The sequence below is a fragment of the Microtus ochrogaster genome, chromosome 16 (genome assembly GCF_000317375.1).
Source record: "Microtus ochrogaster isolate Prairie Vole_2 chromosome 16, MicOch1.0, whole genome shotgun sequence".
Classification (NCBI taxonomy): domain Eukaryota; kingdom Metazoa; phylum Chordata; class Mammalia; order Rodentia; family Cricetidae; genus Microtus; species Microtus ochrogaster.
Genome location: NC_022018.1, coordinates 31,827,742 through 31,894,757, shown reverse-complemented (window position 1 = coordinate 31,894,757; position 67,016 = coordinate 31,827,742). Strand labels below are relative to the sequence as shown.

The 67,016-nt window shown below is 42.4% G+C and overlaps 2 protein-coding genes across 3 annotated transcripts in view; one reads left to right on the top strand and one right to left on the bottom strand.

The window, feature by feature from the left end:
* Positions 1 to 14,737: 14,737 nt before the first annotated feature.
* Positions 14,738 to 34,430, top strand: Nrsn1 (neurensin 1). The gene is made up of 4 exons (XM_005354985.3): positions 14,738 to 14,917; positions 16,626 to 16,694; positions 22,804 to 23,000; positions 32,682 to 34,430. The coding sequence occupies exons 3-4, from the start codon at positions 22,812 to 22,814 to the stop codon at positions 33,078 to 33,080; spliced, it is 588 nt and encodes a 195-aa protein (XP_005355042.1). The 5' UTR covers positions 14,738 to 14,917; positions 16,626 to 16,694; positions 22,804 to 22,811; the 3' UTR covers positions 33,081 to 34,430.
* Positions 34,431 to 60,890: 26,460 nt separating this feature from the next.
* Positions 60,891 to 67,016, bottom strand: part of Dcdc2 (doublecortin domain containing 2) — a 156,237-nt gene continuing 150,111 nt past the window's right edge. For both annotated transcript variants that reach the window (XM_005354984.3, XM_026782837.1), the window contains exons 10-11: positions 65,613 to 65,915; positions 60,891 to 61,965 (exon numbers count right to left, since the gene is read on the bottom strand). In XM_005354984.3, coding sequence (XP_005355041.1) covers positions 61,861 to 61,965; positions 65,613 to 65,915 — 408 coding nt within the window. In that variant the 3' untranslated portion in view covers positions 60,891 to 61,860. The remainder of the gene's footprint in view (positions 61,966 to 65,612; positions 65,916 to 67,016) is intronic.

Below are 67,016 nucleotides of genomic sequence, written 5' to 3'. Positions count from 1 at the left end.
AGAGAGAGAGAGAGAGAGAGAGAGAGAGGCAGGATTTATTGAGTGACTTACAGGGTGTGGTTCAGCTAGTCCAATAATAACTGTCTCCCAATAAAAAGGCCAGGAATCCTTGTTCCTTATGGCTGAATGTCTTAGCTGGTCTTCATATACACTGTAATCCTAAAGAAGCAGGCTCTAATGCCGGTGAAGGAATGCCACCATAGGATATACGAACTTGCCAGTGAGAATGAAGGCAATCAGGCAAAACACAAAAGCTTCTTTCTTCCATGTCTATTACAAAGGCTGCCATGAGAAGGTGTGGCCCAGATTTAGAGCTGCTCTTCAGACCTCAAAGGATTCAATCAAGAAAATTGCCTCATAGGTGTGTCCAGATACTTGGGTTTTCAATGATCTATTCTTGGTTGTCAACTGGCCTAGATCTGAAAATAACTACAAATCAAGCTGACAACCAAGAACAGCCATCACACTCACAACCTTAAAAGAAGACAGATGCACAGAAGAGAGACCTACAGCATGCCAAGAGAGTGGAGTGACGAAGGTACAAGCTAAGGATTCTCAGCCATCACCAGGAAGTTGGAAGAGGCAAGACACCAGGCATCCTACCCTTAACATCTATTGACCTTCTCACTTCCAGACTTAGATGAAAACTAATTTCTGTAACTACAAGCTACCCAATTGTGATCCCATGCCATATGCAGTAAGGATTTTAAACTTTCACAATGTACTGTTAAAGAAAAAAGGACATTTAACTAATTTGGAAACCACGTGTATTGGACCTCTTAATTTCTTCTTGCATAAAGTATCTGTTCACATATTTCCAGGAAAGATAATTCCTGGGATTTTTAGATTACTCAGCAACCATCCCAGAGCTCAGATGTTCCAGAATGACTCTAATAACCATCTGAATCTTCTTTACTTAGTGACAGAAACCCAGGGTTCTGGAGAGTAGCATCTTAGCCTACTTCAAAGGTCAAGAGTTGACCTTGCCATTTACCTGAACCTCTTTGGCATAGACTAGACACAGTATGGAATTACTTAGCTTAACTTTTTCTTTGTGTTTAAAGCACATTTCCTGTTCCAAGAGCAGATTAATAAGAGTGCAATAGCTTGGGAGCAGCAGGCATTGCAGACATTTCGTGAATGGGCTGCTCTTGTCAAGTTCTCGGCTGAACATCTTTGGTAATTAAAAGTCAGTCCAGCAGGAAAGAGAGGATTATTACTTCCTATGCCCTTCCTTCTCCATCTAAGCCTGCCACTCTCAGAATCCCAACACTGTGAAGCAGAACTCCAAAGACCTGAGAATCACAACCACTCTGCTTCCCCATTTTCTTTCCCCAAGCCCCCAAGCTCTCACCTCCATCTTTGCAAACCGCAGCTTCCTCATTTCTCCAAAGAGAGCCGACTGAGGGTAGAGCTGACACCTAAGAATCAATGTCCTCATGAGCACTTCCAAGCACAGACCCAAGAATCATTTCTTTTTAATTTTTTATGTTTTATTTTATGTACATGGGTGTTCTGCCTTCAAGTAAGTCTGCACACCACTAGTGGCTATGGAGTGCAGAAGGGGACATCTGATCCTCTGAGTCTGGATTACAGGCATGTGACCCATGTGTGGGTGATGGGAATCAAGCCCTAGGTTTTCTGGTAGAACAACCAGTGCTCTTAATGGTTGAACTATCTCTCAAGCCCTTGTCCAAGAATTCTTAAGTATAATCAGCTGTCATTTTAACCTTCACATGAACCCTATTAAATACAATAATCTCAAGCTAATTGTTCTCACATTGAGAATATTCAAACTGCTTACCAAGAATGATAATTGTGTTATGCTAGCCCATGTCACTCTTTGATGTTTCATATATGTACATGAATGTTCATGGTTTATTTACTGTTGTTTCATCTTAACTATGTCTTCTATGGTACATGCTTAATACCAACAATGATTTTTAAAAATGGTTTGATAAAGGCTTCTTCTGGACCACTCAAGCCTGAGGAGGAGCAGGATGAAGGGACACATGGAATGAGACACTGGGATAGCCGTCATAATACCTACGGTGATGGTTAGAGCAATTTCGGAAATGTCTCCCACATAAGATGATCTTGTAGTTAGAGTCTACAGCAGGCAAGGGACAGATTGGAAACCTGAAGAAAAAAAGGCTGCAAGTGACAGCAATCACTTTGCTGTGTGCCCTACCTTACTTTAAATCCAACCATTCCTTCTCTTTCTCCACAGAAACATCCTTAGCATGTTCAGGAAGTGGAGTGCTTCCTTAGAAATCAGAGTCTGCATCGTCATATCCCCACCTCGGGTCACTATTGCTTTAGAAATGCTATGTAAATGTTCTGTGTCACTTGGCCTTATTCTGACCTTATAGAGTAAACTGAGAATTGAATCTTTTAATCCTTATTGTTTTCCTTTAAACATCATGTTTTCTAGACACTCTTTTCCAGACATTGTTATTTGCAATTGAGTTCACCAGTGTGGGAGGCAAGCAGGAAGGGGAGGACCAGTAGAGATAACCAAAGTCAATGAGATGGCTCAGTGGTAAAGATTTTTGGTGATAAACCCGATAAACCATAGTTCAATCCCTGGGAACCACATGATGGAAGAATCTGACTCCCTGAAGTTGTTCTCTGATCTTCACACTATGAACATATATGCATACATATATGCAAACATGCATACATACATACATATCATTTTTGAGTCAGTTGTGGTAGTACACACCTTTAATCCTAACACTCTGCAAGGAAAGGCATGCAGATCTCTGTGAGTTCAAGTTCAACCTATTCTATATAGTGAGTTACAAGCTAGGCAAGGTTACAAAGTGAGAACCTGTAAGAAGAGAGAGAGAGAGAGAGAGAGAGAGAGAGAGAGAGAGAGAGAGAGAGAGAGAGAGAGAGAGAGAGGAAGGGGAAGGAAAGGAAGGAGGGAGGGGGGGAGAAAGGGAGGGAGAGCATTAATGCAAGGAAGTAATTAGATGTTCGAATAAAAAATATTTAAATAAAAAATATTTAATTTTTTATTTGTGTGTCTATGTGAGTGTGTGCCATGTGTTATGTGCCAGGGCTTACAGAGGCCAGAAGAGAGTGGTAAATTCTCTGAAGTTGGAGTCACAGGCAGTTGAGCCACTCAACATGGGTTCTGGGAATGGAACTTGGGTCATATGAAAGAGCAAATACTCTTAACTGCTCCACCATCTTTCTAACTCCAAAAGGCTATTTTGAGGATATTAGAAAATATCACACTGGGGTCAAAGGAATGGATATTAATGTTGGTGGACCTTTTGAGGATGAACCCAAGGACAACTGCCATGAAAATAAAAATAGATAGGACCTTAACAGTCCCTCACAGTTGCCTGAGCATCTGTAGGAATAGCATATGTATTCCCAAAGATGTGGTCTCAAGTATATGTTTTAATAAACAAAAATGTTTATTAGTAGAAAATCTGAACCAACCTCATTGACATAAGGATAAAGATATTTTACTATTTGTTACTGTTTATTTTGACAAATTTCAAAATATACAAAATATAATATTCTTCCTTCTCCATTTCTAAAACACAATGTCTAAGCCATGGGTCTGTGAAGCCAGCAGCCTTTTCTTGCCAGTATCCTCTTTCTATGTGCAATACCTTTGATAAGCCCAGTTAGCAATTCTGCTTCTAACTCTTGTGAATCAAACTGGTCTTCCATTTTTCTGGCTTCCTGTTAGAAGAAATGAACCAGCTAAGCTTCATTTCTCTAAGGCCATTTCTCATGGCCTTGGTGGTCACATGGGTACCATAATAATGACATATAACTCCCCTGTTCTGTTTTTATTGTATCAGGTTTGAGTGGACCTTGAGCAGAAGATGACTAATGACCCCCCCCCTTCCTCCTTCAGTGTGACACAAATGAATCAGACTGCATAGCAGGAAGCAGTGGAAATAGACTATGAATCAGGAAATGTGGGTCTTCAAGTTTTGTTCCTGACTAGTGATGGAGTCTTGCAGGGTTCTGTAAGCATCAGTGACTATTATCCTTTTAAAATGTGGTCTGATTAAACTTCAGCATTCCATGACTCTGGTCTATTTCCAAAGAGTGAAAAGAAATAAAACCTAATTAAATTGTTGATTATTATGAAATAGTTTTTATGTTTCTATTGTCTGAATATTTTGGTAGGAGTTATTCTAATCCAGGTTTTTTAGGTATCTGTTAAATAACAACAAACATCTCGCCTAGCTTATGCATCTTATTGGTCTCTATGGCATCAATTGAGGAAAAAAAAATCTTTCAGCTTCACCCACATTTTGATATTTAGTTAAAGGCACTTATTTAGGGCTTGCATGTGCAACTGGTGAATCCGGAACCACAACTAGCTGTGAAACCACAACCAGCACATTCGTCTATTTAAGTCCAAAAGTCGACTTCCACATCTCCTCAGGAAATCCAGTCGTCTATTCGTTAAGCTACCTGCTTATGGTATAATGGAGAATTCAGAATCAGATAAACCTTTGTTGATTGCTCCCTAGTAAACAGGACAGCAGAAACTTTGGGAGTCGCCCATAAATCTTGAAAAAAGTGTCAGTGTACTGGCATCGGTGCTGATGGCATTTGTGTTTGTCCTTAAAGGGGAGGGGGATGTTGAAGATTTTTAATCCAGATGCTCTTCGCATCTCAGAGTTACCATTCCCACTCTCTGCAACACTCTCAGGACCCCGTTTTGGCTGAAAGATGTGAAGAATTGTCAGTACATGGAGCATCACCAGGGATGACAGCTACACACTAGTGCACTTTGTAGTATTTCAGAGGGAACACAGAAGTTGGGAAATAAGTTCTTTTGAGCAGTGGCCTGTTGAAGTGGTTCCGAAAATGACAGGATTTTATAAGTCAACCAAATTTTGTGACCTGTGACACAGAATCTCCTCTGGGAAACCTAATCAACCATGTATCATTTAAGGCTCATCAAAAAGAACCGTGAACCAATTATCTATATTAACCTGGAACACTGTCAACCTGACTTACAGTGGAAACTCAAATGCATAGGTCTGAAATGGTTTTTAAAGTTGTCTAACAGTAGTATTAATAAACGTTTGTTGGCTGGCTTATATTTTTTTAACCACTAGAAAGTTACTGGTAAGCAAAGAATTCAAACCAAGTGAATAAAACTCCCCCTGCCTTTTAAGCAAAGGCCATGGAAGAAAATTGCTATGGCATCTCTCCCGAAAGCAGAGAGAGAAATAAGCTAGTGAACTCTTTGCTTTTGTTCTATGTATTTCCTCTTCTTGACTCTAGTTGATCCAGATCCAAGACTTCAGCCATAGTAGAGGAGAGTAAGGGCAATGCTAAGAGTAAAATCTAAATATGAAAATGGACAAAAAGTGGACACTTAGAATCAGTTGCAAAATTTCATTTAACCACTGAGTCATTCAATGTGCTGTGCAGCAGATGTAGGGAATATACATTCGTGCACCCCATAAACATGTGTAAGTAAAAGAATGATAAATAACATATAAAATAAAAGAGTACCATACAAATTCTAGTAAGGACTCAATATTATGATTGTGAGATATCATGTCTGTCTTTGTAAGGAGAGTGGAGGCTTTAAAAATAACTATTATTATCAGAATGTGTTTTTTATATTTTATAAAAATGAATTAGACACATGGTAAAACTTCAAATCTAAGCAGAATAAGCAGAAGTATTGTATAAGAGACAGAAAAGGAAAAAAAGAAGACGAGGAGGAGGAAGAGGAGGAGGCAGAGGAGGGGAAGGGGGAGGAGGAGGAGGAGGAGGAGGAGGAGAAGAAGAAGAAGAAGAAGAAGAAGAAGAAGAAGAAGAAGAAGAAGAAGAAGAAGAAGAAGACATTAGATTAGAACTAGAGACTCAGCAGCTCCGTAGCTGGAAGGTACACAGTGAGCAACCACTCAGCTCCATCCCTGAGATGACTCTCTCTAGTGATGAGTTTTAAAATATTACAGATACACCCAGACCCAGACTTGGCTTCACTTTTCTCAAAATATTCCAGATGTGTGTCCTTTGCCCTCCACATCAGGTGTCATTTATCAACCTTTCAGCAATGGATCTGTTCCTCCTCAATGACACAACCTTTTTAAAGGCTTTATTTATCTTTATTATATGTGTATGAGTGTTTGCCTATATGTGTATGTAAACAACACCTGAGTGTATGGTATTCTCCAAGTACAGAAAAGGATGTCAACCCCCCTGAAACTGGAGTCATAGGCAGTTTTAAGCTGTTTTGTGGAAAATGGGAACTGAACCTGGGTCCTCTGCAAGAGCAACAAGTGTTCTTATTGGTTGAACCATCTCTACAGCCCCCCATGATACCTTCTTCCCTCTTTCATAATTATTTGTGTGCGTTCCTTGTCTCCAGGGCTACATATAACTATATAATGAGAGACAGAGTCACTGCATATGAATCCCAGCATACCCCAGCACAGAGCCTTGACTACAGCACACAACAAGGATTTGAAAATATAAATGTTTTGTTCGTGTGTGTGTGTGTGTGTGTGTGTGTGTGTGTGTGTGTGTGTGTGTGTCCATATTCCATGCCTCCACACATATCAAAGAACAACTTGTGGAAGTTGGTTCTATTCTTCCACTGTGTGAATTATAGGATCAAATTCAGGTTACTTATGTTTTCGAGGCAAACACCATTACCTACTTGGACATCTCACTGACCCAAATACTTGAGGGTTTGATTTTGTATTATACTCTCTCTAGACAGTTGAAAATGCCTAGATATATACCATTAAGTACCTTGCCTACAACACATCATCAGGGCTGATAGTCCAGGTGCCCCAAATCCTAGACTATGCCTATGTCAGTCAATAGGTATCTGCTGATCCCATGTGGCCTGATGCTGTCCCAGCTGTGCTGAGTCCTTCTTTGGAGACCCCGGAAGCCCCTCATACAGCTGTAAGAACAATAACCCTCATAGGAAGAGACTTCCAAGAAAAAGCACCACTTCTGTGACCAATATCCATTCTGATTGCTCCCATTGAAGCAGTTTCCAAGTGTCTTGAATTTCACCTCTGATGCTCAAGGATGAGATGGAGTTGATAAGTACACAACTAGTCTGGAACTGGCGAAGGCTTGGAAGCACCTCTTCAGGAGACATGCTTAGAACTGGCTGTATAATTTGCAGAGCCTGCTTCAAAAGAAAACTGCAAAATCCTGGTCCAAATGGCAGACAAAAGTCTTGCTCTTTTTGTCAATGGTCTTTTCCCAGTCTGCCATAGTGGGCTATTTACCATTTGTTTAACGCTGTTCTGGTATGAACAAAGAACCCTCGTGGGCAGATGCAGACCTTCCCACCATGCTCACTCTCAGACTCAGCATACACGTAAATACCAAATGCTTGTGTCCCGCCAAGGGTAGGGACAGAGGAGAAAGCAACCAGCTCTCTGTTCCTATGAGAGTCAGCAGGAGTTGAGCACACACACTGAGCCTTCAACCCCAGCTCATGGATCTTTTTTACCATTAGATATTTTCACAAACACAAACTCAAAAAGAGTTATGAAAGTTTTCAAGATGGCAACTACCGAGCGTTAAGCCCTGTGCTGGCTACTTTTCTCGTTTTGGTGAAAAAGTACCAGACAAAAGCAATTTAAGGAAGGGAAGGGTTTATTCTGGTCTCAGTGTCAGGGTCCATTCCATTATAGGAGGGAGGCTATGGTGGTGGAGGTGTAAAGCAGCTGGTCACTTCACATCTGAAGTCAGGAAGCAGAGAAAGAAAGACGAACGTGCTGTACAGCTCACTGTCACCTGCACACTCGGTTCAGCATGCTGTCACATCCTGTCCCAGGTCGGAAGGCCACAGGCTATCACTGCCCACATTTAGTGTGCACACCCCCTTTTCAGTTAAACCTGTCTTGAGGCATGTCTCCTAGGTACCTACGAATCCAGTCAGGTTGGCGATGAAGATGAGCCATCATAATCCTCAGTGTGGAACCAGCTTGTCGTTCTAGAGCCCTGTGCAGCAGGCTCTGGAAGCGCACACTGGGGTAGGTTCTCATGGGGACCTGGGACCCATGCATTTTGGGACTGAATATAGTGAAGCACCAGAAGGTATATACACTGTATGACGGCCACAGCAGTGCCATAAGGCAGCCACAGGAATCAGGTGCTCCAGGTCTGCAAGGAAAAAGATGCTATTTGGGGGCTTATGTTTTCGAGGCAAACACCTTTACCTACTTGGACACCTCACTGTCCCAAATACTTGAGGGTTTGATTTTGTATTATACTCTATTTCTCTTGACAGTTGAAAATGCCTAGATATATACCATTAAGTACCTTGCCTACAACACATCATCAGGGCTGATATGCCAGGTTCCCCAAATCCTAGACTATGCCTGTGTCGGTCAATAGGTATCTGCTGATCCCATGTGGCCTGCTGCTGTCCCAGCTGTGCTGAGTCCTCCTTTGGAGACCCTGGAAGCTCCTCATACATCTTTAAGAACAATAACCCTCATAGGAAGAGACTTCCAAGAAAAGGCACCACTTCTGTGACATTTCTCTCTGCCCTCTAAGATCCTCTTTGCAGTCAGCTGTAAAGGCAACAGTCCTGTGATCTAATCACTCTAGACTCCAAGGCAGGAGGATTGCTGTAAACTCATGGCCAGTTTGAGCTACATAGTGAGTTCTGTGCCAGTCTGAACTACAGTAGGCTCCTTCCTCAAAAAAAAAAAAAAAAAACAAGACAACGGAGATGGATCACTTTGAGATCCTGAGGTGATTTTTCACATTCTCACCATTTTTTTTTTCAATTCACTGTGTTTCAGGCAAAGGTCTGGTTGGGTCTCTAATAACTACAATAACAGTTAGCACCTGCCCCTCTAAAGAGAAGCATGTGAAAAGAAACTGTTTCATAGGCCAGATGCTCACATCACATATTGCAATGGATTTAGAACATCAGTACCAGCACTTTGCTGCCTGATGCTCCCCACCATCAAAGCTCAATGTGCCACCAACCTTCCCTGCTACACCTTCAGCACGTCACATGTTCATCTGCAACAGAAAGCTTCCCTGTGAAATGAAGGCTGGGCCTCAGATCTAGACAAACAGAATTTCTTAGCCACAGCAATTGAGAAAATGTGAAATTGGATCTTGATCATTGAGAACCCGCCATCATCATTAGGCACGGGGTGGAGGGGAGGGGCAAACAGACATCTGTTCTCTCCGAGAAGAGACAAAGCATCCTAATCACAAACCTTGGAGCAGAACATCCTGGCCTCAGCTTGGACAGGCTACAGAGCCAAGTGAGCCGAGTCTGACCAGGCCACAGCAGCAGAGAAGGTCACCACCAAAGGGGCCAGTGTCTGGTGACTCTGCCTCTTAGCAACTGGGTGAGAATCAAAACAGAGCACTTCTAGGACACTGCCCCTCTTTCTCCTATAGACTCTGGATCCCAGGAACAAGATTCAGTTCTAAGGGCATACACTGAACCTTGTTTTTTATTCCTGAGATTGTCAAGGTTCTCCATCTATCCGGGTGTCAAACACAACTCCAGACCCTTGTCGTTCATTTACTAATTTATGAATTATTCAAAAATACATGATATATACTAAAGCAACATGCTGGTCTATGTGTAGAATAAATGGTGATCTAGAGGCAAAATCCTTTCTTTTTTTTCCTTTCTTTTTTTTTTATTGAGAAAAGGAAAAAAAGTATCTGCCTCTTCCCAGCCTCCCATTTCCCTCCCCCTCCCTCTCCAGTCCAAAGAGCAGTCAGGGTTCCCTGCCCTGTGGAAAGTCCAAGGTCCGCCCCCCTCCGTCCATGTCTAGGAAGGTGAACATCCAAACTGGCTAGGCTCCCACAAAGCCAGAACATGAAATAAGATCAAAACCCCGTGCCATTGTCCTTGGCTTCTCATCAGCCCTCATTGTTCGCCATGTTCAGAGAGTCCGGTTTTATCCCATGCTTTTTCAGACACAGTCCAGCTGGCCTTGGCGATCTCCCAATAGATCAGCCCCATTGTCTCAGTGGGTGGTTGCACCCCTCGTGGTCCGGACTTCCTTGCTCATCTTCTCCCTCCTTCTGCTCCTCATTAGGACCTTGGGAGCTCAGTCCAGTGCTCCAGTGAGGGCCTCTGTCTCTATCTCCATCCATCACCAGATGAAGGTTCTATGGTGATATGCAAGATATTCGTCAGTTTTTATACTGTTTAAAAGACTCATATGGGAAAGTACATAGATTGAAAAGTCATTCTCATATACAAGGCATGTGTGCAGGGTGTGTGCGGAGGTAGGAGTGATAAACAAGTGTATTAAGGAAGGCTTGGCTGCCCAGGTGGCAGCTGTGGCACTGCATGAAGAATAAGTAGCTGTCAAGGGAGCGAGGCAAGAAATGGTGAGCACAACAGCAGTGAATTAAGATGGTGCCAGATGTCTAAACAACACCAAATGTCCCCCGTGATGAGAAATGGGCAGAGAAAGAAAGTCATGAGTTAGGAGGTTAGAAAGGCAGCTTGAGGCTACAGTCCAAGCCTCCCTTCTGGAGGACTGCCCAGGAAGCGACAACCTCTCCTGACCCCTCTTCTGTCTGACTTTCCATAATGCTTCTGTTTGTACCTTGCCCTTTAAGCTCTAAATGGCAGATATTCAACAAACGCATGCTGAATAATGAATTAATAAACACTTCTCCTCTTAAATCCCCAAAAAAATGTAACCCAGGGAAACTGCTGAGTTATTCTCTAAATCAAAACTTAGTTGCTACAAAGTAATCATCGTTGTTTCCTGATATTTGAAAAGTGACGAAGTAGAATCTACCACTGGGACACAGTAGCCTTACACACCAAGGGCATCTTGATGTTGTCTGCCGTATTCTGCTTCACCTCACTCATTCAGCTAACTTTGGCTTTCAAAGCCCCATCAAAGGCTGGTGTGCTAGTAGAAAACATTTCTACCTCCAGGCTCTCGGCTAGGTAAGGAATAGAGGCTGTTAGAAATGGAGCTTGCAAAAGACGATATAAAGCAAATGGAGAGGCTGGGGGGCTTAGGAGGCTCAAGACTCCAAGCTGATATTCACAGGCTTCCAAAATGCTTGTCTAAATACCAGTCAAATGATATCAATAATATAACGATAGCTATAATTTACTGATTGCTTACTTTGGGATCAATACCTTAGAAACACAATCTCATCTAATTCTTATAACCGCCCCATTGAGTAGTGATTTTTATAAACATTCTATAGATGAGAACAATGGGGTGCAGAGCAACTTGACCAAAATAAACAGGTAGGAAAAAGTAGACCCAGGATTTAAATTCAGGTCTATTCAGTTTTAGGTCATGATGAGCCTACCTTTCTGAACCAGTAGATGCCTTCCTAAGGAAGCCAAGGCAATTATCAAGCATCAAGCTGGTAGACAAGCAGTAAGTTACCTCTATCATTCTAGAAGCCCAGAAGAAGAGCACATCAGAGCAGAGTGTGGTAGTTTAAATGCAATTAGCCCCCATAATCTCATAGGGGTTGGCACTATTAGGAGGTGTGACTTTGTTGGAGTAGGTATGGCCTTGTTAGAAGACGTGTGTCACTGTGGAGGTGGGCTTTGAAGCTACCTAAACTCACGATACCACCCAATGTCTTTCTGTTGCCTTCTGATCAAGATGTAGCCAGCACCATATCTGCCTCACGCCGCCATGCTCCGCACCATGATGATAATGGACTAAACCTCTGAAACTGTAAACAAGTCACCCCAATTACATGTTTTTCTTGTAAGAATTGCCGTGATCGTGGTGTCTCTTGCCAGCAATAAAAACCCCAACGAAGACATGGAGTTTTGCAGATGTGTAGATTCTTAGGGACCTTCGAGGATGTGAAAACATGGTCAGTCATGCTAAGAACAAGTGCTCATTAGATCTGCACCGGAAATGTGAGGAAGGGAAGCCAGTGCGCAGAGGCTCTAAAGTCCTGAAAGGTGAACTTCTTACGCTGACTGGGAAGGGAGAAGGGAATCAGGTGTAGGTTTTGCTGGAGAGCACTAGAGATAGAGACCTGAACAAAGGGAACAAAGACAGCAATGCCCTGTCTCCTCGGTCCTTTCCAAACACTCATTCAGCATTACTCTAGAGGGGCTACTCTCTATTTAAAGAATACAGTTCTTTCTTGGGTTTTTTTTTTTTCTAAAACCTCCATGGAGCTAAGGAAATAAGCAAAACAACACCTCTAACCTTGATCCTCTCCAGGCAGGAAGTCACCTTGCAAAGTGAAGCCCATGCCCTGCCTCCCTGTGGTAGCTTAGTTACTTTTCGTATGCTGTGACCTGAAGCTGGTGTGGGGTTGCTTTGGGTCATAGTTTACAAGACACAGTCTCCCACAGCAGGGAAGGCCTGGGTAAGGCAGTTCCAAGAGTCAGGAGTGTGCATCTGGGTAACTTCTCCACATCTTGACAGACTAAGAAGCAGAACTGACAGGAACTGAATCTAGACTATAAAATCTCAAGGACTGAGCTCAGTGGCAGAAGTCACAGACCCAGGGAGGGTATTTGTGATGTTGCTCAGACAAACTTCTTTTGGCAGTGGGTTGTGGCTAACGCAGAGACTCATAACTGGTCAGAGTGTTGGGTCTAAATAATTTTGAGTGTTGAGCTGTGGATGGGTCATCCATATCGACCTCCTACCATCCCGGGCTCTGGGATCCTCATGGGAAAGGGTGCAGTAAGGAAGGGGGCCAGCAGATGGGAAGAAGAGCTGGGAAATGCTGGCTTCTGTACATGGCATGACTGTTGCAGGTGTCTCTGCACAGCAGTTAGGGTTACCTGCATAAGACCAAGTCGATCAAAACTCAAGCATGGGTAGGCAAAAGGCTGCAAGACTCCATCCCTGCCAGGGGAGCTAATTAGCTGTTAGTTAGCTGCTGAGAGGACTGTCGCTCTCCTTCGGAGATATGACCACTGGTGGGCTGCACATGACCTACTGGGTGCCATATGCCCATGTGTATGTGCACAGCAAAACTGGACTTGAGTTATTAATAACAATGTTAACAAACGAAGGGGACGTGAAGTCATGAAGGAGGTGAAATGTGGGTTACCATGAGGACTCGAGGGGAGGAATGGGCGATAGAAATGATCGGTACACACTCTATAAATGCTTGCAACTTTCAAAACATTTAAAAAGTATGTTAAAATAAAATAAAACCCTCACGTTGGATGTGGCGGTGCATGCATTTAATCCAACAGAGGCAGAAGGATCTTTGTGAGTTCAAAGCCAGCCTGGTCTGCATATTGAGTTCCAGGATGGCCAGGACTACACATGGAGACCCTGTCTATAAAGAAAATAAATAAATCTCAAGCCTTAACCAGCTTCCTCCAAGGAGGCTCCACCTCTTAAAGGTTCTACAACCCCCCACTCCGCCCAGACACTGCCCCAGCTAGGGACAAGTGTTTAAACACATGACCCTATAGTACCATCTCATTCAATCACAGCAGGGATTGTGTGACTTGTGGCAAGCAGTTATGAGTCTGGGTCATCATGTAATCGCACTTCTCTTACCCCAGCCTCTGGACCTGTTGAACTGGGGTTGTAGAGAATACCCACCACAGAAGACTGTTGCAGACAGTCACGGTTTCTTATATTTGAGACGAACACACACAGAGTGTGGTAAAGCGATGCCTAACAAGTAAAGTACTGGGTAAACATGATATCATTTTATCATTATTCATGGCCTATGCATACAAATATTAATATTACATCATCCTTCTAATTAAGTATCATTTGCCAGTGATACTCATAAAGTCGCTGAAACAGCTGCCATCATTTCTATATACTAAAGTGTGCACACCCACACTCATTTTCTGAGGCACTCACAGGTCATTTCTCTGGGCTTCTTGCCTTCAAGCCTTCGTTTTCATTTATTACCATTTAATTCATTACTTTGATCTGTCTTCCTCTCATACTTTTAGGTTTCCCCATGTCAGAGTCAAGGGCAAAGTGAGGAGCTGTAGCCGAGGAAAGGCTCTGACAGTTGGGCAGCGGCTTACTGGCTTGCTTCCTGCCTCTTCAAGGACAAGCAACAAAGAGCTGAGGCCTCTGCAGATCTCAAAGCAGGAGGAGTGAAAGAAACAGACATTGAATTTTCCTGCCTCTCTGAGTCTCTGGTCACTTAATTTATTATCAGTTATTGTTTTTTGTTTGTCTTTGATGTTGTTTGAAACAGGGTCTCTCTATGTATCCCCGGCTGTCCTGTAGCTCACTGTGTAGACCAAGCTGTCCTCAAACTCACAGAGCTCTGCCTGCCTCTGCCTCCCAAGTGTTGGGTGGCACCACCCATTTGCTCTGTTTACTTTTTTAAAATCGCGCTTAAAAATTAAACAAACAATCAAACAAACTTGGTGCAGCTTGTCATTCCAACTAATTGAGAGGTTGAAGTAAGGTCAAAAGTTCAAGTCCTGCCTGGGTTTGAGTAGCTTCTAGGTCAATCTGTACAACTTTGGAGACCATGTGGCAAAACCAAACTAGAAAGAGGGCAGAGATATAGTTCAATAGTAGAGCGCAAGCTCATGGCCCAGGGTTCAACTCCCAGTCCTTGGAAGGAAAAAGTCTTTTGAGACCGAATACAACTGGAGTCAGAAAAGAAAACAAGAAGAGAGAGAATAGGGCAGGCGCCCCGCCCAACCAGGGTGGGGACAAGGAGCCTCCACTGGCAGGAAGGGGCGGTGTTCCAAGGGTGCCCTTCCCACCGGCCCGCGGCCTGCCCGCGCTGCGCGGACCCGGCCCCTACTCGCGGATGCGCGCATCTGGGCTGCGCGGGCACGTGGGCCGCCGGCTGTCAATCACGCGCAGCTGAGCTTGGAGAGGCGGGAGTGGCAACGGCGGCGGCGGCGGCGGCGGCGGCGGCGGCGGCGGCGATGGGACCCCAGCGAGAGATCTGCGGCTAGGTCGGCTGCACTTGCTCCACGGGTCGGGGATTGGAGGAACAGGTAAAACCGCAGGAGGCCTGAGGGCTGTTTTAGGACTATCTCTTCATCTCGCCCTCTTTCTCTTTCCTCCCGCCCTCCTCACACACAAACCTCTATCGGTCTCCCTCTCTCCCTCTAACCTACTCTTCCCCTCTTCCTCCTTACTTATTCACAAACATCATGCATATTAAATTACACAAAAACGTAGCAATTTTAGACAACCAACTTCATGCTTTGGGGGTTTGTGGTCTATGTTATGTAAGAATTAGGGGATTGTACAGCTTAAAACTTAAAGGAGTTTCCTTCCTATAAGACAAGAAAGTTGTGTTTACAGAAAGGATGAAATAGATGTATTTAGAGTTTGCAAAGCTTCTCAAATTTCTTTTCCAGGCTGACCTGACCCGTTCTCCACCGGCATCACTACCACCGGCCCTCCCCACCCCTTGGCCATGTCTAAAGATGTTTTGATATTATTTCAGGACCTACTTCTTTTTGTTATTAGATAGGGATACGTGGGTGGAGGTCAGACCGGGGCTGGGGGCTTCACAAAGCAGCTGGAGTTGGAACAACTAGTATTGGCTTAACTGGTTCCTGTCTCTGTGGCACAAATGTTTTCAGGACCTTGGAGAGCTCTCAAGGCTCCCCCGCCTTTGGTGGAGGCTGTCTCTACCCTCAGTTTCCTCAGACACAAGAAAGGTGTCTGGTACGAGGCAGAAAACTGCTGAGAGGCAGAGACAGAGACAGGAACCAGGAGAGGGGGAAAGGGGGATTCTAGGAAACAGAGGAAGGTAGTGAGGTCGTTTTTAGCTGACTTGTTCTCTTTTGTTAGTTCAATTCCTGGATTCTAATATGGGCTCGCATATCGCCCAAATTAAGGGAGCAAGGAAATGAATCTTGAAGATGGTACAGCTATTCTCCATTATAGACTGGACCCTGGAAATGCTGAAGACAGTTTGTTAGGCCTTCTCTGGGTTTACCCCTTCCCACTCCCATCCCCACCCCCACCCCAGTCTTCAGTTTCTCGTTTCTCCTTCAGAGGCACAGGAGAATCTGTTTAACAGAGGAATTTTCATGGCCCTTTGGGTGGTATGGCCCTAGTTTTTGTTTTTTAAATTTCAAAAGACTGGAGTAATGCAGAAAACCAATAGCTCAGTAGCTGGCAGCAGTCTCTTAATTGAATTGTGCCCAGGCACCTGCTCCTCTTGAGCAGCTGGAGAGTAAACTGATCATGATGGGAAGACAACGGATGTGGAAGCTAAACTAAACACAATGAGTAAATTGTCCAAGGAGATTTGCCGTGAGTGTGATGATGGCCCTGAGGTTGTCAGGAGACGCACGGATAGTAAGGCTCGTTCACTTTGCAGAGCAGGTCTGGGATGTCTAGGAAAAAAGTCCTCTTTCATTTAATGTATATGGGATATAAGCAGACCAATCAAGTTGGTGTTATCAACGACACCAAAATAAAAACAGCACCTCTATGGTGTTCTGGGGTTCACAAAATCCATGGGTTTATGCCACCTCTTTCACCCAAAAATTATCACACGAGCCCATTATGAAGTTTTAAACTGGAATGCAGACTTCTGAGTTTGTTTTTGTTTGTTTGCATTGTTTTGTTGTTGAAGAAACGCCGTCGCTGTTCTTTCACAAGAAGTTCTTGGTCAATGGCTTTGCATGTTGCTTGTAAAATTTGGATTTTGCTCTGGGTCATATGTTTTCCTTTCTGAACTAGAATTGAAGAATGAAATTTTAGAAGAGAAGTGAAAGAACAAGCAGGCAGAGGACAAGGACAACACTGAAGGTAAGAGCTTTTGTCGTGTGTGGATTCTTAGGCACCTGTACCCTGAATGCAGCTAAGGAAGAAGTTTAAAAAGAGAATACAGATGCTTGTTTTGGTTTTAAATTTTTCAAACCTTATTAATATATGCATATAGGTAGAGATAGATAGATAGATAGATAGATAGATAGATAGATAGATAGATAGGGTGTAAATTGGTAGGTATGTAGAAGAGAGATAAGTAAAAAGAAAGGTGACTATTTATAATAATAAATAGATGGTAGATGGATAGATAGATGATAGGTAGATAGATAGATAGATAGATAGATAGATAGATAGATAGATAGATAGATAGACAAATGATTTCTGGATGGATAGGTAGATAAATGGATATAGGTTAGATAATAGATGGATAGATGGAATACAGATAGAAAAGGATAAATAGATGTACGAGTAATAGATGGATGTATAAGTGAGCTAGATAACCATATAGATACATAGCTTGAAGGATTCCATCAGTTGATAATGAGTGAGCTAATTATACACTATTATTCCTCTTTTCTAAAATGTGAAAGTGACTAACAATGTACTGACATGGGGAGTATAAAAAGGCCTCATTATATAAAACTGTGATCTCTGTCATTATTCCGAAAAGGTAAAATATCTCTGAACTGATCCATTGGTAAAAACACATTTCAAGTTTTATGATCATGCTGATATAATTCAAGAGTTCTCCATTTCAAAGTGGAAAGCTGTTAGCAGGCTTTCATGCCTTCCTGTGTGCACTGTGAATCTCATAGAATCTTTTAAGGGAAGCAGCATTTTGGGTTTGGTTCTGGATAAGTGTCCTCAATGGCCTGTGTCTATACCTTGTGTCTTGTAGCACTGGCCCTGTGGAAAGTGACTCTAATGGGAATGTCATTCTCATTATCTCAGCATCCTTTGGAGGGAGAGAAAAATAGTATAAAAAATTGAGAGTTATTTCAAAGCGAATAAAGAGCACAGGACCTGAGCCTGGACCACAATGACTCACACAGAGCCATGGGAAAACACTCATCCACTTTGTGCCTCAATTTGCTGTCTCCCTTCTCTCAGGGAGACCATGAAGATAAACAGTGTGATGTCTCTGACATCCTCAGAGTTGCAGGAGGCATAAAGACAGTTTTCTATTTCCATGACTGTGAGTACTTTTAGAATAATGAAAGCAACTACTTTATTAGCCCAAAATTAAATCCCCAACCATTGAAACTGCAGTACAGTGGTCCACAAATTCACAGCACTACCTATGGAGATCTGTCTGTCCTGCCGGGGGTAGTTTTCAGCATCTGTGCTCTTACCTACTGTAAATGTTGCACATGAAGGCCATTTTGTTGAAGACAAATAATAGGGAGAAGAAAGCTGTGGATGGTCCTCATTTGTAGCATCTACAAGGTCCTTCAAGGAGGATGTGAAGAAATCCCTTTTTATAGGTGAGCAACAGCCCCACACAGCTGGAATACTGCCTAAATTCTATCATGATTCCAGACTAGGGATATAACTCAGTTGGTAGAATGTTTGTCTCCCATGCATAAATCCCTGATCTGATCCTTAACCCTGCACAAACCAGGCATGGTGGTACACGTCTGAGATCCCAGAACTGCTGATGTTCAGAGGATCAGAAGTTCAAAGCCAGTCTCAGCTATACAGAGTTAATTCAGTGCGAACCTGGACCACAGACCTGGACCTCTCCACACAAAGAGAGGGGGTACGAGAAGCTCCACTAGCATATTTACAAGTTATAGGCCAGCAGTATCTCATTTAAATATAATTCTAGAAGGTTCTCTTATCAGCCTCTATGCTCGTACCTCTTGGGTAATAACGATTTCTCTAAAGAAAGGAGTCTTCAGTCATGCAGTTGTGACATATGCCTTTAATGCCAGCACTTGGGAGACCAGAGGCAGGCCAGTCTGGTTTATAGAGAGAGTTCCAGGACAGCCAAGCCTACACAGAGAAACCCTGTCACACAAAAACAAAACAAAAAAGAAGAAGAAAGGAGGCCCCTAAGGTCTTTCCCTTTATAATAGCCATAAATAATGTTGGCAGTACTGTTTTGGTGACAGTTGATCCAGCTATTTAGTACAAGCTAACAAAGTCTTGCCCAGTAAGGGAGTGCTGATTCGAGTTCAAAAATCTTTGTCCAGCCTTGAGTTCCTGACTCCATCCTAGTTCCTTGCATATAATTTAATAATCCCAGCTTCACAATCACTTTGTGACATGACTTTGTGTATCCTTGGTCTAACACCACAGGTGTCAATCAACAGAGGAAATGCCAAATAACCGTAACATTCTTTGTCTGGAGACAGCTAACTTCTGACTTACTAACTACTCTTGAGTTATCTAACTCTGTTAAGGTTCTTAGACCCCCAAACCTTCACTCCACCATGCTAGATTTTAAAACTCATTTCCAAAGTAGTCATTCTCCTCTAGACATCAATCCCCACTAGTGGTATCTTGAGGAAGCTGTGTGGGTCTTCTCAGTCACCACCCCCCATTCAGGGGCTACTATTGAGGACAACATATACGATACTGAAGTAGCGTGTTACACGAACAGTCTGCAAGCATTCGGTCTGTTTAATGCAAATAGATAGCCTGGGTAGTGGCTTACATCCCCCTTAGCTAAACGTTATATACACTGGAATTAAAGACATTTGAGACTGACAGTCCACCAGGAAGTGAGGAATCAATAAGTTCAGCTGTTTGGCCAACAAAAAGTAAATGACTCATTCTGAAGACATGTAACTGACAACTCCTAGAGAAACACATCTGGAAGAAACAGAACATGTCTTGTCTAAGCTCCTTCATGTGAGGATGATAAAACCACAGTCCAGAGATGTTAATAAGCTTAGTATGATCTCATGACCAGAACGCAATATCTGAATCCGTTGTCTGTTCTGTGTGGCTAACATGATGCATGCCATGCTCTTCCTAGTCATGTTTTGTGCTCTTGAAAAATGAAGTAAAATCCAGCAAGATTCGTCTTCGGGAATGGATCCAGCATCACTAATAATCCATTTTGAAGCAGAATGCATATTCAGGCTAAAAATGTTTGCTTCATGGTGCTTTCTCCCTCTGCTTTTTTATATTCATAATGGTGTTTTGTTTTGTGGATAGCAAAGTTTAACTAATGAGTCTCATGAAAAAACACTAGCCTAGGGTTCTGGAAATGAGCAGGGCAGAGAATGAATAAAATGACTTTCAAGGTCCTGCTCAGCATAAGAGCTGAGTCCTAAGAGTTGGGACTTCAGCAATAGGGGGAAGCAGCTCTTCTTGTATGCTATAAGGGACACTTCATTCCTCTTGTATTTGGTTTTGTTCTTTCTTCATGTTAAAGATTCAGATGCTCTGTAGGAGACCTGAAAATTATATAAAACCTTTAGGAGATATGACTCTGACTGAAGAAGCCATGATTCAGACCAAGCTCCTGCATATTGTAGTGGCTGTCATCTTTTGTCTCCTCCCTGACTCACAGTGTAACCTTTAGCAAGATGATTTTTCTGTACCTCAGTTTCCTCAATGACAAAGCAGAGTTAGTAATACCAACCCCTTCTCCAGTTGACTGAAAGTTTTTTTCTTGGAATGCCTTCAAAGAAGGCAACTCTAAAATTATTCTTCTTATGTGTCACTGGTAATAGGCTCTTATTAATCACAGTCATTGTGTAAGCATTAAATAGAGGGTACTGCAGAGATCATCCTAGCACTTAAGACATAAAAAAATAGGTACCATTCTTTTGATCCATCAGACAAAATGCTTTCTAAAACCTTGACTAGTTGTGAAATAAAACCCCTCTGGATGTCTGAAAGTTAAGAAAAAAAACATAACTGCTTACCTTTACCTCTACTGACATGTTCTCCTGAATGAATTGTTTTTAAAGGTAGTTGTTTCGGAACCAAGAATGTACACAGGTGTTAAATGTAATGCTAGCCAGAATATGGGAAGATGAGGGCAATGGCCAAGAATGCCATTTTTCTGACATCAAGAGCCTATTTTCTCAAGTTTGACTATATGTGCTAAGCAAATTCATCTGTGACAGGAGTACTTATAAAGCAGTGCGCTTGAGGGCTTGCTTGGTTCCCAGAGGGCTGTCTTCAGCTTGCACCACATCCATCTATATTGGTTACAAGATACTGACCAAAGCAACCTATGCAAGTAAGGAGCTATTACTGGTCCCAGGTCTAGAGCATAGCCCATCATGGCAGCAGGAACTTGAGACAGCTGGTACATTACATCCGTGTTCAGAAAGGACAGATCAAAGCTGGTGCTCAGTCCATTGTTGAGTTCAGGTCTTCAACCCAATGGTGCTCAGTCCATTGTTGAGTTCAGGTCCTCAACCCAGTGGTGCTCAGTCCATTGTTGAGTTCAGTTCCTCAACCCAGTGGTGCTCAGTCCATTGTTGAGTTCAGGTCTTCAACCCATGGAATAGCATTACCTGCCTTTACAGTAATTCTTTCCACCTCCATTAACCCAGTGTAGAGAACCCTGCACAGGTAAACCTAAAACTATTTCTATGGTGATAGTAAATTCTTTGAAGTTGGCAATTAAGACAGCCATCACATTATCAAACTAAACTAATTGATCATAAAGTAATCTACCAGAACTATAGAGAACATTTTTGTCCTATGGACCTTACTAGCTGGTACCTTGAGAAGCAATTAGAACACTTAATGCATCTTTCTTGGTCTAGATTATAGCACAGTCCTAGACTTTTCTGGAAAAATATTTTCACAATGAGAAAATAACTTTGTGTCTCACTTTTTCATATACAGTTTATGTCTGTAAAAGTAAAATCATCCACAAGAAACTGAGAAGTACCAGAAATTTCCATTTCTAGCTAAACAATTATCTGCTTATACAGAGATAAAAAAAAATCAAAGAACATAGAACTGAGAAGTCACCCACCAAAACTATGGTCCCTCAGTAATTCCTTACTAAAAAGAATAAACAAAAAAACATTGGGTTTATTGGTTAAGGGCACTGGCTGGCTGTTCTTTAGAGAACCATAGTTCAATTCCCAGCACCCACATGGTGGCTCATAATCACCTGCAACTGCATTTCCAGGAACTGCAACACCCTCTTCTCAGCTTAGCAGGCACCAGGTATGCAAATGGTACACAGGCATACATGCAAACAAAACACCCAAAAGCATTAAATAAAGTTTTATTTTAAAAAATTAATGTGAATTTTTAATGAAATCTATATAAAGTGCTCTCTCCAAGAGTAACAGTTGGAAAAAAAATCAATCTTAAATTTTTATCTTGCATCTAGGGAGCTCACCCATAGCAAGTCTTATTTAATTTTCTTAAGTCTTATTTATACTAGACACTTTGTAAGAAATAGTAGGAAGGTCTACTGTCTGCATTACACTTTCACACTCACATGGGCAGATGTATCCACAAATAACCACGGAAATACATGGGTAGACGTATCCACAATAACCATGGAAATACATGGGCAGACGTATATAACCACAAATAACCACAGAAACACACAGTGCTGGAACTGGGGAGATGCAAATTAATGGCCCACTCGCTTGTGATTAATGAAGTATGTTAGCTGCTCCACAGCTTTCTAGCAAAGCTTCCATATGACTTAGCAATCAGTTAAATTATCGGAGGCAGTTCATGAGCTCTGAATGCAAAATTGGAAATCACTAAGAGGAATACTGTACACCATCTAGAGAGGAATGTGGTTAAAGATCCAGATGACCTAAGACCAATTCCGCCATGGCCAGTGAGATTGCCCACAAATTTCTTACATTCAAGGTCAGCTGTCAGGGCTTCTTTGTTGTCATTTCTCGTGTACCTTGTCCTTGTGTTTTATATAATTTAAGTGGCTGAAGCTGTTGTATCTCCTTTGTTTGGGGAGAACCAGCTCTAGACATCAATTACTGGGGGGTGATTTTGCATCCAACAGAAGAGAAGGGTGTGTGGTAACCTAATGAGTCTTTAAAGGTGCCATTTCCCTTAAGAAAAGATGCTGGCCTGTTTAAATAGGCCTGGCAGGACTCAGCCTGGTTCGTGCCTTTAAGATGCCTTTTGGTCCTGGGATTTTTGAATTAGCCCATAGGGCTGATCTCTGTCTGTGCTGTCTTTCCAGCTGGGAAGATGACTTCTTGCAGCAACACCTGTGGGTCCAAGCAAGCCCAGACTGAGACTGAGGGCGGGTACCAGCGCTATGGAGTTCGGTCCTACCTGCATCAGTTTTATGAGGACTGCACTGCCTCCATCTGGGAGTATGAGGATGATTTCCAGATCCAGAGATCGCCTAACAGGTGGAGCTCGGTATTCTGGAAGGTGAGGAAAGGAACGTTGAGGGAAAAAATATCACATGTGGAAAATACTGGGGCTACAGAGAACTGAGAAGCTGTCTGTGTGAGCCTCAATCCTGGTGACATTAAATGCATTGTTCTTCCCTTGGAAAAGAGATTATAAATTTTGAACCAAAAAAAAAAAAAACCCTCTTAATACTACATAATTACTTGATGAGCTGATTAAACAGAAGAGGGTTCAAAGGTCAGGTAATTAGTAGTCTTGCTAGTCATTAACTGGCCACTTCATTCATTAGCTGTGAAGTCACTCGTGTGCAGAACATGGTGTTCTTTCAGCCTCCCTACAGTCTGAACAGGTATCAGCAATAGTTTGAATGTGAAATTTCCCCCCGCAGGCTCCTGAATTTGGACATTGGTCCCCAGGCCCTGGTGCTGCTTTGGGAGTTTGCAAAACTTTTAAGAGGTGGAGATTAGCTGAACTAAGGGGGTCCCTAGAGTGTGAGCTTTGATGTTTACACTGTACCCTGGCTTCCTACCTGCTCTGTGCTTCCTGATTGTCCAGAGGGAGCAAGCCCCTGCCAATCCAATAGGAGCCAAGCCTTCCCCAACCGTGACGGGGTTGTATTCCCTCAAGCTGTGAGTCAAATAAACAAACCCTCCCTTCAGTTGCTCTTTCAGGTGCTGTATCACAGGGTTGAGAGAAGGAGTTAACTCAGTATCAGTTGGCACATTAGAACAACTATTAGAAAGAAACCATTAGGTGTGGAGCAAGCCTTAAGGCTGAGGCATGGCTTCATAGTCATAAACCAGCTCTGCCTTCACCATACAGAGGACCATGTGGCTCAGAGGACTGAGCAGGCTCTGAGGGGACTCATTAGAAAAATCCATTCAGTGTCTCAAGAGATACTCAGCACTGGCTGCATCTGTAGAAGGATTGTGTTGAAATGTTGGAAATGATAAACAGGAAACAAAATACTTCCTGCCCATGTGAAGCTTATAGTCTGCCCCAGGTAGCAGAAACTTAAGGCAGTTGGGCCCATGCCTCTGTAGTCAGGAAGAAGAGGGAGATGAATTCTGGCGTACCTACGTAAAGGCCCCTACAGCATGTCAAGTAACACCAGCTATCCACATGGGAGGAAGGCGGTAATGCAGATGGGCACAGAAGTACAGGGATAGAAAAGATCAAGGTGGAGAAAGGTTGGCAGAAAAGATGAAACTGGGCAAATACAGATGGGCTCATGGGCTGGTGGAGCAGATCAGAATATTTTCAAGCTGAATGTCGTTTGGAGCTGGGAACATAGCAACTGTAAAGCCCCTGGGAGGAGAGGAGAGAAGAGGTCCAGTCTGGAAGTAGAGTTAAATTGGGGAAGACACTGAACTCAGAAAAATAAGAGCCCAGGTGGTCTCTGTGGGGTGCTGTCGACGATAGCGAAGACATAGGTTGTTGCCTCAAGAAACAGGGAACTCCATCATCTGAGGAATTCAGGATGACTGATATGTTACCAAGATCATTCTGGTAACTGAATGAGCAGAACAGACGCTATTGGACAAACACAGCTAGATGCATTCCGAAGTGGTTAAAGTACCCAGGCAAGACCAATGGCAGTTTAGATTAGGCAGCTATCAGTGATGCTTTAAAACAGTCCAGCTTAGCAATAAGTTTGAGGGCCAGGCTGTCAAGATATATCAATGAAAAGTCATCAAGCAAGATCTCAGGCCCTCAGCCTGAGCTCATGTCCTGGATGATGCTTTGACCTGCTTGGATGAAGACATCTAATAGAGGGGTGGAACAGGAAGAAACCATGAGTGTGACTTTGGCTGTGTCACACCAAACGTAACTACTGCACTAAGAGAGGTAAAACTCTAATGGCCATTTCAATGTACTGTCTCAGCTCATGGATTTGATGTCATTTAGGGGTAAAAGGTACAGAAGGTGCCTGAGGAAAGGCAATTATCATAGAAGAGAAAGGGATACTGGAATGTCCCAGGGCTTAAGAAATGGAGGAAGATTTAGGGAAGGTCTCTGAGAAGATTTGACCTTAAAGGGTGCCCAGGGTTTCCTCCAGCTCCAACATTCCATGCTTATTCTGAAAGATTCCACACATTTGACACAGACGTTGACCTAAAACTGTTGTGCTGGTAACACAGTATAGCAAAAGGCAGTGTGGCCTAGTGAATATGAGCATAGATTCCAATCTCAGGCCATACGAATTCAAACCCACATTCTTGCATTCCATAGCCCCGTAACTTTGCGTAGTGACGCTTCACTCACCATGGAAACCATGGGAGATTTGAAATGGTATTTAGAAATTGCTTAAGACAATGGCTGCTATATGTTCAATAAGGTTTGGATGTGTTAGCAGTCATGACTTCATGCCATTTAGAATACTATGGTGCTAAAATAAAAATAAAACTGAAAATCTAGTGATTTTCATATTGGGTAACATGACTGTTAGTGTGAATAACCTATGTTCATTCAAAATCATACCATTGTCACAGAACTATATTAGAGTTAGACCAGTCAGCATCCTTGTTCTGCAGACACTGCAGCTCAGACGAATCCTTACTGGCCTGGACCAACGGCGGGCATCTTCACTCCTCAGTTCTCCCTCTTTTTTCTCACTTCCCCTCTTCTTTCTCTCCATACATACAGATGGATGTATATGCATGAGTAGAGTATATTTACACTGCCAGTATCTTTAAACGCCACTGACATAAAGACTACTGAAGCATTTGTATACGTCCAGAGCACTGCTGTGTGAACTGGGAACTGCAAATCCATTAAACAATATAGAAATGTGGACTGAAAATAAAGAACTCACAGCAGATGACCAACTCCGTTAGAATTTTAATATCTTCCCTCTATCTTACACAAGTTAGGTCCAAAATCTTTGTTCGCTATCTTGTTAAGCCTATTTGAGAAAAATATAGGTTGAAGTTTCTCCGAGGCTACATTCCAATAAAATCCTTCATACCAAAGCCTAATGTCAGCCTGCACAGCCTAAGGAGTCTGTCTTGGTGACATTTGCTCTACTCGGGGCAGAGACAGGCTATTCTGGGGAACTTCCAAAGCAGGCTGAGTGGAAATGGTCTCAGGAAGAACTTTGTAATAATACAGACAAAGGCCCCATTGCACACATGACCTAGTAAGACCCTGTCTAATTTTTTTTCTTGGTTTTCAAATTGCAATTATAGGTAGTTCAAGGTGCTGGCAACCCCTTTGCTTTCCACTATGGAATTGCAAAAGTCAAGCCAGTCTGTCCCTTGGGGCTGTGCTTACAGTACCTTGTTAGCTAACACTCTGCCCTGAGCAGTGAGCAGACAGGAGAGGCTTAGTGAGAACAAAGAGTACAATCACATGGACCTGAGCTAAAATCTGTACTCTGCCCTCCCTGCTTATTCATACATGGCATCTATCTCAATGTCATTCTTTCTTTCTACAAATACTTGGCCCAGCACACACTAGACCTCCCGGTAAATGCAATAGATTATATAAGGTCCACTTTCTTGCCTTTGAATAAAATATAGACATCCACAATTAAATAGAGACAGACGCAAGTTATTACAATCCAGCATGCTAACTGTTCCTATTGAAATGGTCATGGTGCATAGTGGCACACAGAGTTTGGGAGGCCGAAGGAAGTGAGCATCTGGAGCAGCCTGGAGAACTTTACCCCAGTAGAGACTCCCTGTGCATCTGCAGAAGCAGGGCACCAAGGTAGAAAGAAGTGCCTTGCAAATGTGGAGGGGTGGAGAGCACTGCAGGCAGCAGGGACCCAGACAGAGCAAGCAGGAGTGTTTGCAGGTTTGGGGAGAAGGGTCCACGGTGAGCTGGAAATGCATCCAGAGGCTCACAGAAAGCTTTGGATGCAATAGGAATTTCTCCTCAGCCATACAGTGTTCTGAGTACAATGAGGAAAAAAGACAGTATTTCTATTTAAGAAGTGTCTCGTAATCTGAGGTAAACACATACTTTCAAGTGTATGTGACTCGGGAGCTTTGATAACCAAGAGAATGCTGTTTTCAGGGCATCGCAGACTAAGATTGGATGTCAAGGTTAGGAATGACCCCAAGAATTGAACATGGGGAACTAAAACATTATTTGAATATGAAAGCTATTGCATTTGCTTATGTGCTGGAGGGGATAATCTTTGTGAAGGGCAAGGGCTGATGGGCAAGTTTGTTATCCCAGTGGAGGGATGCCAAGCACACTGCATGGGGTCAGGCCTGAAGAAGCACCTGAGCCAAAGTTTTACATCAGGCTTCACTTGAGCCCAGCATCTACCTGAGGGAGGTAGGAAATGATGAACAAGACCCTGCCATGGCCAGGGGTTGAGTCACTACTCAGAGCTCAAGGCTTACAGAGAAAGCAACAGCAGTCCTTGGGGAGAGGGGAGAATCAAAATCCCCCTCACTCCCCATGTGCTTTGAATGATCTCCACCCCAGATGGCTCCTTCTCGCCTACCTCCATCCGGCCTTCACCTGCCTCCCCAGGTTGTTCCTCTCTGCCTAGCTGCTTCTGGCCTCCGGCAGTCTTTATTGCCTCCTCTATGCCAGAACAGCTGGGCTACAGAGGCTGCTTGCTGGCTCTGTCTACCAGCTTGGCACACACTGTGGATCCAGACTTCTCCAGCACACTGGAGAACAAGAAAGGAGATGCTGGTCAAAATAACAGCAATTTTTGGCTGGTTTCTGGAGCCCAAATGCCTCTATAGGCAAACTCTCCTTGACTGCAGCAGGGGATGGGTTTCGCACACGCTCTGCATAGCTCAGGTAGACATCAGGAGTCGCAGCATAGGCCCTGGCTTTGCTGCTGCTGTGGAAGTTTATCATCACCTAATGATGTCACCTTTAAACTCACCGTTGAGGGAGAGGGACTTGATCGGGGGAGGGGGAGGGAAAAGGGAGGTGGTGGCGGGGAGGAGGCAGAAATCCTTAATAAATAAATAAATTAAAAAAAAAAGAACAAGGACAGAGAGCGCTAGGGGCTAGCCACCCAGGCAGTCATGGAGTAAGAGAAAGCAAGATGACAGAAGAAAAGGAAAAATCTCAGAGGCAAAAGGATAATTTAAGAAAAGTGGGTAAGAAACAAGTTGAGTTAACGCTGGGCATTCATAAGTAATAAAAAAAAAAAAGAGAGTGACCCCACTGTCCCGTAGCCTGAGGATGCTCTATTGGGACCCCTCCAGCAGCATTCTGGTCCTCCCAACACATGGTGCTGTACAAAATTCTAGGGTCTCTTTAGAACCTTAAATGACCTTTGTGTGTCCATGCTCTTTAACTGAGTTTTGTCTTAGACCGAAGATGACTTCAACTCACAAGTACATTCAGATACAGTCCACATTGAGCCTGATGGAATCGCTCCCCAGAATTTAGTTCCCTCCAGTATTCTGACATGATCTCGGGATCACCTTCCCTCCCCTTCATGATTCTCGTGGGAATTTAAAAAGCAGGTTTATCATGATCCATTCATTCATCAGTCCTTCATGCCTACAGTCACGAGTTGCTTCCTGTTTTCAGTCCATCTCTGGGCACACTGCTTGGAGGTTCTATGACACTTGCCTTGATTACAGACAGCCCGTGATGACAGTCTCCTCCTCCTACGAGATTCTACTGGAGATAAGGAAAGAGAGGAGACTCTGCCTGTCCAGTCACCCTCTAGTTCCAACAATGGTCGCAGCTTCCTCCACGTGGAAGCCGCAGTTTGCGTTTTGCCTGTGAGTGATATTCTCAGAGTGGATTTTGTCTTGCGTACTGCTCAGCTGGGAGGCAGGCTGTGCTGAGCTCAATCACCGGGGCCCACTGCAGTAGGCTAGAGGCTGGAGTGTTTTCTGAGAGTCAGGCTTGAGTATGAACTTTGAAGAGGCGAGGCAGAAAAGGCAGGGGTGCCACCTTCCTCGCTCTGCAGAAACTGCGAATGAAAACAGCTACCGCTTTTCTCATTGGTTTTTGATCTTCGGCACCTTCTTTTTTATTATTATTGTTTTTATTGAGCTATATATTTTTCTCCTCTCCAGCACAGTTCTTGGGGAGGGAGGTAATTTAGTGACATGGGAAGCATGGATATTTAAGTTAATTTAGTTTGTGCTTCCAGAATTTTTCAATGTGAGTCATTTTTGAAGAGTTATAAATAATGGCTAGTCTCTGAAGGTGAATTTACTTACCATCATATTTAGCAATCCAAAAACATGATTTTACCATCCAATTTTTCCTGTTCCTTGCATCTTATGCAGAGCAGCTTCTCTGTTTCTAATTAAGCTCACACTGTCTTCTTTGGTTTCTCATTTTTTTTTTTTGCTGTATCATATTAAAGGACGTGTGCCCATATATGGTGAATAAAACTTTTGGAATTAAAATAATTGACAGAGACTATGCAAAACAGTAATTGGAATAGTATTGTGGGCATAATGAAAGCAGGGGAATCATAGAGATCCAGATAATACTAAGTACAGAAGCTTGAAATGTGCTTCTCCAAGACTGCGGCTTCCGATGGTGACTATGAAAATCTCTGTTTCTCATAAGCATCTTTATTAAATGCACCTGCATCTCGATTGGTGTCTGGGCCACACCTGATGCTGAACAGCAGTGAGGACCTTGCCAAGGTCATGAGTTAATGAGGGCATTTTTCTTCTATTAGCCAAGCCCCCTCAATCGATGCATGACCTCTAAAATTCAACAGAAAAATAAACACGTTTAATTCCAAGATTAGGTAGAATTATATATTTGCTACTCTAACTTAAAGCAACTAGAAATGGGAGGAAATGAAAAAAGATGTTTAAAAATGGATAGCTGTGTTAAATAATCCTCATTCCAAATGATAAGTAAATGTTTTAATACTGTTAACCAAAGTTTTTTCCCCCTCATAACAGCTAGTCATTAGAATTTGTTACTTACCAAATCAAAGTTAAGTGCTTTTGAACACAGTCATAATTAACCTTCACAGTGTCATAACGTAGATACTATAATCATTTGTCATTCTATAAATAGGGAAAATGGTAATACAAGCATCCAAGTAACTTTACTTCTACGATTCAGTACAAACGGCAGGATGAGAGCCCGGGTGAATCTCCCACCCCTCTGGGCTCCGATCACCACCGGGCACATCACTTTGCCTCCCTGCTCTTCGCTGATTAATTTTCATTGTCAATTTGGTTGCCGTAAGGAACTCCTAGGACACTAAGGAAACAATCACTAGAGTATTTGTGATGATAATTCCACAGAGGACTAACTGAGGACAGCTCCTCCCTGAATATGGAAAGCCCCATCCCATGAGCTGGGGTCCCAGAATGACTATAAAAGAAAAAAGGCGGAGAACGCCAACTGGATCAACCAGGGTTCTCTAAAGGAACAGAACTGATAGAGTGAATATGTAGATAAAGACATATAGATATATAGACATATAAATACATAGGAGAGTATTAGAGTGGTAAACCATGGCTGCTTCCTGACCAAAACACTAAGGATTCAGTAGTCGTTCAGTTCACGAGGCTGGATTCTCAGGAGTCTCCATCTGGTGCTGGAGTCTCAGGGGATTCCTAGAGAGCTGTGAGTCTTTGGTCTACACTGAAATCCCAAGTAAACAGATCTTGATAACAGCAAATGGAGTACCTCAGCCACAGGATGAGCGAGAGCAAGCAGGCAACAAAAGGGAAACTTCCTTCTTCCACGCCCTCTTATGTGTGCTGATGCCAGAAAGTGTGACCGAGGTTTATGATTGATCGTCCCACTTTCTTTTTTTTTAACTGTTTTTATTGAGCTATACATTTTTCTCCATTCCCCTCTCTTCCTCCCACCTCCCCTTCTACCCTCTCCCGTGGTCCCCACACTCCCAATTTACTCAGGAAGTCTTGTCTTTTTCTACTTCCCATGTGGATTAGAACCATGTACGTCTCTCTTAGGGTCCTCACTGTTGTCTACGTTCTCTGGGATTGTGAATTTTAGGCTGGTTTTTCTTTGCTTTATGTCTAAAAGCCACTTATGAATGAGTCCATATTATACTTGTCTTTCTGGGTCTGGGTTACCTCACTCAATATGACGTTTTCCGGATCCATCCATCTGCCTGCAAATTTCAAGATGTCATTATTTTTTTTTTTCTGCTGTGTAGTACTCCATTGTGTAAATGTACCACATCTTCTTTATCCATTCGTCAGTCAATGGCATTTAGGCTATTTCCAAGTTCTGGTTATGACAAATAATTCTGCTATGAACATAGTTGAGCACATATCCTTGTGATACAATTGAGCATCCTTTCAAAATATACCCAAAAGTGGTATTGCTGGGTTTTGAGAAAGGTTGTTACCTAATTTTCTGAGAAATCTCTGTACTGATTTCCAAAGCTGCTGTACCAGTTTGTACTCCCACCAGCAATGGAGAAGTGGATCTTCCCACTTTCCATGATCCACCCAATCAAGAAAATAATCTCACAGCCTTGCTCAACCACTTGAGTTTAGTTGATTCCAGCTGTAGTCGAGTTGACAGCCAAGATTAGCCATCACACCCACTGACTCCTGTAGCCCCCTTCTTCTGCTTCCTGACCCAATGAAATGTAAGCAAGCCTCGTCTTTGCTCCATGCCTTCCACACCATGATGGACTGCCTCTCCTTGAGCCTAAACAAACCCTTGCTCACTTAGGTTTCTTTGACAGGCATTTGGTTACAGAAGTGAGAGCCTACCATAACCGTTGCACTTAAGACAGCCGTTTGTCTTCCCTCTTTTGCTCTTACACATTGGCATCTGCACAAACTGCACTCAATCACATGTGAAAAGAAACAGCATGGGTCTGGGGTCACCTGTATGACTGCCAGGCCCTGACTCTGTAGTGGCTCTACCTTTAGCCAGTGACTGACCTTCTGGAGCTTCCACAGCTTTACCTGCTGGCTGTCGATCCTTCTTCCCTGATTACTTTAGAAAGGCATCATCATTGAAAAGGGTTGTCAGTGTTCTCAGGCCCCAAATACAAGAACCACATCTGTTAGTTGAGCATTCTGGGTTGCAGTGAAGATAATGACACCGCAGGAACAGAACGAGGGAGTGAGAAAGAATGGATTATAGGGTGTAGCGTTGGCTAGGGGATTCTGGGAGGATGCTACAGAAGCAACAGGGCACTCTGTGTTGTCTAGACAACTCTCCGATAAAGCTGTCTGTAAGGAAGGCAGGCTGCAGTGAAAGGGCGGCCTTGCTGGAAAAAGGAATAACAGACAGGCCTGTTGGCTGGAAGGAGCAGCCTACATGATGACCTTGTTTTATAGAAGCTATGACAGAATCATGAAGTGGCTTGGTCTTGTGTTCTTCCATCATGGTCACAGGTTAAGCATGTCTGAGCTAACACTATGAGATGTGCTGTGCTGGCCATAACATACTATGACATGGCAGCCTCTGGGGACATCAAGGTTTTCAAGGACAGGGTGAGGCCAGCTCTGGACGTCAGGGCAGCTTCTTTCTTCCCCAACACCAAGCAAGGTAGGTGAATGAAAGCCGGTTCCTTCAGCTTGTCCAGTTAGCAATGAAGATTTAGGACTGTGCTTTCCGGCTGGCGTTCCTTCTCACCTCCCCCTTTAGGTATACAATTAAGTTGATCTTCCATGCACACTGGGGGTGGCTGGGAATAGCCCAGAACTCTGAAGAAATGGGTGGTGCCCTTGTGACTGAATGGAAGCAGAAAGACCCAGCTGCTCACCCTCTTCTGCTTCTCTCCTGTCTCTCTAGGTCGGACTCATCTCAGGCACTGTATTTGTGATTCTCGGACTAACTATCCTGGCAGTGGGCTTTCTTGTGCCCCCCAAAATTGAAGCTTTTGGTGAAGCTGATTTCATGGTGGTTGACACACATGCTGTGCAGTTTAACGGCGCCCTGGACACGTGCAAGCTAGCGGGGGCTGTGCTCTTCTGCCTTGGGGGCACATCCATGGCAGGGTGCCTACTGATGTCCGTGTTTGCCAAGAGCTATTCCAAAGAAGAAAAGTTCCTTCAGCAGAAGTTTAAAGAACGAATCGCAGACATCAAAGCCCATACCCAGCCTGTCACTAAAGCTCCAGGCCCAGGGGACACCAAGATCCCAGTCACTTTGTCCAGAGTTCAGAATGTGCAGCCCCCATCATCCACTTGAAACATTTGCCGCCTCAGGCCGCCCCTCTCTGATTCACGTGCATCATCGTTTAAAAAGAAAAAAATGAAAGGTAGCCAGTTTTTGAGGTGACATGCATTTGGCAGTGACCTATCCCTAGAGCCATGTGGAGCTGGATACAGTGTCATGCAGGCTTAGGTCAGGTGACAGTGGATGTTATATGTCAATCTGCACCCACTTCTGACGGGTGCTGCCAGTCCCTCTAGAGCTAATCTCTCCGGTATCTCAACCTTGTGTTGTCTGTGTTAGTTGAAAGCACTGAGCAATCTAGACCAGCCCGCTACTTATCACCGTGATCCACTTGATTTCCTCATTTGTTTTTCTGACCCTCCCATGTGGCGCTGTCTTCCATGTCTCTCTTGGTGTATGATTCTCATCACGTGTTCATGGAAAAGCAGTTTCCTGACTTTTGATCTGGATGGTAGATTTTTCATTTTATCTCAGCACAAAAGTCCTAAGAACGAATAGAAATGTATCCGTGGTCCACACTTTGTTTTCTCCAGATTCTTTTCCACTTAAAAAGATAAAATTGCCAATTTTGGAATCTTGGTTTAAAAAAACAGCAACAATAATAATATTGGGAGTGTACATTTATGCAATATCTGACAGCATTTAACAGCTGGGGAGCTTGACTTCCGGTCATTAACTTTGCCATTTGACTTTGCAGAAAAAAAAAAAATAAAAATTGTTCCCCAGGCCTCAGTTCCCCAACTTGCATATGAGGCTCTAAGAACATTCCCATTCAAGTATATGAATTTTTTTTCAGCCATTTGTCATGAGTCTTTCCTGGTAATAGTTATGATGGTCTTGTATGGGGGTGGTATTTTTCAGAACTGGACTCCTAGAGTCTCCAACCCTGTAGACCTGACAGTATTTACCTTAAATATCCAACCCAAGCAGGCTGGATGACGCGGCCTTGCATTTATAGAGATGAGCAAGCTAGCCTTAAATAAGAAGCCCTCGACTGGTGTTAACATTAAAAAGAGTTTTTGTCCTCAAATAGGAGAAACTGAGCCCCAAACGCTCTGGTTTCCGAGATGTGCCCCTTGTCCCTCACATTGTCACTAAATCTGCACTGTAGATTAGACTGAGGAGAGGGACAGGTAGGACTTTGGTGTTCCCTCGTGCGTGTTCCTTCAAGTTTTGTCTTTGTGTGTATACATGTTCTTCCTTCTAAGGTAAACTCAAACGTGAATGAGCAGGGCCAGAACCACACTGTCATCCCCCGAACGTGGCTCTTTTCTCTCCAACCTGTAATTTTCCATTCTGAAACTGAACACGCCCTGATGTTTCCCTGACTAACTGGAGGAATAAATGAAGCAGTTAGTGGTCTTCGTGTGTGCTGTTAATTTTGCGTCCTGCCGCCTAACTCATGGGGCAAGCAGCCGCCTCCGTGGGGCTCATCTACCAGGTTTGGGAGAAATTATTCTGGTTTCCTCTTGTACTCTGCCTTCCCATGGAAACACCTCTAGAATTTTGTTCTTTGAAGCCTTACCCAAGGTCCCCAAACATCTGTGTTGAACACCTTTCCTGGGTTTGCTTCTATCTTGGTACCAATGGATATTGGAGAATGAGTTTGACTATTATTAGGCTCTGCAATTAAAATTAATAGTTGGTGGAGCTTGGAAGCATAGACTCGAGTATAGGAGGAGCTCCATCCCTTAGATAAAAGCCTTTTTTTAAAAAAAAAAGCCACTTTTATTTGTGACAGACCAATATGCAGCTAAAGATTCTATTCCTATCTCCTTTTGGAAGTTTAACTGATAAAAATTTGTAAATTGTTTTATCACCATTGACCTATGTGTTTATATTCAATAGGAAATTTAATGAATTGTTCATCTTTGCTAATAATTGATTAAAAATACTTTGTGGGTTTAGTGTTGAAATTTTCCTGCATATTAGGAAATCAATATGCAAGTAGGAAAATGTATAAACATATGGATAAATGAAAGAATTGTGAAAATTCATTTCACAATAAACTTTCTCTCCAAATTTAAAAAAAAAGCCACAATGAATAAAATAGAAGTTACAGCTTTACCAGCCATCTGACATTCTCTACCCCTGTTCAGCCCCAGCTCTATGAAAGTGGGTATCTATAAGCACTCCCACAGCCCACAAGGCAGAGATTAAGAGTCACTGAGCAACACAGAGGAAAGACTAAAACCAAATGGCAGCAGGAAGGACAGAGGCTATTCGGTAGAGATGCAAGCCATACGTTGTTGGCCAGTATAAATCAACAAAAACGATTGTTCTACAGCTAGGCATGTGCCTAGATTGTAGAGGATAGTCTGAGAGCTTTGGTTCTAGCTGACTGTTTATACTGCATCTTGCCTTTGACACAAACCTCAGAAACGGTGGTACTTCTGTATGCCCCCAGCTATAGAAGGAAGCTGGCTATGAGAGGTTGCAACTATGTCTGAAGAGCCTTAGAAATGAGATCTGACCTGGAGGTCATATGAGCATGAGATCTTGGAGTTGACATAAGGCTTAGAGAGTGTGGCTACCTGGGTAGAATTCCTTGGGTCAGCACCGATCTACTGACTAAGCCACCTCCATTGCTTGGGTTTCCCTGCTTCATCACAGGGCAAACTAATACCCTACAGTAGTAGCTCCTACGTGGTTAGCAAACCCATCTCATATAATAAAAGTCTGCTTCTCTAGTGCTCCCCGCTGTAGGAAGTATTACAGCTTGTATTTACTCGCCTACTGGGGTGTAGACTCTTATACTATTTGCGGGGAAGTCAAACGTGTGTGTGCCCTTTCTCTCTCGTTCCTCTTGCTTCATTCTGCCAGCTGCTCTTTTGGATTGAGTGATTCAACCGGTCAAGCAGAGAATTCTGATTTGTGAGTTTACCCCTTAATAAATGACTATTTCTCGATTCTGAGCTAGTGTGGGAATTTTTAAGATTCTATGCTTAAAAGAATCTGACCACTGTAACAGCTCCCATTCATCAGACAGGGTTCCTTAGACAACTGACCCTAAGCCCCAAGAGACACAGTTTGTACACTGAATCACTTTGAGACCTGTCACCACCATCTTGGTACTTTTCTTTGGGGAGCCATTTTCAAATACTCTTAATGGTTCCGATGTATCTCTGTCATCTGTTAACTGGAAGAGTCCTCCCTAACAAGCAGCCTCCAGCTACACGCCCAAGTTTCACAAACGCTAGACTTCCTTAGCAGCAGCCTGACTATGCACATGATACCCCCACCCATGGCTTTGGCGTCCAGAAGCTGTGGAAATAGCCCCCCTCTGTGCTGGTCATGCTAACCTGCTAAGCCTGGCCCTACTCCTCTCTTGTTTTGTTCTGGCCTGTGTTCCCGAATCCTTCCTTTGAATCACACTCAGTCCCAACCCTTTCCAGATGTGGCCGCACTTTCAAGCCACTGCCTCCACTCACAATTTTAAATTTCTCAGTAATCATAAACTCTCTGTCTCTAGAAACAGAACTCATTACTTATGGTAACACCAAGAGTTGCTAGTAATAATACTAAGAGCTAGGAAGAGGTGCTTTGGAAGGGCTTTGTATGCATCAATTCATTGAATCTTGGCCAAGTAAACTTCATGAAGTAAGGACTATTAACAATCTGCCCATTTTGTAGGGAAGAATCAGCCAAGGAGGAGCCAGTTCCAGGAAGGATCACCTGTACATCCCACACCGATTCATGCGTTGGAACACTTGTCCCCAGCTAGTGGCACTATTTTTGGAAAGCTGTGGAACCTTTGGGAGGTGAAATCTCAATGGAAGAAGTAGTTGCTATGGGACAATTCTTAAGGTTTTAAAGCTAGGCCACACTTCCTGTCCTTTCTTCTTCATGACAGTGGACGCAATATGAGCAGGTGCCTCATTATTATATTTGGTTCTGATGTTAAGTTGTTAAAATTAGAATTAATGAGCTTCTGTAGGTGGAGGCTGATTGTTCACTCCCCAACTGCCCAAACCCGAAATAACCACCCAGAAACTTTACTGATTGCAATACTATTTGGCCAATAGCGTAAATGTATTTCTAGCTGGCTTTTACATCTTAAATTAACCCATTTCTATTATTTTATCACGAGGCTCATGGTTTATAGATTCTGGGGCATCTATCTCTTATGACAGCTATAAGGCTTCGACTCTGCCTACTCTCTCTCTCTACGTCTCTGGATTTTCCGCCTGGCTTTACTCTGTTAAGTCATTGGCCAAAAGCAGCTTCTTTACTAAGCAATGGCATATTGGTTATTATTATTATTTATTTATTATTATTATTATTATTACTATTATTATTAAAAACATATTCACAGCATACAGAGGGGATCAATCCTTAACTGAAGAACTCACCTGATTGTCTTAACAGATTCGGGACAACCCACCCCAATGGTAGGTGGTGGCACCTTCTGATAGTGGTCCAGATAAAAAGGTATAGCAGAATGAGCATTACTGGACTGTTGCTTGGTTGACCTTACTGCAGAGTTGACGCATGCTGCTGCTGCTGATGATGATGATGGTGCTGCTGCTGCTGATGATGATGGTGATGATGATGGTGGTGATGTGATGATGGTGATGATGATGATGGTGATGATGATGATGGTGATGATGATGATGGTGATGGTGATGATGATGATGGTGATGATGATGATGGTGATGGTGATGATGATGATGGTGATGATGATTCTTCACTGATACCAGAACCAGTGTTTCCAGGTTTCTGTCATGGGAGTAAGGAAAAATGACTTTTCAGAAACCTCCCAGTTTCAAGATTGTGACTACTGAAGAATTCAGCTTTGTAGATCGAGCAACCATTGGAGAGGTTGCTAGCCTCTCCAGTAAGAGATAGTCACTGTGGGAACACACCACTGCAGAGACACCCAGCCTTAGGGACCCAGCAGCTACCAGATCCTTGAGCTCTTATGTGTTTATGTAAATATTTTAATACGAGTTGATTTAATAAGTTTATATGTGTCTATCCCATTAGTTCTGCTTTTCTAGAGAAGCATGACTCATACACGCATGCTTCTGTTGCCTTGCCTTCCTCGCCAAGATAGACTGCATCCATTCTTACACCAGAAGTCAAAATAAACGCTTTCATCCTTCAGTTGCTTCTCATCATGTGTTTGAACACAGCAGTGAAAAAAAGTAACCATGGTGGCAGAGACAGAGTTTAAGCTCAAATAAGCTGCACTTGGGCAGAAAGGCTCTTCTGCTGGAGAACTGTTTTCTTCTCTCATTTCCCTGCTGTTCATCTCTGCCCATCTTCCTGTCTCTCTCAAGCACGCATGCACACACCCACACACATCCTGGCTCATGCCTAATGTTTCCTTAATAAGGAAACGGTGACTTCTTAACACAACCTTTCCACCCATTAAGCTAGACTATTAGTTGCCTCGGTGCCAGGTTTATATCCTAATGAGATGTGAAATGCTCCAAAGTAAACACCTAAAGGTGCTATGGGGCTATTGTATAGTCATTTAAAACAATGACTGTTTCTTAAGAGTCTGGCATTGATCTTGTACTACACAATATAAAGGGAGGTTCATGGGGCACTGAAGTTTTAGCCTCTCTCTCTCTCTCTCTCTCTCTCTCTCTCTCTCTCTCTCTCTCTCTCTCTCTCATGTGTGTGTGTGTGTGTGTGTGTGTGTGTGTGTCTGTGTCTGTGTCTGTGTGTCTGTGGGTATAGGTGTGTGTCCGTGTGTGGAATGAAACAGCAGCTCTACTGCTCAAACCAAGTTGTAAAAGAAACCAAAATGGATGAAGTAGGAGTCATGTCTGTAGAGCAGAAGAGACTCTGCTGCCACAATGTCAGCCTGAGCACATAGATCCAGCTACTGAAGACCGGTGCTCTGCCAACTCCCAGAAGCAAATCCTCACCATTCATAGACAGGCATGCAGAAGACAACGGATGAGATCAGAGACACGGAGGTCCTGGAGGCAATCTCTTCTCACACCACACTGAGGGGAGGCCCTGGCTGCACTAGTGTGTCCTCACTATGTCCAAGTCCAATCCCCAGCTGAGAGACTTGCCTGTGGGCTCGCACTTTCCAGTGATCATACCCATCCCAATAGGAAACGGCAAGAACCGGACCTGCCAGTCAAGAGCTGAGTGAGCGAGCTCCAGGTTGATATGTGGAGGTGCAGGGTAGGTGGGGAGCTCCTCCTCAGATATGAAAATACACCAGGATCTTCAGACATCTGAGAAGAAGCAGAGTCTGAGACCAGAGAGGGGGAAGGAATGTCACAGGAAACAGGACTTCAAAAGTCATAGAGGGACTCAAAAGAATTTAATTACATGAATAAGATATAAATAGAATACCAAAAGAATATTAAGTGGTTTAAACTGAAAAATTAGTAAAAGAATAAACTGAAAGAATTTATTAGGAATTAAAGTCAGTAAAAAAAAATGAGAAGGGTAAAAACATGCATAGTGATAGACGAGTATATAGACAAACAGATAATAGATAGACATATATCTAATAAATCAGAAAATGATAATAGAAAAATAATAGAGAATAAATAATTGATAAAATACTAAAATAAAAAATTAAGGTTATGATGTGCAGGAGCATTCCTATTAAATATTAGATTCTTCATTGTCAAGTCAAAAACATTTTTGTGAAATTTCCAACATGAAGTATGAACAGAATCCAAAAAGATTCCAGGCAAAACAACAACACGCTAGCTACAGAGTGATTGAAATTATACTGAGAGGAAAAGGGTTATGATTTCATGTAATAGATATAAGGTAGCTTTAAATCTATAGAAAATAACTGGTGCTCTTAGTGGAAAAAAAGAGAAAAGAAAAGGAGTCAAACGGCAGGAAGAAAATTTTTAAATAAGTGGTACCAAGAAATCATGGTCCAAATAGTAAGCAAGATTGGACCATGAGAGGGAAGAATTGATAGAAATCTAAGAAAAGGAGCCATTGGAAACTTGGCGTTCCAACTGGGTACACTCTATTTCTATAGAAAATGAGCTGAGACCATTGAATTCACAGAGGCAAAACACTCTGTGCTCTGCAGAGACAAACATTTCAAAGCCAAAAGCACAAACACTCCACATGCTTTCTTTCAGCTTTCAGAATCAGACCACAACCAAAGGCACATCAAAATTCTGGTTACAAAATAGATTGAATAGATCGATCTGACGATATAAAAATGAAGGGTTACCAAAATGTGGAAAAATGAAGGAGAAGTTGGGTAGATGAGACTGGGGATCCCAACACCCTCATTTAACTTAATAAAGAGTCAAGAATAATTCTCTCAAGGGACTGGAAAGATGGCTCGGTGTTTAAAAGCACAGACTGTGCTGGCCATGGTGGTCCACACCTTTAATCCCAGCACTGGAGAGGCAGAGGCAGGAGTTCAAGGCCAGCAAGAACTACATTGGGAGCCTCTGCCTCAAAAAAACAAACAAACATGCTCTGCTCTTGCAGAGGACCCAAGTTTGATTCCCAGCACTAACACTGGGTAGTGGCTCACAACTCTCTGTAACTCCAGTTCCAGAAAACACAAAAACATTTTCTGTCCTCAGGGGCACCTGCACCCCTGTGCATATATCCATATATAGAAACCCACGCATAGACATACTTAAAAACAAAATAAAATCTTTTAAAATGTATTTAAGAATAACTGTCTTAGTTATTTAGGCAGTCTGGAACCTACATAGCTTGCAAACATGAGCAAATCTTTTCTCACGGTTCCAAAACTGCAAAGTCCAAGATCATGAATCCCACAGATTCAGTGTCTCACTGAGGACTCACTCTTTGGCTCATAGATGGTGTCTTCTTATAGTGGCTTCACATAGGAAAATATAAAAACTTGAACTCTGGCCTCTTCAGGTTTTTAGAAAGGCACAAATCCCACTCATGAGGTTCCATCCTCACAGTCCATGCACCCCGACCTCCACCCAAAAGCCCTATGATGAAGACAGGTTTCAATGTACTGATTTTGTTAGTCTATAAATATTCACACAATGGCAATAACTGTCTAGAGGTTTATAGTGAGAAATGATGGATCATATTTACAAGTCATAAAGATATGAAGACAGTCATAAATGTAGTGGTGGGAGTGGCGGGCTGCAGCCCCGGTTCCCGGCTAGCTTTCCCCGAAATAACAACACACTAATTGCATTCTTTTAAACACTGCTTGGCCCATTAGTTCCAGCCTCTTATTGGCTAACTCTCACATCTTGATTAACCCATTTCTAATAATCTGTGTAGCACCACGAGATGGTGGCTTACCAGGATCTTAAGCTGTGTCCATCTTGGAGAGAAGAGCTATATTGTCTGCCTCACTTCCCTTCTTCCCAGCATTCTGTTCTGTCTACTCTGCCTATCTAAGTTCTGCCCTATCAGGCCAAGCAGTTTTCTTTATTAATTAACCAATGAAAGCAACAGATAGATAGAAGACCCACCTACATCCCATAAAGATATGCAATATAAAAACTAAAAAACATGACACTCAATGTAAAGGAGAGGATTAAAAAGATGTAGGGAGTGCGTGAAACCTTCAATCAGTCATTATTGTGTGTATCTAGAAATAGTAACCATGAGCATTAGAGAAGTGGAAGTCACTACTGGAAGAATTTGAGGAAGTGTGGAGAGGCCACTCAGTGGGGCTGTGAAAGCACAAAGCACAGCTGGACCTACTGAGGAGTAAGGAAAATTCCTAATGACAGCCCTGCTCCTATGGGCTTTACTTGGGCATTGGAAAGATCTCAGGTGTGCTTGATGCTACAAAAGAGGACTGCTACATTAGGGCGTGCCTAAAGGGTTCGTGGCTTATGAGGGTTCAGGGATGGCCCCAGAGGATACTGAATGTAAACAGAGGTTAGTTCCCCAGTGATCCTGGCTTACAAGAAATGTGTGATGTTTGGTTCTGTTATTTGTGGAGGAGGTAAGATAGGAAGAGAGAGATAAAAGGCAGCCAGATGTACAACACCAGAGCCCAGAGAGAGAGTCAATGAAAATGGATGTTCTCCTGAGGTCTTTGGGTTCAAAAAAGTACAACTCTTCCAGCTCCATCCATTGGTCTGAAATTGTCACAATTTCCTTTTCCTCAACAGCTGAATAATATTTTGTTGTATAAATGTACCACATTTTCATTATTCATTCATCAGTTAATGGACATCTATGCTACTTCCAAATTCTAGCTATTATTTTTTTCCTTTTTTTTCCATTTTTTTAAAATTTATTTATTTATTTAAGGATTTCTGCCTCCTCCCCACCACCACCTCCCATTTCCCTCCCCCTCCCCCGATCAAGTCCCCCTCCCTCATCAGCTCAAAGAGCAATCAGGGTTCCCTGACCTGTGGGAAGCCCAAGGACCACCCACCTCTATCCAGGTCTAGTAAGGTGAGCATCCGAACTGCCTATGCTCCCCCAAAGCCAGTATAAATAGAGCAATAATGAACATGGATGAGCAAGTGTCTTTGTAGAAGAATGTAGAGTCCTTTTGGTGTTGCCCAAGATTGGTACAGCTGGATGTTGAGGGTAAATCGATTCCCAGCTTCCTGAAGAACTGCCACACTCATTTCTACAACACTGAACAGTTTATACTCCCACTAGCAAGTGGTCCTATATCTCTTGCCTTTTTCTGTATCCTCACCAGCATATGCTGTCCTTAGTTTTATTTATCTTGGCCATTCTGACTAGGTAATATGAAATCTCAAAGTGGTTTTAATTTGCATTTCCTACATGGTTTGATGTGTTTCTCAGCCATTTGAGTTTCTTCTTCTGTTTAGTTCTTTACCCGATTTTTAATTGGGTTGTTTTCTTGAATATTGAATTTTCATAGTTCTTTATACATTCTAGAGACTAATCCTTTAGCTGATGTATAATTGATTAAGACTGTAGCTGCTGCTTTGTTTAGCAAGTCTTTCTCTGTACCACCAACTCCCAAATAATACTACAGAGACTTCTTATTCATTATAAAAGCTTGGCCTTTAGCCTAGGCTTGTTTCCAGCTCTCTCATATTTATATTAATCCACACTCTGCCACATGGCATTACCTCTCATCCATCTTGCACTCCTGTTTCCGCTCCATGTCTGGCTGGTGACTCCTACACACCTAGATTTCTCCTCTTCTTCCTTTCTCTCCCCAGAAATCTTGCCTATATCTCTTGCCTAGCTACTACTCATTTAGCTTTTAATTACACCAATCAAAGCAATATATCTTCACACAGTGTATAAATATCCCACAATGGCTTTGCACAAATGATGGTATCCTTAGCTTTTCAGAAGCTTTTCATCCTCATGAAGTCCAATTTATTAATTATTGGCCTTAGTGCCTGTACTATAAGTGTCCAGTTCAAAATGGAACCACCATATTATAGGGAAGACAATGCCCCAACTAGACAACTTATGCCACCAAATAAAATCCTTAGTACCAGAAATGGGTTACATCGTGTTGCATCACTGACCAAAGAGGTCACCTGGAACCCCTCCTCCAAACTTCACATTGCCAAAGCAATTGGTTTTGCTCCACTGTGGAGGCCAAGAAATGCAGGCCCATTTCCACCTTGTCTTACTGTCAGAGAGTTTGGAGACTGACAAGCATAGTTGTAAGTTCCCAGTCAGGATGTGATTGCTTGATGTGATTAATGAGAAATTAAGATAGCTCATTCTAGTAAGTCCCTGCCATACTGACAGGTGATCAGGATATGCAAATGTACTGTTTCTTCTTTTGTTAACTATGAGGTCACCTGGGGAAGGGCGGTCTTCAGGTAAGTGACCTAGAGCACCTTCACTACCTAGACAACAGAATGCTAATGATTTGATGTCTCGGAATGATAAAGTGATTGACTGTGTGAGTTATCCCTTGTATCATATAATAACGTCTTTTGTTACCTTCTCCCCATGTTTACATTGGGTATAAAAGCTGTGGAAAAATAAACGAGGGCAATTTTCAGGATTTCAATCACTGGAATGCCCTCCTCATATTTTCTATGATTTCTGTCCTATTATTTTTTTAATGTGTCTTCATATTCTTTACTTATATTTCTAAAATTCCCAAGCCCCTACCCTGGTAAGAATTATTTTTATCAAAACCAGTCCTCAACACTCCACAGCCTGATGGTAAGGCCCTATTACTAAAGACAATGTTTACTTACGCCATCAAACGGAATACTCAAGCTGGTATCTAGAGGCTTTATCCCACTGATTAGCGTACATGGTACTCTGTTCTAGTACTATAAAGTACTCTGTTCACTATCAGAAGAAAAGAATAACCATCAATATCACCCAGTTATAAAGTCTATAACCTACAACAGAAACCTGTTTGCAAACTATAACGGTGTAATCGTGGCACGAATGTTGTGGGAGTAAACAATCATTGTTGATTGGCTTTCTGGCCCAGTCCATTAGATGAAGCCTACACCTAACATTGCTAAAGGGCCAAGAACCTGAGACTAGATAGTTCATGGGTCTAAAGAAAAATGTACTACTTTGAGTCTCCTAAAACAGCAATAAAGGGATCCTAATGGCATAGTGCTGTACCCAAAGATCAGTGCCTGCTATGTGATAATGCTCTTGCACCCTTTTAAGATTTGTCACTCATATTGGCTTAATAAAATGCTGATTGGCCAGTTACCAGGTAAGAAGTGTAGGTGGGGGCATTCAGACCAGAAGAATTCTGGGAAGAGGAAAGGCTCAGTCTACAGTCAGTACCCAGACGCAGAGGAAGCAAGATGAAAATGCTGCACTGAGAAAAAGTACCAAGCCGCATGGCTAAACATCGATAAGAATTATGGGTTAATTTAAGTTGTAAGAGCTAGTTAATAATAATAATACTGAGCTAATAGGCCAACCAGTTTATAATTAAGGTAGGCCTCTGTGTGTTTCCTTGGGACTGGAGTGGCTACAGGGCCAAGCAGGACAGATATATCGGTTTATAAGAACCTGACTCAACCCTTATCAGAGAACCTTCTTCTTGCAGTAGATGTGGGTGAATACCAATTCCCATGACTAGAAGTGCAGAGTGAGAAACCTTGGAGCAATAATTCCTAAAATAAAATGTCTCCATCAAACTCCTCCCCTCAAATCTCAAGAATATATGGGGGAGAGGAGACAGAAAGACTGTAAAATCCAGAAGTGGTAAATAACCCCAAGGAAACAGTGTTTTCCAGACATAATAAGACTCATGTAGTAGCATTTCAATTGTATTTTAATAAATAAAGCTCACTTGGGCATTGAGAAAGTAAAACAACCACATTGGTCAGCCTTACAGGCCAGGCAGTGGCAACACACACCTTTAATCCCAGTAGTCACACTGGTTGTTCTAGAAACCAGGCTGTGCATGCCTTTAATCCCAGTGGTGCACGTCTTTAATCCCAAAAGTAAAGAGGATTATAAAATAGGAGGAGACAGCTCTCAATCTCAGTCTGAGATCCATATAGGCAGGATTACCATTTGGAACTGAGGTTGAGGTAAGAGCCAGTGACTGGCTGCTTTGCTTTTCTAACTTTCAGGCTGAACCCCAATATCAGTCTCTGAGCTTTTTATTAATCTTGCTTCATTTGTTTTATTAATCAGACTCTCGACATATAAACTCACAGAGACTGCGGCAGCATGCATAAGACCTATGTAGGTTAAGCCAGACAGAGTCCTAGCACTGAGAGAGGAAGAGAAACACAGAGTCTCATCCCTAACCAAGAAGCCGTCTGTAATTAATACCTGCTGGCAAAGGGAAGAGGAGTTCTCTCCAATGGAGTGTTACTGAGTACGTCAACTTCATTCCAGGAAGAGGTGGTCACCACAAAATAAACTCCATGTTTGGTTGGTTGTTTTTGTTTTGTGGGCTTTTTGTTTGTTTTAGCATTTTTTGTCTTAGGTTTTTGGTTTTGGTTTTGGTTTAGTACTTTTGAAACTGAGGTGGGGGAAAAAACATGAAGTCGGGTAGGTAGGGAGATGAGGAGGATCTAAAAAGATCAGAGAAGGGGACAGCATGGTCAAAACATATTGTATGTACAACAATTAATCTTTAAAAATGAATAAAAAGAAACTGCAATGATTGTTTTAAACAAACAGACCTCCAGATGACCTCCAACGTACAGGATGCAAATAATTCTGTATCCTATGAAGCATCTAAAGGCCTTGCATATTTCAAGCTATCATTAGATGGAATTTCTAGAATTCCAGGCAAGCATTATTAGCATGTAGCTTATGGAAAACTCATACACAGCTCAATACTTGGCTAAGAATGGCAACAGAGCCCTGGAGTCAGGAGCCGGATATTCAAATCTTGTTTTTTATCACTTTACTAACTGGCTACCACAGTGTCCTGTGCCTTGGTTTCCTCATCTATCAGGAAGGCTAGCAGCGAGGAGTTCCTGGAGTTGTTGGTAAGAACTAAGTAAGTAACACAGCAGGTGCACTTGGAGCAAAGACAAGATAAATGCCAGTTCTTATGAGCTGGGATGAGGCCCACTTAAAATGCACCTGTTTGTAATTTCGGTGATGGTAGAAGGCCCCTCTTTGCCTGTGCACACATCGGCTTTCACCCCTGCAATCACCCCTGCTGTTGAAGGCTGAAGTGATTTGGAACCTGCCAGGCAGGGCACTGACCTTTTCAGCATCAAATTTAATTAAGGCTGGCAAGAAGCTTAAGTGTGATGTTTCATGTCTTCCCATGCAGTTCAGTGGGAAAGATTTATTAACTCATTAAAATGTCTTGTTAGTTATTTTCAGCTGCTCAGAATGACTGTGACTCCCAGTCAGCTACTTATCCCAGAGAAGACCTGAAATAGAATCTGACTTTATTGACTTCCCAGACTGGAGTCTGTGTGGCCAGACCGTGTTGATAAAACATTCAGATACAGGGAATCAACAAGCATGGGAGGTGATTTACTCAGTCCTGCTTCTGAAGCCATGCAGAAAGTTGCCAGTGTGCCGCAGAGAGGCCCATCATGCTCACATCTCATCCTGCCTCTTCTTTCAGTCGGGATCCAAGGAGCCAAGCAAGACTCACCTTGCAACCTGACCTTGCTTCCTATCAACCAAATCGGAGTCCATGAGCTGGAAGCTCAGCCACCAAACATTCAGCTGGGCCGACTGTATTGTTTCCATTTCCAAAGCTTAAGTTTGCCTGCTTTGTCCTAATCCTTTATTCAAGATGCAACACATAATTCACTTTAAAGAGGCTACTTCCTTTTAAGGAAGAGAGCCTGCAAAATTCACTTTATTCTAATGGCAGGTCAATGTAAAACTTACATTCATATTTGTATGTGTGCGTGCCTGGCGTGGGAGGCAACTTAAGGGAGTAAGTTCTCTCCTTCCCAACACTTGAGTCCCAGGGATTGAACTCAGTTCATCAGGCTTGGAAGCAATTGTTCTTACCCATTGAGCCATTTCATTCATATTTTTGGTCTCTAGTCTTTCTGGTGTTTTCTGATGAGATCAGAACCATAATAACACAGTGGCCAATCACAGGAGCTGAGAAAAGTCAATCTTTGAATTACTAGTTGAGAAACTTGAAGCTAATTATTTATTCCACATCTCACACACTTCTTAATTAAGATGGACTTGGATGTGATGACAGCCCCTTCTTCACAGGGCTTTGTAAGATGTTTAAAAGAAAAAGGCTTAAAGACGATGTCTATCAGACAGTCAAGGAATCACATCAGCGCTGCCATTTATGTGTCTGTCATCCTTAGAGCTATTGTCACCAACCTTGACATTGCTGTTGTTACAAGCTCCTGAGGGGCATGGGCTGTGCCAAGCGGAGACTGATATTCAATAGAATTATGAGGATGATAACAGGTGGAAAATTTGCCAAAAACAATCTAGGTTTTGTTTTTTAATTGTGTATGTGTGGTGTGGCATGCATGTGGGGGAGGATGGGATGTATGTGTGTGTGGTGCGTGTGGTGTGTGTGTGTGTGTGTGTGTGTGTGTGTGTGTGTGTGTGTGAATTCACAGAAGGCAGGAGACATTGTAAGATTCCTTGGAGCTGGAGTTACAGTTGGTTGTGAGCCTGAGGCTACCGGGAACTGAATTCCACTTCTCTGCAAGAGATGCAAGCACTCTAACCCATGAGCTATTCTTCCAGCCCCAGACTTAGATTTTTTGGTTTTTTTTCTTTTCTTTTTTAAATTGTTTTTATTGAACTGTAGATTTTTCTCCACTCCCCTCTCTTTCTCTCCTCTCCCCTTTTACCCTCTCCCATAGGCCCCACGCTTCCAATTTACTCAGGAGATCTTCAGACCTAGTTTTTTTTTTTTTTAATACATTAAAGTAGGCAGAGGTTATTTCTCCAGCAACCAAGTTTCTGAGCACAGTTCTGCCATCACCTGAAGCTTCCTCCTTATGACAGTATCTCTGATTTCCAATGCTGAGCAGCAGAAATAAGCTTAGGATGAGGGCTTTCAGACAAAGAGAAGGAAGCAGTTTCTACAAGGAATCCAACTTCTTCCTCTGAGATCTTTGAAGAATGGGCCTGACATGCAGGGGCATTAAAATAATCTCACCAGACTTCAGAGTTTGATTATTAAAGGGAAGATCAGCATTGTTGCAGCTCTGTACCCAAGGACTCGATCTTCTGACCCCAGCTTTGCTCTGCAATTCGAGAATGCAGAGCGTGGTACTGAGGCTGGGGAGCAAGCGCCACTGGCAACTCCTTCACTATGTAGAAGTGGCATGCCTGGCCATGAAGCCCTCCAAAGGTCCTGGCAGCTGGAGGCACAGGTGCTCTACAAGGCAGAGAGCCCAATAGCAGTTTATGAATGACAAAGATGATGAATTTTAAACTTTACAGCAATGTAATACCAAGACAGGCATTGGGTTTCCCACCAACTAGTGCATACATGTAAGACCACTTCACAGACAGCCACATAAATGTACGAGGAATTTCCCGCCATGCCAGTCACATCATCTGTAGCTGTTCAACACCAGCAGCACAGGTTGGGATGAAGAACCATGAAGGTTCTATGGTAACCATAAAGATTAGTGCCCTCCCACCAAGCATCGCATATAAACAGTTTGTATTCAGTGTTGCACAGCTAACCAAAGCTAATGCCAAGAGAATGAAAGATCACCCATTGAGTGGGCATCTTGTTCTCTTCCCAGTGGAACAGAAGGCAAAGAAAGTCTGGTATAGGAATTAGGGCCAGATTATATCCTATAGGGCCAACCTTCAAATGATCACTTCTTTCAGTGAGGCTCCACCTCCTACAGGATTCACAAGCTCCCAAAACAGCACCAGCAGCTAAAAACCGGTCTATGGGAGGGCGATTTTGTCTTTAGGTGACAACAGTTAGAGAATAATTAAATACATGTTATCCATTTCAACAAATTCCAGTCACCTGCCACAAGATAACTGTGGTGAACACACTGCTACCTTCTGTCTCAGTTAGGGTTTCTATTGCTGTAAAGAGACACCATGACTACAGCAACTCTTATAAAAGAAAACAATTAATTGGGGCTGGCTTACAGTCTAGAGGTTTAGAACATTGTCATCATGGCAGAAAGCATGGCGCCAAACAAACAGGTAAGGTGCTGGAAAGGTAGCCAAAATTTTTACATAGGCAGGCAACAGGAAGAGGGAGCAAACCACCAGGACTGGTTTGAGCATCTGAAACTTCAAAGCCCAACCCCAGTGACACATTTCTTCCAATAAGGCTAGACCCGCTAACAGTGCCACTCTCTAGGCACCTATGGGGGCCATATTCACTCAAACCACCACAGCTATCAAACTGTTAACAGATCACACAGACAAATACTTCGTTTGCCCCAAATGTGTGACCTCTTTCAGCAAGTACTCTTAGTGTCTGCAAACCTAGGTTCTTGATCCCTCTTTCATCTGTGTATAAGCAGAACAACTTTACATCTCTCCAGCCCTGGATGTTAAGAAACTATTGGTTGCTCAATAACCCCCAAAAGCAAGGCATGGCCACTACTCTGGCAAATTCAGGAAGAAGCAGATCTTTTTGGAACCCCTCAGGCCGTGGAACCTTGATAATTAATACTCAAGATGGAAAGGATGGAAAGGAAATGAGATCTCTTTCCACCATGGGATCCCCCAATAACAACTTGCTATGGAATAATACTATTGTACACTGTAAAGATTTGTCACTTGAACTGGTTTAATAAAATGCTGATTGGCCAGTAGCCAGGTAGGAAGTATAGGCAGGGTAACCAAACTAAGAATGATGGGAAGGAGAAGGGCAGAGTCAGGAGACACCACTCAGTTGTCCAGGAAGCAAGACATAGTAGAGGACAGGTAAAACCACAAACCACATGGCAATACATATATTAATGGAAATGGGTTCATTTAAATGTAAGCGTTAACTAGTGACAAGCCTGAACTATCGGCCGAGCATTTATATGTAATTTAAACATCCGAGTCAATTATTTGGGAAGCAGCTGCCAGGTATTTGGGAACAGGCATGCAGGAGAGAAACATCCAATCACAGCACTACTTGAAGAACTAAGAATTCAAAACAACCTGATAATAGACCCCTATAAATAGCACGAAAAGCTCAGTATCTACCCTAGTCTTTTTTTCTAAGATTGATTTTTACTCGGTGTCTATGAGTCTTTACATGCATGTATGTATATCTGTGCACCACATGCATGCCTGGTGCACAGGGAGGTCAGAAGACGGTGTCAGATTCTCTGAGTTATATACTGTCGTGGGCCACCATATGTATGCTGGGAGTCAGACCTGGGCTGTCTGTGTAGCAAGTGTTCTCAATCACTGAGCCATCTAACTCCTTCGCCCGAATATTTTCTCATGAAAAATTAGTCTATATAAAATCAAAGTGAAACACTGCCACATGCAGGTCTCATACTTACACTACTCAAGGATAAGAATTCCAAAGGTTGAGCTGAAGTGGGGGATATGGCAGACAGTGAGGTCTCGGAAGCATCATGTGAAGGCTGTAGAATTAACATAGGAGAAAAACAAGTTGGCAAAGGACGAAGCTGGAAAGCCCCAGACTCAAACCACTGGCACAGAGAAATTCCGAGGGCCCGAGAGCAACGATAGCTCCTGATAACAATAAGACACGTACTGCTGGGAGAGTATTGAGTATGGAGATGAGACACAATACATGAAGTTGTGCATAAGACAACAGAACATTGCAGAAAAGTCAGTGCTAGGCAGATGAGGAGGGGTCGGTGAAAGAAAAGGGGTCACTCCAAGATGAATTTTAGGCTAAGTAAAAGCAGCAGGGGAATCAGCTTCTGGTGAACTGACTGCTCATTGCTTTGCAAAGGGTCTCATTATTACACAGTTTACACCTTTAGCAAACAAATTCCACATATCTAAACCTTCCATCGGAGTTGTCTGAAGGAACCATTTGCCTAAGCAATCCTCAACCATGAGACCTCTTTGCGTGCCAGGTTTTCTCATTACTAAGTTTTGCAAAGGCCTGGAATCCTTTAGGAAGAGCTCTAAGAACTACTGACTTTAAACGAAGGGTAGTTCAAAGCCTGGCTCCGTGGCATCTTTTATTACGTGAGCCACAGCCACAAGTCTGTGCAGCGGGGCCATTATTTTGCTCAGCTCTCTCATGCTTTGGCCCACTTTCTCTCTCAGATATGTATCTTCCAATCAACTGCCTCTGAATCTGCTCCAAATAGATGTCTGCTCAACCCTTTGTTCCAGGACACAAGAACCTGAAACCCCTCCAGAGGCAGACTGGGACTTCCTAGGATCAGCCAGGATTGGGACCGTGAAACATCTCGGGATCTGGCAAAATGAAATGTGAAGCCCCTCCTGAGATAGTTTCACAAAGTATAAGGGGCCCTGCATAAACAACAACTGCAAAGATAAGTCCACAATTGAAGGAGTGGAAGTTCTGCAAGGACAGGACTTGTTTGGGTGAACAGACACGGCAGTGCAGTCAGGCAGAACAGGCAGGAAACACAATCACTTCAAAACTGTGTTTGTCATCAGACATCTAAATGTGAGCTCTACTATGTGATTGCTAATGCAGTTAGCAACTTGACAGGATCTAGATTCAGGAAAGAGACAACCTTCCTGCAACACCCGAGAGAGATTCTCTCGACCAGCCTAAGCTCTGTCATGGGGATTGTCTTGGCTGAGTTAACTGAAGTGAGAAGACCCCCTTTCCATACTGCAATGACTCAGACAAGGGAGGGGACAGTTTTGCTTTTTGCAAGCTTGTCTTCACTCCTGGCCAGTTTGTCATCCTGCTGTTATGACCACTGCTTTCATTCTTCGCTGACATCAGAACCCAAACTCTTAAACCTTTCAGTGTGGACTGAAGATAAGAAGCCACCATTGAGGAACCCTCCAGGCCTTTGGTGCCAAGGTGAACTACAGAGGTCCTCAGTCTTGTGGACTTAGCAATGGCAGGCAACTCATAGAAACAGTAGCTGTTAAACTAACCAGAGTGAATCATGTAAGCCAATCTAATAAATGACCGTTTAATATATATTTATTCTATCAGTTCCATGCCTTTGGAGAGCCCTCACCAGCCATGCAGGAAGGGATGCAAATCACATCAAAACAATGTCTCTAAACAGACAAAAGGAAAAATTTAAAGGACCCAAACACTTCTAAAAATTTAAAGAAAAAAAAATGAAATCTTTAATTTAAAAACCAAACTGAAAGAAACAAGTAGTAGATTTGACCCAGCTAAATGAAGACATAGGGAACTGAAAGAAAATGGAAGTAATTACCCACAATCCAATATAACATCCGCAGAAAAATATAAAAGAGATCAAGACTTGACAAAGGACTTACCTTCTGATTTGTGTTTAAGATGAGTTAGGGGGAAACATAGGTATGGAGTTTTAATATTTCAGCGGCCACACACAAAGGCCAGAGACTTGCTGGCCTGTTTCTAATAAAACACGTCTGACTTGGACTTTTGAGATTGAGTGTAGTACTGAGTTAAGTAACTAGTCCTAAGCATTACTGTCATTTTGATGCAACCAGTTGATCTAACAGGACACTTGGTTTCTTGGTTGTTTGGTATGTCTTGAGACCTCACAATCCAGTATTCTTGCGGACTGGGAGAACAGTGGTCATAGCTGCCATTTTCTCACTGTGATATTTTCTCGGCACAGAAGGAGATGGCTGAACGACTTTCATGCAGCCTTTTCTCCTTGGCAGCTCTTATTCTACAGTGCATGGGGATCAGGTGAGGGGTCAGCGGCTGCTAGTGACATCATTGTGCTTTTAGTGGAAATTATCACTGCATGTATCTGTAGACACAGGGTACCCATTGTGTGGTCCACCTTGGCCAGGACTTCATCTGTCATTCAGTTCCTATATGTCCTTCTTTCTCTAAGAGATCATTATTGGAGTCTGGGGAGATGGTTCAGTGGTTAAAAGCATTGGCTACTCTTTCAAAGGACCCGGGTTCAATTCCCATCACTGACATGGCAGCTTACAACCATCTCTCTCTATGGATAGATTATGGGTAGATGTGAACCACCATGTTGATTCTGAGAACTGAACAAAGATCCTCTGTAAGCAGCAAATGTTCTTAGCCATTGAGCCACCTCTCCAGCCCCACTCTGTCAATTATAGACGTTGATAGCTTCTAACCTATCTTACCTTTTAAATGACCACATTTGGAGGCTCAGAAGATTGCCAAGCACTTGCTGAAAGTTCATTCCCCAGAACCAACATAAAAGTGGAAGGACACACGTTGGTGAACATATAAACTGGTACACACGCACATGCTCACACACGAATAAAGCTTTTATATTAACATGTTTTATGGAGCATTTTTACAAATAACATATCAGGACTCGTAGGAGCCACCCATACCAATAACTAACCTCATCTGGCTTCTGATGGCTCAGTGCTATTCTGGGATCCTGCCTTCTTCTCCGCTGCTTCAGGAGGCTGTTCTTCGAAGCATCTACTTTATTTCCAGCCTCCAGACACAACCTATCTTCTGGGAAATCCTGTGTCTCCTGAGCACTAATCGCCTTGATAAACAGTCTGTATTCTAAGCCCCAAATACCCCTATCTTAGACAGGAGAGTCACTTAAGCATGCCTGCGTCAATATGTGTTTGTCCCTTCCTCTGTAGTCTACCATGTCAATCTGGCATAACTACTTAGCTTAACTGATACAGATATTGATGAATATCAGGGTTCAGTGAGCATCTCCACAGAAGTCCTTCAAATTTTTTGAAGGACTTTGGGGTTGAGAGGTCTTACTCTATAGTCAAAGTTAGATATAAACTTGGCCTCAACCTCATCTCAATCTTCTGCTTCTGTCTCCCAAATGTAGGGAGAAAGGAAATGAGCCACTACTCTTGGCTTCTTGCTTCAATTTTTAAGGCATATTCAAAGAGAGTTATCTAACACCATAATCTTTCTTAGGCTTATGTTTCCCTATATGCCTCCAAATCCCAGACACTCGGTACCAGCTAGTTGGAACGCTTCCCTTTCCATCCCCATGCCATCAGAGTCAACCATCGGAGTCGATCTGCAATTGCAGGCTACACCCTTTCAACCTCACATACCCCCAGAGGATGGAGTATTGTTGCTTGGCCAGTAAGGTATAACTTCAGAAGCCCCCTCTGAAAATCTTCTTCCAAAGAAATGCCCATGGTATCTGGGTTGCTCTATCTTAAGTTGAGCATTCTAGCTGCAGAACTGAGATGAACGTACTTACACAGATTTATGAAGGGATGTTCTTAAGAAGTGTGAGAGATGCAGGAGCGGGGAGAGGGAAGGAGACAAGGATATGGCCCAACTGGAAAATGCCTTCAGCCTGCACCCACCAGCAGCTTTGGAGCAGTTTCACCTGAAGCCAGTCAGCCATTGGATGCAAGCCAATAATGCAGAAATGAACCTCCTGGTCATTATAGCGTCCCTGGGACTGAAGAGAGGGAAATTCACAGAAACGATTTACAGTCCAATTGCAGACACAAGGAGTTTCTATCAAAACTTCTTGTTCTCACTGCTGTGAAACATGCTGGTCCGTTTAAAGCCCCAAAAGCATATGTCAAAAATGGGAGGAGCCAAAATGCAATTAGCAAGGCATTCAGCTGAAGGAGTTACAGCAAACACAGAAACAGAAGGAAATATTAGTGATAAGAACAGAGAATGGTAACAAAACAGAAAGCAAGTGGTACTCAAAATAAAGTTTTCAAAACTGTATTAGAGCTAAGATATATCTCAGCTGGGAGAGTGCTTGCCTAACATGCGGGAAGCTGTGGCTTTAACCCCAACATCATATAAAGTGGTCAGGATGGCACAGCCTTGTAATCCCCGGGATTAGCAACTGGTGCCATGGGCCAGGGTGGACAACTATGGGAGTCGAACTATGTCTTCCAAGAACAGAACATTCGACTTTGAGAAACCAAGATGCCTAGTTAAAAGCTGTACTCAGGGGTCTGGAGTTCCCAGGGAGAGACCTGGCTAGCAGTCATCAGTGTAGAAGTCACGGCAGATAAGGAGTTGTGGACGTTTATAAATGAGATTGCTCAGGGAGACCTCAGGGGGTCAAAGGAAAGGATGAGAAGCTGGTAAATGAGCAGAGAACTAGGAGAAGCAGGACAATCCTAACTTTTGCCCTTAGCCCAAAGGAGCAACCTGAGCAAACACATGTGAAGACTCAGCAGGTAAGGGCAGCTGCTGACCTCTGACTGACCCAGAATCCATGAGGTAGGAAAGAAACCCAACTCCTGCATGTTGTCTCCTGGCCTCCACGGCTATGGGGGAGTGAGTATTTTAAAATAAAATTCAAAGAAACAATGTTTACCAAGTAGGGTAATTTACACCTGTGGTCCCAGCGTGGAGGGCTAAGGGAGAGAATAGCTGTGAATTTGAAACCAGCCTGGGCTACACAGTAAGTTTCAGGCCACTGAGGACGACAGAGTGAAATCCTGTTTCCAGTGAATGCAGCAACAGCAAAACCAAGGCTGAGAGATGGCTCTGCAATAAGGATCCGGATTCAGTTCCCAGTCCATCAGCTCACAACCACGAGTAACTCTAGCTCCACGGGGTCTGACAGCTTCTTCTTCTTCTTGCCACCCCAAGGTGCCTGCACACATGGCACACACTCAGAGAGACACATACATAAAACAAAATAATGAAGCCCAATGGATAAATAACAAATGAGACAGTGAGCAGTGGAAGCCAGAGATTGTTGCCTCATGGAGTTTTAAACTTACGGTCTTGCTTTCTTCTCTTACATTTTCATGTCACTTTTCTTGCTACCAAACCGATGCAATTGTTAGATCAGCCAGAAGTGCCAGGCATTCCTGTATCATTTGTATTCTTAATGGAAGATTGAGTTTGACTACGAGCCCATTGGAGAGACTGTGTAACAATTTAATAGACTCAAGCCCCATTAGAGGAGGAAAAAAACTCCACTCGGAAGCCTGCAAGAGAGCTGTGTTTATTCTCATAAACAAGTATAGCAGCAGACACACGCAAGCAGTGTTGCACTGCCTTATGGAGGTTCTATTGGTGTCAGCTGTGGGGAATTTCTGATGTTGATGAACCATGTCTGCAAAGTGGCCTGCCTCTGGTAGTTTAGACACCTGCTTCCTGGTAGAGTTTGCTGTTCTGCCCCAGGGGGATGACCACGATGAGTTGTTGTGTCCAAGAGGTGTTCAAGTACAAGCTCTGTGCTCATAGGGATGTGCTTAACTGTCTGTTTCTTAACTGTGGAGGGGAAAACAAAACTATTTAAAAGGAAGCAGTGAACAGTCCCACAACACAAATTTAAGTGAAACTCTTTGTAAAATTATACATTTATTTCTGTGATTGTCTGTATACAAAATACATGTCATGAGTGTCACAAAACCTCTGAGCTTATGCATCTCTAAAGATATTCCATAAAATAAAGAAATAACAATTTTAATAGATCTGAATTTTTATCAAATAAACATGCATATGGAATTGTAAAAAATTACATGATTAAGCTTAATGTCTATTCTATATACAAACAGAAGTAACCTCTACTGAGCTGAATGCCTATATAAGTCTGTGTATCTGTTGTGTTCCTGGAAAATGCTACAAAAGGGATTCACACATAAAATAGTAACAACACATCATATGGAAATGCTGAACATGTATGTTAACTGTATAAAACACCCAGGTACTCACAGGATGGGTGAGTACACAAGCATTTTAGAATGTGCTATGATACAGATAAGAAAGCTACATCTCATAATTTTATCAAAACACATACTTTTCCTGACATAAAGACATTCTAAATATAATAAATGCTACAGAAATAATGAGCTTAATTTAATATTTAGAAAGTGCATTAAAAATTACCATTATGCTGTGCATGTCAGCAATTTAAGATGGAAGGGAAACACAAAAGCAACAGAGCTTCCTGCAATCTTCTAAAGTTGATCACAATCACTCCCACTTTTATTTTTTGACAAAAACTGAAATAGTCAATTAAACCAGGCATTTCAAGCTGATAAGCCTGCATAGAATTCATTTGGTCCCATTCACAGAGCGAAGCTAGGTAGCCATTGCCTTAGAAGGCCATAGCCCACTAGCCCCCCCTGGCTTTTCTAAGTGCTTTTTTTCTTCATTATTTTTAATTCTTTCCTAATTCCAGATGTCCTACAAGTGTTATGACTATTCAAAAACAATAATTTACTTCCTTCTCAGCATATAGGGACATTCTTCCATTCCCTCCCTGTCTTTCAGACTTCATTGGGTAAAACATACAATGCAAAAGCCAGACCTGTGAACATGACAATGACAAGGAACTCCAGGGGTCTCTGGATGAAAAACCAGACTAAGCTTCAGGAACTGGTGACACTGTGTACCTGGTTTCTGGACACAAGCAGGAGTCCTGGATTTTCTCCCTGCCCCCACTTCCCATAGTCCACATAGTATTGTAGGAGGCTGCACAAACCATAGACTTCATCAGTTCAGGAAACAAGATACACAACTCTAATTTTTAGACTGTGACTGAAACTAATTTTAGCATCCCTTCCTTTTTTGTTTTAGACAGGTCTCCCACAACTCAGACTGGCCTGCAACTCACTATGTTGCTGAGAATGACCTTGAACCTCTAATCCCTCTGCCTCCACATCTAGAGCACTGGGATAACAGGTATGTGCCACCATGCTTAGTTTAAATGATGCTGGCACCTTTCATATTGGGGGAAAATATAGTATGTCTTGGTTTCAGTAGAGCGATATTAAAACACCATGACAACAGCATCGTCTCAATATTTGCTCCTGGGTTGTTGGCATCATTCCTCCCCACACGACAGACTTGTTGAACAAGCATCAGTGAGGAGGTCCTTCCCAATGTCTGCAAGGGCATGGCTGCACCCGTGGAAGTACTGATAAGGATCTACAGTGTGCTCTCTGTTTTGATTGGCACCCGTTCAGATGAGGACCTTTCCACTCAGCAATTAATTTACCTTTTGACTTTGCTTTTGCTACTTTAACAACAACAAAAGTACAGAATAGATTCTTTAGAAGACATGTTGAACACGTTGAATTGCCTTCTGGTAACATGATGAACACCCCTGATTTTTCTGCAGAGGCAAGTTCAGCTTTAGTGGGCAGGTAGCTGGTTGGTCAGTTGGTTTTTAAGACAGGGTTTCAAGTTACGTAGGTTAGCCCTAAACATGCTATGTAGTCAAGGGTGACTTTTTAATTCTTAATTCTACTTCCAGCTCCCAAGATGTGAGATTACAGGTGTCAGACACGTGTGCCTCACTACATTAACAGCTTTAAGCACATTAATCTCTGAATTAGTGAAATTCATCCTCTGTGTATAAGGAAGGATGTCTCAAGAAACAATGTGTTTACATTTATTTATTTAGCTATGGGAAGTGGGCAAGTTTTGTGTATGTAACAGCCAGTGTAGGGCATCACGCTAGGTAGCAAGCACCTCATCTGCTGAGTCATTTTGCCAGCTTCTAAAGAAAAGTTTGTGGTTTCTGAGTTTGGTGCCCCACCCTAGGACAGACAGCAAGAAATGTATCAGTGTCACTTCACAGGTCTGCACCCACGGAGACACGTGGCTGATTCTAGGCCACACCACATGGCGTGGTGTGTGTTTGGACACCACAGCTAGAATTAACCCTTTCAGAATAAAACTGGAGGCATGACTATACCATGCTCTTCCTATGAGTCTGGCATTTTGACATTAAAATAAAATGCAATGAAAACATCCTATATAACAAGTCTCCTCAAGACCCTAGGAAAACATAGTGAGTCAGGGGCTGCCCTGTAGTAATAGTAACAGGAAGGTGATGGGCATGCAGTAACGACTTCAACAGATGCCAAGCATGTAACACACCCCTCACTTGGAGGTGACATCACTCAAAGTCACTTCTACTCAAGTGCAAACCTCCCAATGTTCCAATTCCACCAGCAAACCAGTGATCATAAGTGTCTTTAAAATTGAAATACAGCCAAGACATCAGTGATATAAAATTAAAACTAAGAAACTGCAAAAAGCTGACACCTCAAAGCAATACACTGGATATATATCCAAGTGCCCTCTGTACAAGTGATGCATGACCCTTCACCAAGAATTCATTCATATGCTCAACACATGCCTCCCAAATCTGTCAGGAAGTCTTACTTATTTGTAGACTTAACCTATCATAGGTACCCAATTCCCATAGAGGAGACTGTCACTTTTAACAGGTGAACTGACCTTCAACTTTTGTTAAGGTCACCTTCAGGGTTATGCCTACAGTTTTAATTCCCAATGAATAATCGATTACATGTTTCGTTAGGCAACATATGGAGATAATTTTTACTTGGGTTCCAGGTATTAAAATACATGCACAGAAGAAAATGATCTCCCCATTTATTTCAACACTTTATGACTGTTACGCCTGTAACCTTCTTGAAATGTTCTTTAAATCTCAAAGTTTATTTTTCATGTAAAATATCAGTGTTGTGCCTCATTAAGAAAGCTGTCAAGAGGGCCCCTGGATCCTAAGCATCAGAGTAAAATGGAGAAAAGGTGGGAACAAAGAGTAATGTTCCGTTAAGGAAAAATGTCCTTCACTAAGAAAGAGAATCAGTCTGAGAGTTAGTTAAATGTCTTATGTTCAATTTTCACAAAGTATTTGAAACCTCAGCCCCCAGTATTTCACATCAGAAGACCGGCTTCTCTGACTCCCTGCTGGCCATCCATGTGTGCTGTACGGTCACATTTGGGAAAGTAAGCCCATACAGAGAAAGCACAGCCCAGATTGTGCCCCAGTTAAAATTTATCCTCCCAGATACCCAGTTCTGTGTCATGATCTCCCTCAAATACTGTGACATCATACTCTCTGTTCACATTTTCTATTTACAGAAAAATCAAAATAGCTTTTGAGGGAACATGTATCTATTTCTATATTACTTTAGTATATATAACTCGCAACTATTTTGATCCCAGATGGTTGGTTGTGAAATCTGGAGGGAAAATGATCTCTTAGACTTACAATAGTAATGGATCTTACAAAAGCACTAGATGTTAAAATTTTCCAGTTTAAACTTTCTATGAGTAAAAATACATTCTTTAAAATGAGAAATATGTGATATTTCTATATTTAGGGAAAAGGTGCATCATCTCTACTGTGATCATCAAACTAATGCCATTATCTTTTCCTTTATCTATACCTAATAAGTTGAAAACACATTAATTTAGTCCATCCACAAACTAAAATCAGGTGCTATGGGAAAATTTTAAGTTTTTTCACCAATTCCATCAGACAGAATATAAATTTATAGAAAAGAATCTGCTTGAAATAACAAAAGGCTAAACATAAACATCTTTTTGTAAGTCTAAAAGGTTAGGAGATGGATAGATAGATAAATGGATTGATGGGTGGGTGGGTGGATGGATGGATGGATGGATGGATGGATGGATGGATAGATGGGTGGTGGATAGATGGATGGATGGATAGATGGGTGGGTAGATAGATGGATGGATGGATGGACATAATAACCCTATGCAACCATGTCAACCCTGACAGAAGAATAGCAAAAAGCAAAGGAACTGGGTAGTTAGAAACTCTTCTTTTTGCTATTTCCTATTCTATTTCCTGGTGTTTATTAAAACATTCTTTTTTGAAGTAATGGAAAGAATTCAATCTTCACTAATATTGAGTTTCCAACAGTACATAGGAGGGAGAGACAGTTTGTTCCTGGTACAGACAGACCAGATTAGGGAAAGTCACAGGATTCCCACATCTCACTCTCTGGTTCTTGCCTGAGAGTGTGCCTCAGCAGACACACCTGATGTCAATTGCCAGTGCCCTGGAGAAGCAGTTCCAACCCCCAGAAGACAGCTTGAACTGTGATCTGACTTTGTCTGAGGGGGACCTTGGATAAAGGAAGAAAGGAATGTCAACAGCTTCAGAGTGTTTGGATCTACTGCCATCTCCAAATCATCTCTGAAACTAAACTACAATTTGTCCATTCAACGGTTTATTCCTTTGAGAACATAATACATGCTTTCCTATCACCAATTCTTAAAAGTCTACACTTTCCTAGATAAATGCTTTAGAACAAGCCGCCAACATTCTTGCTTCCAAGTCTATAGTAAAGTACCTAATAGAAGTTATCCCATGTCTTTCTTCCTTACAAACACAGGTAGTTAACTGTCTTAAGGTACAAAACCCTCTCTCTCTTTTATTTTATTCTTCTAAAGGAATTTTTTAAACATCTGACATAAACATAAGTCATTCTGCTTTGAGCTACAAATTACCTAACCTTCCTTCCATTTAGCTTCTATTTTTAAAATTCAGCAGGTGGTGCCCCACCATATTGCCACATTCTGCCTAGCAGAGAGGCCGTGTTCATTCTTCAAGTATTACAGGCCTGCATGCTCTTGCATCCCATGTATTTCCTGCTCTAAAGCCATCTACGCCACAGCAGAAGAGTCCTTGTTCTGCTCATTCTTGCCATTTTCCTGAGGGCTGGTGACTGTCACTTCTGGTCTTGGTGGTCTTCCAGCATCTAAGTCAGCCTGGAAGAAAAATAATAGAACAAAACAAACATAATTAGCTCTTCACTTTATGAGGATAATAAAGCTCACATAAATGTCCCATTTAACCATTAAGTATTCAACTCTAAGACATTTCTTTGGTTCTCTTGTTTTTAGTCAGTCGTTTCCCCTGCTTGCTACTTTCAGCCTTTTGGCTGACCACACTCCAATAGCTATAATCCCACTACCTAAGAGGTAGAGGCAGAAGAGCAGGAGTTAAAAGACGCCCTCTGATGTGGGAGTGTCATATATCAATCTGTTGATTTCATTGGTTAAGTAATAAACAAACTGCTTGGGCTCATAGCTTAGAACATAGGTGGGAGGAGTAAATGGAGCAGAATGCTGGGAGGAAGAGGAAGTGAGGTCAGACTCCACAGCTCTGCTCTCGGGAGCAGATGCCTCAGAGAGACGCCATGCTCCCCGCTCCTGGGAAGATACACTCCCGGTAAGACCGGTGCTCACTAAGACCGGTGCTCACAGATTATTAGAGATGGGTTGATCGGGATATCAGAATTAGCCAGTAAGGGCTAGAGCTAAAGGGCCAAGCGGTGATTAAATGAACACAGTGTCCGTGTAATTATTTCGGGTAGAGCTAGCCATGTGGGCGGCCGGGTGCCGGGACGCAGCCCGCCGCTCCTATTTCTACAGCCCTCAAGTGCATAGCAGGTTTGAATCTCGCTTGACTAGAGAGGCTGACGATAACTCGATGGATGAAAGCACGGCACCATCTCTCTCTCTCTCTCCTCTCTCTCTCTCTCTGTTCAAAGATGTATTCACACTTTTCAGTTAAGTATTTCCAAAGTGAGAGAAGAAACAGCATCTCAGCTTCACCTCCATGTCTCACTAACCTAGTGCTCCCTGTGGTCCTCGTCCACCAGAATCTGCAGAGTCATAGTATGATGTCAAGCGACAGAGACTATCAGTGTCTCGTAGGTAAGAGCAGGATATAAAACCAAAGCATAGAGGAACTTTTCTCCAGGAATAACCAATGTCCCTTGAACATCACCTGTTATCAATGACATTTATCTCATTCATAATTCATCTACCCATTGGACTGCTATCAAGGTGTATGATAAGAACTGGCTATGGCTAGTTTTCAAACTATAACCCATGAAATTCTGGAGGTTTCACAGCCTCACAAGGACCCCCAGTCTTAGAGATAAGAAAAGCTCCAGATCACTAAATCCCATAGGCATGATTTATACTAAAAAAAGAAAAGAAATACATATGTACATATGCATGTATGCATATATGTGTGCATAGTATGTGTATACATATGTATGCATGTGTGCATGCATTCTTGTATGTATGAATATATATATGAATGTGAACATGAAAATATATACATGTGTATGTGCAGGCATGCATGTGTTGATGTATATGCACATTTAAGTATATATGTTTATATATGTTTATAAGTATGACTGCATGTGTATATATAGATATGTATATGTATATATGTGTTTGTATGCATATGTGTGTATATATATGCAAAAGTGCTTGTATCTATGAACGTATATATGCCAGTGAATATGTGTAATGTATATATGAATGTATGCCTGTATATGCTTGTGTGTATATATGCACTTACATGTATTTAGGTATGTACCTATATATGTTTCCAGGTCATCATTTTATTTCACATTGCTTCCTCATGAAGTATCTCAAATGGAATCATACACAAAGTATAAACTGATCATCTCGATAGATGACAGTTGCTGCTGTGTATTTGACCCCTATTTCCTGCTGTTTCCTACCATCTCAGTTGCTATTGTGTAACTGTCATCTGGTTCTTGCTATTTTTATTTGTTACATTACATAAGAACTGTTACATATGACAAAATGTCACATGCAAACTGAATTTTTAGTCATTGTGAGTAAATAATTGTTTTATAAAAGTGAATTGTTAACTTCCACTTTACAGTACATATATGTTTAGATGTTCATAAACTTGGTATACTTGAAGTATATGTATATTAATGCATGAGGACAAATGAAGATAACATATATAATCATTGCAAGAGAGGAGACAATCGAGTAAGATTCCATCTCTTCTGAGGAATTATTCCATCTGGACATTCGATTGGTTCTTAAAGACTCCAATGAGCCACTTACCTGAGCAGCCAAGAATTGGACTCATCATATAACATATCACAGACAACCATGCTTCAGGTCCTTGCCAAGTTATATAACCCTCAACTTAAGTGATGCCCAATTCCTATCAAATGTCTATTTTTACTTTAGTTTTTAAATTGATTTATTTAATTGAAAAGTATATGTTTATGATATAACATATAATGTCCTAAAATACATGTGCATTATGGAAAAGCTAACTTGGACTCATTAACCTCTGCATCACCTCACAGTTTCCTTCTCTGTCTGTAGGACTAGGAACACTCCTCTAGCATAAGCTCATGATGTTAGGAATAGTCACTGTGCTGGACAACACAGCTCCAGAACTTATTCCTCAGAGTGGAAATGTTCTGTTCTTTAGCCCACATCTCCCCAGACCCAGGTAGTTCCCAGTAACCTCCATTCTACCCTCTGCTTCTATAAATGAAGCTTTTTACACACGGGAGCTCATGCAGTATTTGTGTCCGGTTTGTTTCAGTTAACATAATGCCCTCTGACCTTATTCTACGTTGTTGAAAATTACAGGAAGATTTTCACAAACCATGAGTCTTGTCAAGTCTAACTAGGTCACACACTGAATTAAGCTAAACCCCTGGAAGATTGCATACCAGGGTCTTCCTACGGAGCCCCATGTAGAACAGCACTTTGATTTCATGTTGTACGCTTCCATCAGAGGCTAAACAGCAGAGAGCTTTGTGAACCTACTATTGTTGCTTTATACACAGCCAGGAGGACTGTGTTGAGCTCCGTCTGAGGAATTGTGTTCTGCGTCTTACACAGGCACAGTGTGAAAACCTCACCTTGAGTAAAGATGAAATGTGAGGTATGCCATGTGCTTTCCTTCAGGTGGCAAAGATGCTGTGTAGAAGTGTACAGGAGAACACAGGTGGTGTCGGACTGACTGTTGAAGCTCTTGGCATGGAAACACTGCACTACTGCACTATTGTGCTGTTAAACTTTCTCTCTCCTGTGCTTTGCTACAGTAAGCAAACCAGCACCCAGTATGCTGGATGCTTGATTAATCTATTTAATGTGGGGTAAGTGACTAGATTCTAATTTCTCTAAAGAACAAAGAAGTCCTGGTAATGGCCATGGTGTTCTTTATATTAGTTAAAGGTCTCACCGAGCTAAATACCATTTTCTAGTTTGTTCTTCTCTGGTCCTAGCTTGGTGGGTGGGTGGGTGGTGGGTGGGTCACAAATGAATAGATAGATCAACACAATGAAAGAATGGGTAGGTAGGTGGGGAGGGGAATGGGTACATGGATGGGCATACAGAGGACAGAGTAAGAAACACATATACATGGCAGTACTTGATAACTGATTAGAATAAGTAAAACTTGAAATTAATTAAACAGTGCTCAGTGTTTCTTATGCTACCATAAGGAGTTTTGCTGCAGATCCAAGTATTTGGCTAATTTCCTAAGCACGTACATGTGTGTGCAAGCATGTGTGCACAACTATTTATGCACAAGAAAGCCAAAATAATAGAAGTACCTCATCTTGTCCACTATTCTCTCCTTCAGCCTTTCCTTCCTCATCCACTGTTGGTTGAAGCTCCTCGGTAACCTGGTCCAGATCTTCGCCATTCTCCTCATCGGTGGCACCGTTTACCCGAGAGGGACTGGCCTTCTTCTCTCCGTGGTCTGGGATTTCATCCTCTTGCTTAGGGCCATCAGCAGCCTCACCATCCCCTCCATCTTCAGTTTCCCCATTCACTGCTGAAAAGTCTTCTTTCTGTTTGACATCTTTGTTTGTTTTCTCTCCATCTTCTTCCTCATCAACTATTTCTGCTGGCCTCTTACAAAGCAAAAGAGACAATGGGTAAAAGCGTGACAGTGTGACAGGGCCCCTCCATTACAGACTACAGAGCCGTGACAGGGCCCCTCCATTACAGACTACAGAGCCATGCTCACCTATCACAGCCACACCTGTGACCTGTGCTGACACTGTCTCACTGCACCAACAACCCCATCCCCCAAGGTCAAGGACAGCCCTCTACTTCTTCCTCATGGTCAATTTCCTGGCCTGACAGCCTCAGTACAATTCTCACTACATGGGGATGGGACTGTCTAGATAATATATTCATAAAAAATTAAAGAAAAAGCTCATAATTTATTGTTTAGGAATGTAAATACAGTCCTTGCTTCTCTTAGTGATTGTTAAAGTCTATTAAGATAATTACATGTAAGTGGGAAAAAAATCTATTTTCCTGACATCTAGATTCATAACTAATAATTAACTGTAAAATGAGGACATGATTTCTTGTTTTTAGATTTTATATTCTTATTTTTCCTCCCCTTAGTCTTAACCTCTTCCTTTGAAGAAGTCCTAAACTTTTATTTGTTCCTCTATACAGAGGGCTGCGTTGTTCCCTAATCTCTTAGCATCCAGCTCCCAAGTTCCCTCCGGTTCCCTGCCATTATCACCATCACTAGCCATCAGCACTATGCTCTCATCTCATTATCTCCATTAGACTCCCCCAGCACGGCTACTTAGTAATCATCAAATAAAACCGCAGCTGCCTAGCACAACTTAAAAAGATGCAAGATTATGATACTGAAATAGCAATTTGATCAATTTAAATAAGATGGCAACATTAGTTAAAAGGCTTATAATCCTTTAAAATACCCTGAATCTGGAATAAAACTTACTATTACCATGGCACTGTCATTCAGGGAAACACACACACACACACACACACACACACACACACAACCCCTGCTCTGACAGATCTGTAATGAATAAGTGAAAAGCAATGTGCTTTTTTGGTGTAAATGCCTTTGAAGCAGACATTAAATTATTAAAGCTGTTTCTAGTGTATACATCAATCAAACCATCCCAAAAGGAACACCCAGCTTTACACACACACACACACACAGAGAGAGAGAGAGAGAGAGA

Bases quoted from the DNA above. Each gene is read 5' to 3' on its own strand.
- Nrsn1 (XM_005354985.3), top strand. From the start codon at position 22,812: ATGACTTCTTGCAGCAACACCTGTGGGTCCAAGCAAGCCCAGACTGAG. The intron at 23,001-32,681 runs GTGAGGAAAGGA...CTGTCTCTCTAG, and splicing joins GGAGCTCGGTATTCTGGAAG to GTCGGACTCATCTCAGGCAC.